The 72,089-nt window shown below is 48.2% G+C and overlaps 1 long non-coding RNA gene across 1 annotated transcript; it reads left to right on the top strand.

The window, feature by feature from the left end:
- The first annotated feature begins 15,949 nt into the window (after nt 1-15,949).
- LOC114805635 lies at nt 15,950-51,724 on the top strand. Its single transcript, XR_003753619.2, has 3 exons — nt 15,950-16,137; nt 19,737-19,859; nt 51,209-51,724. It is a non-coding gene; the product is annotated as an uncharacterized LOC114805635 (long non-coding RNA).
- The last annotated feature ends 20,365 nt before the right edge of the window (nt 51,725-72,089 follow it).

Here is a 72,089-nt window from a genome sequence, read left to right as displayed (position 1 = left end):
GAAGTGAGATGACCCGCCCAAGGTCACACAGCAGACGAGCGGCAGAGCCGGCGTTAGAACCCACGTCCTCTGACTCCCAGGCCGGTGCTCTTTCCATTAGGCCAACCTGCTTAGTTTTCAGAGCCGTCGCCCCTCTTGGCAATTCCCATTTTATTAAGGCTTTACCGAGATCGGCGGAATGAAAGATGGGTTTTTATAAAAGGCCCGCGTGGCCCCCTCTGGCTCGCGCAACCTCCCGCTCCTTCGTCGGCAAGCGGCCGTCGTCTCTGAAGTAAAGCTAGAAATAGCGTTTTGAAGGTCAACTGGGCTTCAGGGACCAGTCCGGGGACATAGCCGACCGACCCGTCGGTCGGATTTATTGAGCACTCACCGTGTGCAGAGAAGGAGCGTGGCTCCGTGGAAAGAGCACGGGCTTGGGAGCCAGAGGTCGTGGATTCTAACGGCTCAGTGGAAAGAGCCCGGGCTGGGGAGTCAGGGGTCATGGGTTCGAATCCCGGCTCCGCCGCTTGTCAGCTGCGTGACTGTGGGCGAGTCACTTCGCTTCTCTGGGCCTCAGTTCCCTCAGCCGTAAAATGGGGATTAAGACCGTGAACCCCGCGAGGGACTACCTAATTACCTCGTACCTGCCCCAGCGCTTAGAACAGTGCTTGGCACGTAGTAAGCGCTTAACAAATACCATCATCATTATTATTATTATTAAGCTCTTGGGAGAGTACACTATACCAACGTTAGAAAGACACATTCCCTGCCCACAACGAGCTTACAATCGAGAGGGGATCAGATCGAGCCATTTCCCTGACCTTCCTGAGACTCACATTCTAATTAGGAAGTAGGTACCGAACCCCCATTTGACAGATGAGGAGACCGAGGCCCAGAGAAGGGAAGTGACCTGTGCAAGGTCATACAGTCTTTCCACTCGGCTACGCTGTGGCTCTTGGAGGCAAGTCGCCGCCAAGGGGTTAAAAGTCGAGCATCCTAGGGATTTTGCGTAGATGTCGGTTTGTAGCAAGACTGTGAGAGAAGGGAGGAGCCCAACCAGAAGATCTTGGTGGTTTGGGGGGTTTTTTTCTTTTAAATTTGTCCCTCAGCCTTGAGTCCCGGGATTCCTGTGTTCCGTTGGTGCTCCTCTGTGTCCACGTCAGAGAGTCTGCGTTCGTGATCCCCCTGGTCTTTTCTGAACACATCAGCAATCCCGCCTCCCTCACCTTAATCTCCTCCGGTGCGTAAAACGACGAGCCGAGGCACGTCCCGGAGAATCTCCCCGCGTCATCCAGTCGTGTTTGCTGAGCATTTTCTGTAGTCCTAGAGGCGTGGAACGGGCCTTTGGCTTCCAACTTACTCTCCCAAGCGCTTAGTACGGTGCTTTGCACAAAACAGACTCCCAGGAAATACCACTGATGATGATTGATAATGCTTTGCATTGGCTTGGACCAGGGTATTTGTTAAGCGCTCACTATGTGCCTGGGACTGTACTCTGGTCACTCTGGGCGTGCCACCCACCGCCTCAAAAATTTTCAATGGTCGCCTGTCAACCTTCGTATCAAGCAGAAACTCCTCGCTCTTAATGTTGGCATTTGTTAAGCGCTTACTATGTGCAGAGCACTGTTCTAAATGCTGGGATACATACAGGGTGATCAGGCTGTCCCACGTGGGGCTCCCAGTTTTCATCCCCATTTGACAGATGAGGTAACTGAGGCCCAGAGAGGTTAAGTGACTTGCCCACGGTCGCACCAGCTGACAAGCGGCGGAGCCGGGATTCGAAGCCATGACCTCTGACTCCCAAGCCCGGGCTCTTTCCACTGAGCCGCGCTGCTTCGCTTGGCTTCAAAGCTGTCCATCCCCTTGCCCCGTCCTACCTCCCGTCTCTCCTTCTCCATCCCAGCCCTCACACTCCGCTCCTCTGCCGCTCACCTCCTCCCTGTGCCTCGTTGTCGCCTGTCCCGCCGTCGACCCCTGGCCCACGTCCTACCTCTGGCCCGGAACACGCGTCCTTCTCACATCCCATCAGAGAAGCAGCGGGGCTCAGTGGAGAGAGCCCGGGCTTGGGAGTCAGAGGTCATGGGTTCGTATCCCGACTTTCCCCCTCGTCGGCTGTGTGACTGTGGGCGAGTCACTTCACTTCTCCGGGCCTCGGTTCCCGCACCTGTAAAATGGGGGGGGGAAGACCGTGAGCCTCACGTGGGACGACCTCGTTCCCCCGTATCTCCCCCGGCGCTCAGAACGGTGCTCCGCACGTAGTAAGCGCTTAACAAATACCAACATTATTATTATCTGCCAAATTAGGACACCTGTCCCCTTCCAAGCCCTGCTGCGAGCTCACCTCCTCCAGGAGACTTTCCCAGATCGAGTCCCCGTTTTCCTCCACTCTCCCTCCCTCCCCGCACCACAGCACTCGCGTCTATAGGTACCTATTTATTATTCTCTCTATTTTATTCATGATGTGCGTATATCTAAAATTCTATCTATACTGATGCTGTTGTTGCCCGTCTACTTGTTTTGTTGTCCGTCTCCCCCATTCGAGACTGTGAGCCCGTTGCTGGATAAGGATGTTGTCTATTTGTTGCTGAAATGTACTCTCCAAGCTCTTAGTACAGTGCTCTGCACCCAGTCAGTGCTCAATAAATACAGTTGAATGAACGAATGCCTCCTGAGCACCGAGGTGGATACAAGCAAATTGGGTTGGACACAGTCCCTGTCCCACGGGGGGCTCGCAGTCTTAATTTCCATTTTACTGTTGAGCTAACTGAGGCACAGAGAAGCGAAGTGACTTGCCCACGGCCACACAGCAGACAAGAGGTGGAGCCGGGATTAGAACCCAGGACCTTCTAGCTCCTAGGTCTGGGCTCTATCCACCACGCTCTGTTGCTTCCCCGGTAAGATTCGTACTCCCTCTCTGACCCCCTGACCGAAAATCCAGGACCGGGCCTGCGTCTGATCCAGTTAGCTGTTATCCACCCCATGGATAACACATAGGAAATACGCAATAAATACCGCGATGATAATCTATTTTTAGATCGGTTCGGATCAGAAGCTCCGGGTCTAGAACCTCTTGACGGAACTGAGCCTGTTGAAGAAAGAGTTTTGTATTAACCAGTGAAGTTAACCCAGAGAAGCGGCGTGGCTCAGTGGAAAGAGCACGGGCTTGGGCGTCGGGGGTCACGGGTTCGAATCCCGGCTCGGCCACTTGTCAGCTGTGTGACTTTGGGCAAGTGACTTCACTTCTCGGGGCCTCAGTGACCTCCTCTGTAAAATGGGGATGCAGACCGGGAGCCCCGCGTGGGACAACCTGATTCCCCTGTGTCTACCCCGGCGCTTAGAACGGTGCTCGGCGCATAGTAAGCGCTTAACAAATACCAGCATTATTATTATTAGTTTCCGAGTTTCCTTTCACCCAGCCTATCTCTCATTCGGGTTCTGAAAGGAGGCAAGCCTCTGTCTTCGATTAGGAATGATCTCCTCATTCACTGGGGTGGTAAATCTACACTCTGTCCCCTTCATCACCTGCCAACCTCCTCCCCCGTCCACCTACCGTGTTCAATATCTTTGAAAAAGGCATTGCTATTACCCAGAATGGCAAGAGGAATGAATTCTATAACGGTCGGAGTGGACGTAAAATAGAAATTCATGTAACAGTCGGCGACGGGCTAAAACCTTTCACCTTCACGAAACTTCCGAACTTTAGACCGTTCAAAATAAGGAGGCGAGTTGGATCGACAGAAGAGGCAGAGGGCGTCAATCTGGAAAACGGGATGCTCAATAAATATTGATACTTCTAAGGTCCGGGCGGGCAGGAGATGTGGCTTTTACTTAGTAGTTGTAATGACGTTTTAGGTGATGGGATTTACTGAGCGCCTACTAAATGCAAAGAACCGAACTAAGCGCCTGGGAAAATAGGAGAGAAGCAAATGACCTGTTCCTTGCCCAAAAGGAACGGAAAGTCTTCGATTATCTGTCCCCGAACTGCTCCCTTGATTGACCGATGATTGAGGTAGAATGAATGTTGGAGGCATGAACTGATCGTGTTTCTCTTTCTATTATCATTTAAAGACTGTGAGCTCTATGCGGGACAGGGACTGTGTCTAATTTGGTTTATTATTATTCTTATTTAAAGACTGTGAGCCCTGTGCCGGACTGGGACCGTGTCTAATTTGATTTGCTTGCTCATTCATTCAATTCAATAGTATGTATTGAGCGCTGACTATGTGCAGAGCACTGTACTAAGCGCTTGGAGTGAACAAGTATCCACCTGACGCTAAGTACATAGTAAGTGCTTCACAAATACCGTCATTATTATTATCATGATGATTATTAACTACCTCCTCCTCAGAGCGGGAGCCTCATGCAAGACCGGGACTGTGTCCGACCTGATCGTCTTGTATCTCACCCGGTGCTTAGTACAGTGCATAGCCCCTAGGAAGTGCTGAACAAACACCGCGATTTTTATCATCATCTCTGTCTTTCAGTATCTCAGCCTGAAATGGGACTAACTGTGACTAGAAGTTCCTAGAGAGAAGGAATCGTACACATCTGGTTTCGCTGTGCTCGATGAGGGTTTTTTATGAGACGGATCGGAACATGCCAGTTGGCTATTTTCCCCGGGCTTTCTTTTCTTCTTTTCAGGAAAAGCAGGAGGAAGGAGTAGGGAGAAAAGAAGCGTTAGGAGAGGCTTAGTCTGAGGACGGGAAAGAGGAAACCATAGGGACACAGAATACAGATGTGGATTGGTCTTTCCAAAGTCCCCAAACTCAATGGCTGCGTTTTTCCGCTTTCGGCCCAATTAATCCGGAGATTTTATTGAGAGCCAGCTAGAAGTTACCCCATCGGTGGGGGGGTCTTTGAAGGTGACGGGTGACAGGACACATGTGTGATAATAATTCGTAATTGTGGGGTATTTGAGTGCTTACAACGGGCCAAGCCCTGTACTAAGCGCCAGAGCAGATACAAGGCAATGAGGTTGGACACAGTCCCTGTCCCACTCGAGGCTCACAATCTTAATCGCCATTTTGCGGATGAGGAGGTCCGGAGAAATCAAGCGACTTGCCTCAAATTAGAACCCGGACCCTTCTGACTCCCTGGCCCGTGCTATGGGTGGCTAGGAGTATGTAAGAACTGAAATATTCAGATTCAATTTCAGTTGCGTGGATCATTAGCGTGGCCTGGTGGAAAGGGCACAGAGCTGGGAGTGCGAGGATGTGGGTTCGGATCCCGGCTCTGCCACATGTCTGCTGTGTGGCCTTGGGCAACCCACTTCACTTCTCTTATGGCTCTGTTAACTCATCTGTAAAATGGGGATTAAGACTGTGAGCCTCACAAGAGATAACCTGATTACCCTGTATCGACCCCAGCTCTTAGAACAGTGCTCTGCACATAGTAAGCGCTTAACACATACCAACAAATACCAACATTACTATTATTATTACTGAAATGGGCCTCAAGACTGTGAGCTCCATTGGGACGGGGACTCTGTGTCCAATCTGATGAGTTCCTATCTACCCCGGTGCTTAGACCAGTGCTTGGCACATAGTGCGCTTAGCAAATTCCACAGTTATTATTATTATCGAAGGCGTCTTTTACCAATCCAGATTTGCCCAGGTCACAGCAGTTCAGAATAATAATAACATGAGCTGCGGTGGCCCGGACAAGTCAGGACCGGTAGAAGACGGCTTCAATTTCACGCCGAAAACCTGGTTGTTTGCGGTGTTTAAGTGCTTACTACGTACTAAGCATTGGGGTGGGTAGAACGTCATCGAGTTGGACCCGGCCCCTGCCCCACGTAGGGGCCCTAGTGCAAAGAATAGCGTTCTGCATATAGTAAGCACTCAGTGAAATACCATCAATTGATAGGGCTCACAGTCTTAATCCCCCTTTGACAGATGAGGTAATCGAGGCACAGAGAGGTGAAGTGACTTGCCCGAGGTCACACCCAGCAGACAAGTGGCGGAGCTGGATTCACACCCAGGTTCTCTGACTCCCAGGTCCGTGCTCTACCCACTAAGCCACGCTGCTTCTCAATTCCATCTGGGATTGGCCCCTATGGATGGAATTCCATCCCGCTATTAGCTGTTTTTCCTCCATCCACCCAAAGAGTTTCTTCGGACCAACTGGTATTAGCGGTGGAATATGCATCGATAAGGAATAAATCCCCTGGCTTCACGGAAAATTAATTCACCCCCACAAAGCCCGTCAACTCTGCGCGTTCTGACAGAGGATCCGTTGAAATTGATAGTCTTAGGGAATGTTCAAATCTTCAGTCCTGCTCAGCGGTGGCTGAACTTGGGAAACCACAAGCTCGGGGCAAGGTGAGGGCAAAAGAAAGGATGGCAAAGGGCAGGTAGAGCGTGAAATAATCGTCTTCCCCTAATTGCTAAGGGGTGGTCATAGTGCCCTGCACACAGTGAGCACTCAGTAAACACCCCCTGATTGATCGGCATAACGAACAGCTCCATTAAAAGCAGTCACGTTCAGACAATTTTATCATAAATCAATTTCAGGTTATATTTCCAGGTGATCTCAGCGGCAGTTTTTTGTCGTCGTTTTTTTTTAAATTTTTAGGATGGGACAGACTTCGGGATGCCTGTAAATGTATCCCTTTATTTTTTCGTAGGGAGAAAGCCCAGATTTCATTCATTCATTCGTATTCATTGAGGGCTCATTCGATCAGTTTGGGATTGTATGGAGAAGGGACTGAGTGTATTAGATATTAACAGATAATAATAATGATGGTATTTGTTAAGCGCTTACTATGTGTAGAGCACTGTTCTAAGCGCCGGGGTAGATACCTGGTCATCAGTTGTCCCACGTGGGGCTCAACCTCCATTTTTCCAGATGAGGGAACTGAGGCCCAGAGAAGTGACGTGACTCGCCCAAGGTCACACAGCAGCCAAGTGGCGGAGTGGGGATTCGAACCCACGACCTCTGAGTCCCAAGCCCGGGCTCTTTCCACTGAGTCACGCTGCTTCTCAAATATGTCTTCAGGTAGAATGGACCCCACACTGAACACCGAAACACCATTTTCAAAGGAGCTTTCCGAGCTATATTGGGCAGTGATAACAACCGTAGTGGAGAAGCAGTGTGGTCTAATGGATAGAGCCCAAGCTGGGGGTCAGAAAGACCTGGCTTCTAATCCCGGTTCCGCCACTCGTCTGCTGCGTGACCTTGGACGAGTCACTTCACTTCTCTGGGCCTCAGTTCCCTCATCTGGAAAATGGGAATTAAGACTGTGAGTCCCATGTGGGTCAGGGGCGGCATCCAACCCGATAATCTTGTATCTTCCCCAGCGGTGCCTTTGGGCAAGTCCCTTTACTTCTCTGTGCCTCGTTTACCTCATCTGTAAAATGGAGGTTGAGACTGTGAGCCCCACGTCGGACGGGGACTGTCTCCCACCCAGTTTGCTTGCCCACCCCAGCGCTTAGTACAGTGCCTGGCACATAGTAAGCGCTTAAATACCACAATTCTTATTATTATTACAGTGCCTGACACCTAGTAGGCCCTTTAACAAATATTGTTACTATTTATCGAGCACTGTCGTGAGCGCTTTTGAAGTACAAAACAAAGGACTGACAGGTCATTCATTCAATAGTATTTATTGAGCGCTTACTATGGGCAGAGCACTGTACTAAGCGCTTGGAATGTACAGATCGGCAACAGATACAGTCCCCGCCCTCTGACGGGCTCACGGTCTAATCGGGGGAGACGGGCAGAGGAGAACGATGGCAATAAATAGAGTCGAGGGGAAGAACATCTCATAAAAACCGATGGCAAATAAATAGAATCGGGGTGATGTACATCTCATTAACAAAATAAATAGGGTGATGAAATTATGTACAGTGGAGCGGACGAGTGCAGTGCTGAGGGGGTGGGACGGGAGAGGGGGAGGAGGAGAGGGAAAGGGGGGAGAAGAGGGTTAGCTACCCACAAGAAGCTTCCACTCTAATGGAGGAGAAAGATATAAAGCAGAAATTAGATATTCATTGGATCGGTTCCTGGCATTTATTGAGCACTTACTGAGGGCAGAGCACTATTAAGCACTTGGGAGAGTACGCTAGAGTTAAAAGCAGAAAAGCAGCGTGGCTCAGTGGAAAGAGCCCAGGCTTGGGAGTCGGAGGTCATGGGTTCGAATCCAGACTCTTCCACCTGTCAGCCGTGTGACTGTGGGCAAGTCACTTCGGTTCTCTGGGCCTCAGTGACCTCATCTGTAAAAGGGGGATTAACTGTGAGCCTAACTGTGGGACTTACCCTGTATCTACCCCAGCGCTTAGAACAGTGCTCTGCACATAGTAAGTGCTTAACAGATACCAACATTATTATTATTAGATGACAGCCCTACCTTCACAGATTTATAATCCAACTGGGGAGATGAACCCTAAAATAAAGTACGGAGAAGCAGTAAGAAGCAGCATGGCCTAGTGGAAAGAACATGGCCCTGGGGACCTGGGTTCTAATCTTGACACTGCCATTTTGCTAGCTGAGGGAACTTAGGTTCGTCACTTATTTTCTCTGCGCCTCAGAGGCCTCATCCGTAAAATGGGGAAATATACCCTTTCTCCCTCCTATTTTACACTGTGATCTTCGTGTGAGATGCGGGGAAAGTGGACAGGGAAAGTGTCTACCAAATCCATTATGCTGCACTCTCCCAAGCGCTTCTCACAGTGCTCTGCACACAGGAAAGGCTCAATAAATACGATTGATTGATCGTATCTGAGCCGATTATCTTGTATCTCCCCCAGCAATTGGTACTCAGAGCTTGGCCCATAGAAAGTACTGAACAGAAACCACAGTCATTACTATTATTAAGAAGAAGGAGGTAAACTCCAGAAAGAAAACGCTTCGTTCTAAGTATCCCCAGTGAGCTGGGCCAGCTGAAAATCTGCTGGAATCCGAATCAGGCTTGTTGGTGCAAAATTTCCATTTCCGGTTTAAGGGAGAATTTGCCTGAGTTAGACATTGCCGGCTCTTGCTTTCCGGGCTGGATTGAGGAATCTAAACCGGATACGCGTTTTGCCGTGGGTTTTAACACGAAAGCGGCTCTGACTTCTGTCGGGGAGCTTTCACCGTTCTTGGGATTTGGGCTTAGTCATGATACCCCCAAAAGCCTCCATCCTCGTGATGGAAGCCATTGATCTTCTCCTTTTATTCACTGTTCTGAGGGCTGGGGAGAGCATAATAGAGTTGGAAGATATAATCTCTCCCCTCTAGCTGGGGAGGCTGACGCTGAAATCGTTTGCGGACCAGAGGGAGCAGGGAAGGTTAGCATTTAGGAAGCCAGCATGGGAGATACATTCAAAAATACCACAGGAGGTGGTGAGGACTTAAATGCTGACAAAAGCTTCCGGATCATCCATGGATAACCAAGAGTTTTCACTGCCCTCCAAACTGACTAGGCTTTTGTCGTATTTGCTCCTCCTCCTTTGAGAGTCCGTGGAAGATTGTCAGGCAAAAAGATGTCTCGGTCATGGAGCGATTTTAGGGTTTGAAACTCTGGAGACTTGTTTGACTCATCTCTCTTTTCCTCTGCTCAGATCCAGGAGATTCTTTCTCCGCAGGACTTTTTATATCCTTTCTCCCTCCCCTCTTTGACTCTGTTTCCATAGCAACAGTTTCGGCCTTAGTCCCCTCATCCTAGACTCCTATAACCCCTATTTTATGGTCTCCCCTCTAACCGTTCCTGCCGGATGCTCGGCGTGTCTAGCGGAAAGAGCACGGGCCTGGGAGTCGGGACCTGAGTTCCAAACCTGGTTTTTCCATTTGCTGCTGCGTGACCTTGGGCAAGACACTGAACTCCTCTGTGCCTCAATTTCCTCATCTGCAAGATGGGAGTTCCATACCTTTTTTAAATGGTATTTGTTAAGTGTTATGTTAAGCACAGGGGTAGATACAGGTCCAGTTAGACACAGTCCCTGTCCCACATGGGCTCACAGTCTTAATCCCCTTTTCACAGAGGAGGTACCTTTTTTCCTTCCTACTCGGTCTGTGTCTACTTCTGCTAATAATAACGATAGTAATGATGGCGTTTGTTAAGCGTTTACTACGTGCAAGGCGCGGTACTAAGCTCCGTGGAGGCTACGAACAAATCAAGTTGGACACATTCCCTGTCCCACGTGGGGCTCACCGTCTCAATCTCCATTTTACAGATGAGGTGACTGAGGCCCAGAGAAGTGATTCGCCCAAGGTCACACAGCAGGCAAATGGCAGAGTTGGAATTAGAACCCAGGCCCTTCTGACTCCCAGGTCTGGGTTCTATCCGCTCGGCCACACTGTTTCTCTTAGATAAGGTGGGATCAGATGGTGGAGGGCCTTGAAGCCAGAAACACCGTGCCAAGCGCTAGGGTGTGATCGGTAAATCAGACACCATCCCCGTCCCGCGTGGGGTTACCGGTGGAAAAGGGAGGGAGAGTAGGTATCACAGGTGAGGAAACCGAGGCCCAGAAAGGCTTAGTGCCATGTCTGAAGTCACTCAGCCGGTCAGTGACAGAGCTGGGACTAGAGCCTGGGTCCCAGACTCAGTCTGTCTCTATTGTGCCACATGAGATTTGCATTCAGGAAGGTGAATGTGAAGAGACAAGTATGATGATGAAATACAGATGTGCTTGTGTTAAGGGAGGGCTTTTGGGTGTGTACACATTCAATTAGAGTATTTAAGACTGTTTGAAAGCTGCCCTTTCTCATAAGCAACCAGCCCTGCCCAGCCTGACGACAGTTTGACAGGAATCAAACAAGCTTTGAGCGGTGCCAAGAAGATTTTTGTCAACAGGTCAAAAATGGGGCTTATCCCTGCCAGAAAGTAACTTTTGCAAGAACACGATTGCATAAGGGTTGGTGGGAGGGAGGGAAAGGGGAAGATTTTCATCGGGTTTTGGAGGTGTGGGGTGTTTTTTCATCTGTGATATTACCCCCCGTGCCACACCGCACCTTCCTGAAGTCTGCTTTTAGGTCCTGAACCTTTGAGAATGAGTAAAGCCTCAAAGAGGCTCCTCAAAGCCCAGAGATGGAGCGTGGCCAAGCGGAGAGAGTCCGGGCCTGAAAGTCAGACGGACCTGGATTGTCATCCCGGCTCTGCCGTTTGTCTACTGTGTGATCTTGGACATTAGGGGATGAGGATCCATTGAGCTATTTTAGCTGCAGAACAGCATCTTTGGCCCTTTGGTTACGGACTGTCCTCGGCTACGAACCGTGGCGGACTTTCCATTGATCTCGAGGTTGTTGCTGAAGCAGCTTGGTGAAAAGCTGAACCACCCTGTCCCTTGACTCCACCTGACCTCTCCTCTCTAGACGTCCCGCTTGGAACTCCCACTTAAATCGTCCAGCATCTCTGATGCTCTTTGGGAACCGCACCTCCTCCAGGAAGCCTTCCTCACTTAATTTCCGCTCCCTTCCAATTAACACCTCAGCACCTTTGCACCTAATAAGAATAATTAGGGTATTTGTTAAGCGCTCACTATGTGGCAGGCTCTGTGCTGAGCGCTGGGGTGAATAGAAGCTAATCAGGTTGGACACGGTCCCTGTCCCACGTGGGGCTCAGTCTCAATCCCCATTTTACAGATGAGGTGACTGAGGTACAGAGAAGTGAAGGGACTTACCCGAGGTCACACGGCAGACAAGTGGCGGAGGCGGGATTAGAACCCATGACCTTCCGACTCCCAGGCCCTTGCTCTTTCCACTCCGCCTCGCTGCATGCACAAGCACAGGTAGCACTTGTCCACATTGTACTCGTATTGTACTCTCCCAAGTACTGAATGTAATGCTCTGCACGTAGTAAGCTCCCTATAAATACGACTGATCGACTAATGGATCCTCTTCCATCCCTATCCCATACACAGTCACTCAACTACATCCCCGATTTTCCTCCTCCCTCCTGCTCACAAATTATTTCAGGGCCTCGGGATCTGTTTTCCCCCTCTAGATCATGAGATGTGTTAGGGCAGAAATCAAATGTATCAATTACTAGAGCAACAGCGTGGCCTGATGGAAAGAGCATGGGGCCCGGTAGTCGGAAGGCCCTGGTTTCTAATCCCAGCTCTGCCTCATACTGATGTTGGTATTTGTTAAGCGCTTACTATGTGCAGAGCACTGTTCTAAGCGCTGGGGTAGATACAGGATAATCAGGTCGTCCCTCATGAGGCTCACCGTCTTCATCCCCATTTTACAGATGAGCTAACCGAGGCCCAGAGAAGTGAAGCGACTTGCCCACGGTCACACGGCTGACAAGTGGCAGAGCCGGGATTACAACCCATGACCTCTGACTCCCAAGCCCGAGCCCTTTCCACTGAGCCACGCTGCTTCCCTGCCTCATGTCTTCTGTGTGACCTTGAGCAAGTCACTTCACTTCTCTGTGGCTCGGTTACTTTGCCCGTATGTTGAATTTTCCAGGGTAAGTGGATTTAAGTTGACACTGTGTCGTGAATTAAGCCTGAATTGAAAGGGAAGCTGAAAAGGGAGCATGAACTAGAGAAGCAGTGTGGTCTAGGGGAAAGAGCACGGGCCTGGGAGGCAGAAAACCTGGGTTCTAATCCTGGCTCTGCCACCTGGCTGATTTTTGACCTGAGGCAAGTCACTTCACTTCTCGTGCCTCAGTGCATCCGCTAAATAGGGAGTAAGCACTTACAATTAAGTGAATGAATGTTATTATAAGCACTCGATAAATATGACGGAATGAGTGAATTTATTGTGTGCTTACCGTACTAAACCCGTGGGAGAGTCCAATACAGCAATAAGCAGACACTATTCCCTGCCCACAACGAGCTCACAGTCTATACGGGAAGACAAACATGAATATAAAAAATAAATTACAGATATAAGTGCTATCGAGCTGGGAGCGGGGATGAATAAAGGGAGCAAGTGGGGGGCGGGGGGGACGTAGAAGGGAGCAGAAGAAGAGGAAAGGAGGCCTTAGTCAGGGAAGGCCTCTTGGAGGAGTTGTGCCTTCAGTACTTACCAAATGTTCCTAAGCAATACCATAAAAAAAGTAGCTCGCACTTTCCCACATGCTCAATGCGGTGCTCGACCCCCGAGAAATCCCTTAATATACCCTTCTGATGGACCGATTGAGTTGTTCTCAGCAGGTTCACCTGAAATCGCTCAGCTTCCAGGAGTTAGAGTCCGTGGTTCCCCTGCAGAATTCATTGCTTGAGAATGCAACCTCTACCGACGTGGATTTAGTCACTCACAGCTTTATCCTCGTTCAGGGCATAAATCAGACAGGCGCCCTCATGATGCAGACAGTAAATCTGATAATAAAATCCCCGGCTGACAACCGAGTGACAGGGGCTGGGAAGGGGGTTAAGAGGCACTCACCCAAGAACCTAATCCTAGATGCGTTCAGCGGTACGCAAATCACTTAATAATATGCAAATCAACGAACACTAAATCAGTCCCAGCACCCAGAGTCCGAAGCCACGGCCGCAGGAGAGCTGTGGCTTATTACAGGTGAGGCATCCGACTTTTCCAGTTAATCTTATAATATTTTGCAAACTTAGAATTCACTAAGGACTAGGATTATATGCGCTTTTCTTTAAGAGAATGGATGCCCTTATTTTTATTCATTGTACAGATTCATTGGCTTGCTTTACTATTTTCAGCCAAGTACTGTACTCATTTTTCATAATTTGACAAGCACGCATTTTTTTCGTTTCCACTCTTCACTGTCAGAACACAACTATTTTTACTTGCATTATAATACATAATGAGGAAATCAGCGTTGGAATTTCTGCTGTACAATTATTTCTGCCCGAAGCAATAAAACGTTACCCTTCCGAGATATTGGCCAGAGTCATTTTCCCAGACCTCGGGACACCTTGAGGCTTCAGTGGATTAAGACTCAGCATTAGAACGGACAAGGTCAGAAAGATAAAACCCAGGATTTTCAAGCAACATTACTTTGCTAAGATCAGGTAATGGAGGACATCTTGCGGCCTTCCACCTGCCCGAAACTCTCTTGCTCAGTGTTACAGGGACCAGCTGCTTAATAATAATAATAATAATAATGTTGGTATTTATTAAGCGCTTACTATGTGCCGAGCACTGTTCTAAGAGCTGGGGTAGACACAGGGGAATCGGGTTGTCCCACGTGGGGCTCACAGTCTTAATCCCCATTTTACAGATGAGGGAACTGAGGCACAGAGAAGTTAAGTGACTTGCCCACAGTCACACAGCCAACAAGTGGCAGAGCTGGGATTCGAACTCATGAGCCCTGACTCCAAAGCCCGTGCTCTTTCCACTGAGCCACGCAGCTGCTTCATACTGGGAGGTATTTGACTAGACCTGGAGAGGGAAACGCGGCGTGGCCTAGTGGATAGAGCATGGGCCTGGGAGTCAGCAGGACCTGGGTTCTAATTCCCGCTCCGCCACTTGTCTGCTGAGTGACCTTGGGCAAGTCATTTCAGTGTGCCTCAGTTTCCTCATCTGTAAAATGGTGAACAAGACTGTGAGTCCCAGGTGGGATACGGACTGCTTGATTAGCTTGTGTCTACCCCAGCGCTTAGTAGGGTGCCGCTTAACAGATGCCATAAAAAGGGGAGTCTGGCTATCAAATAGACTATCTCTCTGCAAATCCTGCTTGGATTAGAGACTGACTCTTCCTTTCTAATGCCTTCTTCTCCTTCACATTTCATCACTGCCTTTCCCTCCCGATATTCCACCCCCATTCCTCTTCTCCTCTACTATAGCTCTTCCCTTATTCTCTCCATCTTGTTTTCCCTTCTCCTCCATCTCCCATTCTCCTCTGGCGGGACATTGCCCCCTCGAAAGCCCCCATTTTTTCCTCAGTGGACACAAGGCTGACATAGGTTAGTGCGCCAGGCATTCCAACGGGAATCTGCTAGGGACTTGGAGGGTACTCAGTCTTCTCGCCCCCTCCTGCCTCACCTTGCCGATTTCCTACTTCAGCCCAGCTTGCACCTTTTGCTCCTCTATTACCAACCTTCGTCTCTTCTATCTTGCTGCCAACCTCTCACCCACATCCTGCCTCTGGCCTGGGACGCCCTCCCCACTCAAATTCGACAGAAAATGACACTCCCCGCCTTCAAAGTCTGTTTAAAGGCTCATCTCCTCCATGAGGCCTTCCCTGACTAAGTCCCCATTTTTGCTTTTCCCACTCCCTTCTGTGTCGCCCTGACTTCCTCCCTTTATTCATCCCCTCTTTCAGTCCCACAGCAGTTAGGTGCTCACAGACCGTAAGCTAGTTGTGAGCAGGGAATACTTGTGTTATAGTGTTCGTTCATTCAGTCGTATTTATTGAGTGATTACTGTATGCAGAGCACTGTACTAGGCACTTGGGAGAGTCCAATACAGCAATAAACAAGACACACTTCCTGCCCACAATGATACGGTACTCAGGTGCTTGGTAGTACAGTGCTCTCCACACAGTGCGAACTCAATAAACATGATTGAGAGAGGCAATAAATATCTTTGCACCAGGGCCAAGTGGAAAAGAGCACTGGCTTTGGAGTCAGAAAACCCGAGTTCTAATCCTGAATCTGCCACTTTTCTGCTGCGTGACCTCGGCCCAGTCACCCGATTTCTTTGTGTCTTTCTCATTTGTAAAAGGGGGATTCGATCTTAGACTGCGAACCCCGTGTGGGGCTGGGGCTGTGTCCGACCCGATTATCTTGTATCAACCCTAACGCTTAGAACAGCGGTGCTTGGTGCAGGGAAATCACTGCACAAACATCAAAATTCTTATTTGGATTGACTGGGTGGCTTCTAGAGAAACATGGGGCTGTTGGTGAGATTGGAAGATAGATTTGTACTGGATAGGGAGAGAGCTTGCCCAGTTTCCCCAATACCCTGGCGGTTTAGGGCTGTGGGGAACAAGACAGGTGGGTGTGGTTAATTCTTGTAACAAGCAAATTGCCCCCACCTGGCACCAGGGACAACCCAAGGAATTCACTCTTGTTGCTGAGGAACTTCAAACACCCACAGGGCCTCATTCCATCCTCAAGGACTTCTCCATCGTAGCCATTTCAGGTCTTGCCTTTCCCAGTTAAACTCGATATCAGCAACCTCTGTTTTCTGGCATCAGCTGAAAGCAGGAGCCAATCAACAAGGTGGGAGGGTTTTAAATCGAGGAGCAGGTGGCTCTTTTTCTCTCCTCTGCTGAGACACACGCTTCGCTGGGCCGAATTCAGTCTCTTGTATTGACTGGTGAGTACTTCTGCTTTGAAGTGTGTGCTTAAAAAATGGTCTGCATTATATTCACAGCAGTTGGTGATTACATCAGACCTTGTATCTCTAGGAATGAAGTGACTCAGTTTTTTTCCATTTTTAATCTCTGGCTTCTAGACTATAAGCCTGTTGCAGTCAGGAATTTTCTCTCTTTATTGCCGAATTGTTTCCAAGTGTTTAGTACGGTGCTCTGCACCCAGTAAGCGCTCCATAAATACAGTTGAATGAAGGAATGTAAACTCCTATTTCCAGGTCTGACTCGAAGGACAATGTCTGTAGGTCCCCTGAGCTATCAGTCCATCTTTGGCACTTACTGAGTGTTATTGTGTGCAGAGCTCTGCAACTAAATGCTTGGAAGAGTCCAATACAATTGATAGTTATGATCTAATACTATAATGATTTGAGTATACTATAATACTATAATGATAGTATATGATTATACTATATGATCTAATACTATGTTTCAGGCACTGTTCTAAGCGCTGGGGACAATACAAGGTAATCGGGTTGGCGCAGTCCCTTTCCCACAAATTGCTCACCGTCGTATTCCCCATTTTACAGGCGAGGGAACCGAGGCACAGAGAAGTGAAGCGACTTGCCCCTGGTCCCACAGCAGGCAAGCGGTAGAGCTGGGTTTAGAACCCAGGTCCTCCGACTCCCGGGCCCGTGCTCTCTCTACTAGGCCACGCTGCTTCTCTGTAAAATGCCCTTCGGTTTGCGTCTAGGAATCACGATCGGGCCCATCTTAAAGAACTCTCAGAGATAAATCCATGTACTGTTTGAACTGTTTGGAAGCTTTTTTCTTCTGCTCCCGTCGATTTAGCCAGTCCAAGGACATAAAGCTACCGATTACCTGAATGATGCCTCGGTAATTGTTTCTGCGGTTAGCTCGATTGTCCTGAATTAAGAGTCTAAGGCCTTCTCCTGGGAACCCCATTCTCAAGTCCCTTCACTGTGTTGTACCCCACAGAAAATTCCACAGGTGAGGCAGGAAGGTCCCCTAGAAGATGGAGGGAGTCACTTTAGACGTGGACTCTCCGTTCACTGCTTTCCTGTTCACACTTAAATTCTTCTCCTACTTCTTCCCTCCTCATGACTTCCTTTACACCTCATTCAACACCCCTTCCTCCCTCCCCCCCACCCAATTCCTCTTTTATGGCCTGGAGTCAGGAGCTTCCTTTTTAAAAATAAAAGATATATATATATAATTGAAGTGCTTACTACGAGCCAGGCACTGTACTAAGCACTGGGTTAGGTACTAGTTTATCAGATTGGACATGGTCTGTGTTCCACACGGGCTTACAGTTTTCCTCCTCGTTTTACAGATGAGGTAAATAAGGCCCCGAGAAGTTAGGTGACTTGCCCAGGGTCCCGAAGCAGAGAAGTGGTGGAGCGAGAATTAGAACTCAGGTCCTTATGACTCTCAAACCTTTACTCTATCCCCTAGGCCCCACTGCTTCTCCTGAAAGAGGCTCAGGTTTATGTTGAGGAAGTATGGGATTGGAAGTGGTGGTATGGATCGTTGTGAATAACAACTGTAGAGTTTAAGCACTTGCACTGTCCTAAGTGCCGGGTGAAGTACAATTTGAGCAAAATGAGCACAATCCCTGCCTTGTACGGGGCTCAGAGTGTAAGGGGGAGGGAGAATGGGTATTCTATACTGGACTCTTCCAAGGGCTTACTGCAGTGCTCTGCCCACTGTAAGAGCTCAATAAATACCATTGATTGTGTCTTATCCCCATTTTATAGATAAGGAAACTAAGGCACAGAGCAGAGAAGTGACTTGCCCAAGGTCAAACAGTAGGGAAGTGATAAAGGGGTGCCTAGAACATGGGTGTCCTGGTTCCCAAGCCTGTGCTCTTACCCCTAAACTTTGCAGCTTCTTGCTGCTCCTTTCTAGAAACAGATTAAATCTGTGGTTACAAACCAACCGCCCGCCTCTTTATTTCTCCACCTAAAATGGAGGCACAGACGATCTCATTACCCTTCTGTTAGCTGGACTTCCTCCCTTGCTCCCTGAAAAAACCCGAGCATTTGCAGCCAGGTTTGAAAAGACTCAGAATGGTGGCTCTCTGGCCTGATCATTCTCTGAGGTCTGTCCCTCTTAACAGTAATAAAAATGTTGGTATTTGTTAAGCGCTTACTCTGTGCAGAGCACTGTTTTAAGTGCTGGGGTAGATACAGGGTAATCAGTTTGTCCCACGTGAGGCTCACAGTCTTAATCCCCATTTTACAGATGAGGTAACTGAGGCCCAGTGAAGTGACTTGCCCACAGTCACACAGCTGACAAGTGGCAGATTCGGGATTCGAACCCATGACCTCTAACTCCCGAGCCCGGGCTCTTTCCACTGAACCACGCTGCTCTGCTTCTCTTAGATGGCACCCTCCCGGAATGCCCTATGACCTTTCTCCCTCGGGCTCACGGGAACACGTTGGGGTCTCCGAAGCCCAACTGGTTTGCGGGTGATAGTAATAATAGTAAGAATAATTGTGGTATTTGTTAAGCCCTTACGCTGTGTCAGTGTACTAAGTAAGCTCTGGAGAAGATACAATGTAATCAAGACCCACGTGGGGCTCACAGTCAGCGAATGAAAGCACGTATCGAATCCCCATTTTGCAGAAGAGGGAACTGAGCCACAGAGAAGTCAGGTGAGTTGGCCGAGGTCACACAGCAGACAAATGGCATAACTGGAATTAAAACCCAGGTCCTTTGACTCCCGGGCCCGTGCCGTTTCCGCTCGGTCACAGTGATCGCGTCTATCGGGAACCAGTGGACGCCATCTTAACTGGGCTTCTACTTTTCCGGCACTCGGTGACCACCTCTGTTGGCGTGATGACAAAAGGAACCAGTTCTTACTTATTCAACCGTATTTACTGAGCGCTCACCGGTCTGTAGACGGAACACTGTGCTGTACCTGAAGTTTCAAGCCCCAGGGCTGAGAGATCGGGTGATGAGCCGACGTCTTCTCCATCTACTCTGAGGCTTTATTGGGTCAGATCATCAGTCCCCACTCCACAGTGACAGACTCTTCCCGGCTTCTGAATGAAAAACGATTGATTTTTCCCTCCGCTCAATATGCCGTTTATCTAGCGGCAAGAGCCCGGGCTTGGGAGTCAGCGGGTGTGGGTTCTAATTCCGCTTCTGCCACTGGTCTGCTGTGTGACCTTGGGCAAATCACTTCACTCTCTGAGCCTCAGTCCCCTCATCTGAAAAAATGGAGATTAAGACTGGGAGCCCCACGTGGGGCAACTTGATGACCTTGTATCTACCCCACTGCTTAGAGCAGTGCTCTGCACATAGTAAGAGCTTGATAAATACCATAATCACTAATATCATTATTAAGGACCGAATTAAGCGCTTGAGAGGGTGCGGTTGACTTAAATAACATGATTTCTGCGCTCAAGATGCTTCCAGCCTACTTCTACTCATCACAGTCTATAATGTTGGAGGCGTGGAAATGATCTATTCAACCTAATCATGTGTCCACCTCGAATATCTCCTGTGCTTTGATAACTTAATTTTGGGAAACGCTACTCGGAATGAGCCAGCGATCGACATCTCGACTTCTTGGTTTTAGGTGATCTGTCACTTGGGCCTACCCAAAACTCCAAATGGACTCATCCGATGCTGCATTCACCCTGGCCCGTCCCGCCGAAGAAGTCAGACTGGGATGGAGAGAAATCAGGCCGTGGGCACGCAAGTACGATCTCTCTCTCTCTTATTGTTTTAACCGCTGGAAAGCGTGTCTGGCTTATTCCAGGTTATCGGTGTCTGTCGGGAGCAACTGCTATGGGGTGGTCTGACGAATTGGTTTGTTGGCTAGCAAATCAGTTTGTGTACAATTCGAGACCCTCTTATTACGCGATAGAAATATTGCAAACCGCTCATTCCTTTGCCTCTGTGGTCTCATTTGTTTCCCTGAATTCCCAAGAGGGGATTGGAAAGTTCAGGTCCACGGTCCGTGTGTCTGCGTCTGGACATCGGGTAGCGGTGGTGTTTTAGGGGAGTTGAGCGTTTTGCCCAGCAACTGTGCCATGGGTAGGGAAGATACGAGAGAGCAGACACATGTCAGCAACTCTCCCGTGGAAGTTTTCGTGGGCGAGGGAAGGGGAATTGGCCTGCCTGAGTGGAAGGACATTGAGAGGTCAAGTCGTACTCTCCCAAGTCCTTAGGACGTTGCTCTGCACACGGTAAGCGCTCAGAAAACTCCTCCGACGGATTGAAGCGGAAAGGAGGGTGGCCCTGGATCGTGGCGAAAGGACGTATACGACATATATGAGAAGCAGCATGGCTCAGTGGAACGAGCCCGGGCTTTGGAGTCAGAGGTCATGGGTTCGAATCCCGGCTCGGCCGCTTGTCAGCTGTGTGACTGTGGGCAAGTCATAAATGTACACTGCCTTGATTCTATTTAGTTGCCATTGTTTTTACGAGATGGTCTTCCCCTCGACTCTATTTATCGCCATCGTTCTCATCGGTCCGTCTCCCCCGATCAGACCGTAAGGCCGTCAAACGGCAGGGACCGTCTCTATCTGTTGCCGACTTGTTCATTCCAAGCGCTTAGTACGGTGCTCTGCACATAGTAAGCGCTCAATAAATACTATTGGATGAATGAATGAACTTCTCTGCACCTCAGTTACCTCATCCGTAAAATGGGGATTAAGACTGTGAGCCCCACGTGGGACAACCTGATTCCCCTGTGTCTACCCCAGCGCTTAGAACGGTGCTCTGCACATAGTAAGCGCTCAACAAATCCCACCATTATTATATATGAGTTTGCGATGGATGATCCTGGCCTTTCCCTGGACAGAGAATGCCTGTGGTGATGTTTGTGTCCCTAGGGAACAGGCTTTGCTTTTCCCTTTGGATTTATTGATTCTGAGCGTTGAGAATAAATACGATCGATTTGTCTCGACAACAGTTGCAGCAATTACATGAGAAGTCTTAGACACGACCATCCTAAAGTAAGGAGGTTGGAAATCTGGCTGCAAAAGGACAATGTTTTGGTAGCCACCGTGGCGATCCCCCATAAGGGCTGTGATTTTTTTAAAATTATTTTGGACAACGTGCTTCGACGCCTTAATGTACCCGCCATTTGTATCGCTATGGTAACCTGCACACTTAGTTGGCTCGGGTCCATCGTCTCTCTTCGTAATCATTTTAAGGCGGTGCTTAGAAAACAAAATCTGTCTCGCCTGTTGACTACCGCCAACTGACGTGGCCGACGTCCCCTTTAATCCGAACGCCTCGTGTATCGGTAACTACCTCTGCCTCGCCGGTGAAATGTTAATATGAATGACGTGACAGTGACCGAGCTGTCGAGGCATCGGTTCTGCTCCCGGGTCCCAGGGTAAAGTGGGACTTCGTTAGGGTAATTTATCATCTCCGCAGCCTCTCTTTCTCCGTGGGATGAAAGTCGATTTCTAAGTGCACGTCTCTGCTCAGTAGGGAATTCCTGACCGAGAGGAGAGGGATGAGGACATGGGAGGCAGGAAAGGAGAAGGGAAGCCTATGAAGGATGTCCCTTGGAAGAATCCAAAATGAACGTGGGTTGTGGAGGGGGGGGGGGGGTCCCTGAAGCGTGTGCAAACATACGGAGAAAATGGAAAATTCAGCAAAGTTGTGGGGAAAGTTGCAGAAGCCATTCCAGCCAGAGATTAAAGCCCTCTGCTTCGTTATTAGTGGTACAACGATGATAATTGTGGTTTAGGCGCGTACTATGTGCCGAGCGCGGTCCTGAGCACTGGGGTGTACAAGATAGCATATTTATTGAGCACTTACTGTATGCAGAGCCCCGTACTAAGCGCTTGGGAGAGTACAGAGAACAATAAACAGACACATTCCCTGCCCTCGGTGAGCTGGAGAGCGAGACGGAGTTTCCAGTCTGAGTAACGTGGAGAAGAGGTATTTAAATCCCCATTTTGCAGATGAGGAAACTGAGGCACGGAGAAGTGAAGTGAGTCGCCCAAGATCCCACAGCAGGAACTTGGCCAACCCAGCTCCTCTGACTCCCAGGCCCGTGCTCTTTCCACTAGGTCGTGTGGCTTCTCCCATCAATCGGCGGTCTTTATCGATCACCTACCGCGTACAGAAGCACCACGGTTGAGCACTTGGGAGCGTTCAGTAGAGTTAATGGACGTGTGCCATGGCCTCGGGGGGTTTGTGATCTAGAGCAAGAGACAGGCACTGAGAAATGAACCCACAGAAGGACAGGGGAGATGGGCATGTGGGTGGGAATTTAGGGCTTTCATGATCTTATCTGAGCACATGGTAAGCGCTTGAATGGTATTATTATTATTGCCTCGGGCTCTTGGGACTATTGTTTAATGAGTCGTAGGGCTCAGAATGGTTTTCTAAGCTCATTTCATAAAGCTGTCTGATGTCATCATCGTACCTAGAGGTACCCAAAGGTGATCATCTACGAGGGGCTGGGGAAAAGCCAGCCCCGTTTTATGAAGAAAAAAGACGTTGCAAGGGCCACGGCCTAGCGGAAATACCTTAGGACTGAGTGTCGGAAGACTTGGGTTCTAATCCAAGTCAGCTCTGTGACTTGGGCAAGTCGCTTAACTTCTCTGTGCCTCGGTTTTCTCGTCTCTAAAATGGGGATAAGGTGTGCCCGCCCTGGCAAAACTACCCTGAGTGGGACAAGTACTACGTCTAATAGGCTAAGAATCTACCTAACCCGGCGTCCAGCACGGAGTGTGGGTCACGGTATAGCTCTCTCTCCTATGGCTAGTTAACTTTGAAGTAAGGACCTCTTGCTTCTTAGCTGGGAACACCAGCTTCCTGACGTATGCGTTTATTCCCATTAAGGCCATACGTAGCCCCAGATTAAATTAAATAAATCTCCATTCCCTTTGGTCAGCACTGTTCTAAGCGTTTGGGAGAGTACGCTGTGATAGACACATTCCCTGCCCACAACGAGCTTCTGGAGGAGCAGGGCAGCCTTGTCTTAGGGGAAAGAGCATAGGACCGAGATTCGAGAGAAGCGGATCTTACTGCGACCTGGGACGAGTCGCTCAACCTCTCTGAGCCTCCGTTTTCTCCTCTGTAAAGTGGGAATAAAATCTCTGCTCTCCCTACCCCTTAGACTGTGAGCTCTAAATTGGGCAGGGCCTCAGTCGGGTTAGTTTTCTTGTATCTATCTTCACTCGCAGCACTGCTTTTTAGAATACAGCACACGCTTATGAAATGTGAATATTTTTATTTCTTGGCTAAACAATGCCGCCGCCTCAGTTTCGTACTTTAAATAGGAACCCATCTAGTGTCTAGAGGTAATATTCGCTTTATAGTAGCGCTTAGTGACTTCCCCGCTTTGCGGGAGAGGTCAGAAATTAATGACGTGGATCTAGGGGGCTGAGACTTCAAGGATCTTGGGATTCTTTTGCGTATGTGTGTGTGTGTGTGTTTATTGGTGTTTGTTAAGCACTTAACCGTGTGCCAAGCACTAGACTTGGAGCTGGGATGGGGGCGAGATAATCATTTTGGATGCGGCCCTTGCCCCACACGGGGCTCACAGTCCAATCAGTGGTATTTATGAAGTGCTTACTGTGTGCAGAGCACTGTACTAAGCACTTGGGAGAGTACAGTACAGCAGAGGTGGTAAGCACCATCCCTGCTTACCATCTGCAGCCCGTAAAGTAGAGCCTGAATAACATCCTCACTTGTTAATTTTAAACTAAAGCTAAGGAGCATATTTATCCCAGGGAAGACTGTAGTCATTCTAATAATTATGGCATTTGTAAGCACTCACTCTGTGCCTTGCACTGTTCTAAGCACTGCGGGAGGTACAAGGTAATCAGGCTGGACACAGTCACGGTCCCACATGGGGCTCACTGTCTTAATCCCCATTTCACGGACGAGGTAACTGAGGCACAGAGAAGTGAAGCGACTTGCCCAAGGTCACGCAGGAGACGAGTGGCAGAGCCGGGATCAGAACCCACGTCCCCTGACTCCCAAGCCTTTGTTCTTGCCACCAGGCCATGCTGCTTCGCGGTACTCTGAGTTCTTCTCTGTACTTTAAGTCCAGAGCGGGGTACGGCAGGGAAACAGAAATCAGAAATTCAGCAGCGACCTGGCAGGTGGACGTTACATAGAAGCAGCCGCGTCTGCTTAGTCGAAGTTCTGCAGCGAAAACCACGGCCAATTTATGACTGAGGTGAAGGAATCTCGCCGTCTGCGTTGGGAGAAGAATCAGTTGGGAGTTTAGAACAAAGTGCCGCTAAAACAGATCTCAAGTAACCAAGGAAAACCTGATTGATGATGATTCATGCCGGCTGGAGATGATAAAATGCCTCTCCGAATAAGTGACTCTTTGGACCCCAGGGGGCTCTAACAATGCCAATATTGCAGTAAAACCATCTGCCTTCTGTGGGGGTTTGCAAAGTGATGAAGGGCACCTGAATGCAGACCCAAGGATGTGCGGGAAACGGGGTCTATTTGCCGAGCTCCCCCTGGATGCAGCCCCTGTACTAAGCGCTTTGTAAGATCACCTTCTAGACTGAAGATTTGGGGGGGGCAGAGAACGTGTCTACCAACTCTCTTGTACGGTCTGTGGATTGAACTCGGGCCTTGGAGTCGGAAGGACCTGGGTTCTAATGCGGCCTCCGCCACTTGTCTCTCGGTGTGACCTTGTGATCACTTCTCTTATCTGTGCCTCGGTTCCCTCATCTAAAAAATTGGGATTGAGACTGCGAGTCCCTCGGTGGACAGAGACCGAGTCCACTCCGATTTGCTTGTATCCACCCCAGCGCTTAGTACAGTGCCTGGCGCATAGAAAGTGCTCAACAAATACCATTATTCTTATTATTAAATGCTTAACAAATGCAACTATAATCAGTATTATTTCAGTAAGCACTTAAATACCATAAAAAAATAGGGACGGTAGACACAGAGCCTGCCCACGAGAAGCTGACAGTCTACAGTGGGCGCTCAAGCTGACCGAACACGATGGAGACATGACCCTTAGCAACCCAAGTTCCCTCTGAGGATGAGGATGGACCGGAACGGTCACAGAGAAGCTGAGGGAGACCAGACCCGGCCTTCCCTTCGGCGTTCTGTTCGCCCTGTGATTGCCCGTCCACCTCTGCATCAAACAGAACCTCCTCACCATTGGTTTTAAAAGTCTTGGAGGCCCTTGCCCCCTTCCTACGTCACCTCGACACTCTCCGGCTCCAACCCACCCTGCACACTTCACTCCTCCGAAGCCAACCTCCTCGCTGTACCTCAGTCTCGTCTGTCTCGCCGCCGCCGTCTCGCCCGCATCCTGCCTCTGGCTTGGAATGCCCTCCCTCCTCAAATCTAACAGATACTGACTCTCCCCTGCTTCAAGGCCTTATTGAAGGCCCAACTCCTCCAAGAGGTCTTACCTGACTAAGCCCTCCTTTCCTCCTCTCCCACTCCCTTCTGCGTCACCCTGATTTCTTCCCTTTACTCATTCCCCCTTCCCAGCCCCACAGCACTTAACTCCGTATCTGTGATTTATTTATATCAATGTCTGTTTCTCCCTCTACACTTTAAGCTCGGTGGGGGCAGGACGTGTGTCTGGTTATTATTCTAGCGTCCTCTCCCGAGTGCTTAGTACAGTGCTCTGCACGCAGTAAATGCTCAAAAGATATGATTGATTAGCCTGGCCCTGGGGGGTCATTCCTCTTCACCCGCCCACATCTAAGTGCAGCGACCGAAAGCTCTCAACGACCAGAAATGATTGCGGATGTGCCGTCGGCCTCCGGAAGCCCACAACTCACGGGACCCTGGGTTTCAAGGTCGTTTCGTTTGATTGAGATCACTCGGGGCCAAGATTGCAGTGCGAGACTTTCCCCCGTCCAGAAAGAATGGATTTTTTGTGTGTGTCCCTCTTTAATAAGCTGCAGCAACTGAGACTGCAGCGCACTTGATCTTCTCTTTTATCACGCGCGTCTTTCCAGAAAGCGCTGGATTGAAGTCTTTGCCTACGGCTTCCTGCAGGGTGGGTGGGCTGTCTGACCCCCTGCGTTTAGGTAGAACCCATGTTTAGGAAAAATCGGGCTGTGTTGCTTATCACGTCCCCTATGGTTTCTTTCGTTCTCTTGTCTCGCTCCAGTTAAGCAGGTGAGTGGAGAGAGCCCGGGCCTACGAGTCAGAGGATCTGGGTTTTAATCGTGGCTCAGACCCTTGCCTTCTGCGTGACCTTGGGCAAGTGGCTTCGCTTCTCTGAGCCTCAGTTTCTTCATCTCTAAAGATGAAGGAGGTTCGATACCTATTCTCCTTCAATACTGAGACTGATCCCCACATGGGATAGAGACAGACTCTGGCTGAATTGTCTTGTATCTACCCCGGCACTTAGTACAGGGACTCTCACATAGGCGCTTAACAAATACCACAGATATTAATATTATTAGTAAGAACGTTTCCTAATTTCGCCTCTTCCATGTCCTGGTTGAACTGTGGATTGCAACCCCACGTCCTAACAAAGCTGTGTGTCTCTGGGTTCACTTACCGAAGGGAGAGACGGTCGGTCACCCTCTGGAAACTTGAAGTCCAAAAAATAGCTTTAATGTAGTGTTTAATGGAAGCGCCTAGGAGGCCAGAAGCAATGGTAGAATTTTCTGTTTATCATTCTACTGTACCCTCTCAAGTGCTTCGTATAGTGGTCTGCACACAGTAAGCGCTCAATAAATACAACTGACTGACGGAGTGGAATCAGAGTGCTGCCGTTCCAAGATTCCTGGACCCAACCAGTGAGGGAGAAATCAACTTGACCATTATCCCAGTGCTCAGGTTGGCAAGTGGAAGATGAGAAGCAACATGGCCTAGCGGATAGAGCATGGAAGTCAGGGGATCTAACAATTATGATAATGATTGTGGGATTTTTTTAGCATTTCCTACGTGCCAGGCACTGTATTAAGCACTGGGATGTCTACAAGCAAATCGGGTTAGAGAGAGTCCCTGTCCCACATGGGGCTCGCAGTCTCAATCCCCATTTTACAGATGACGTAACTGAGGCACAGAGAAGTGAAGTGTCCGTCCCAGAGTTAGACAGCAGACAAGTGGAGGAGCGGGGATTAAAACCCAGATCCTTCTGACTCTCAGGCCCGTGCTCTATCCACTAGGCCACGCTGCTTCTCGGGACCTCGGTTCTCAACCTGGCCCTGCCACTGGTCTAATGTGTGTGACCTCGGGCAAGTCACTTCGCTTCACCGTAGCCCAGTTACCTCAGCCGTAAAATGGGAATTAAGACTGTGAGCCCCATGCGGGATAGGGACTGTGTCCAACCTGATTAATTTATATCTGCCCCAGCACTTAGTACAGTGCCTGGTACATAGTTAACACTTAAATAACATTTTTTTAAAAAATGGGGAGGATTTCTGGATCTTCTGGCCCTCGGCTGCCAGGCAGAAGTTGGTGTTATATCTGTTCTCCCGGGTCTTGACAGGAATATCCGGGAGGCTTAGCTCAATGCTTACCCCACCCTTCCTCCCGGCTTTGAGTAGAAAAACCATCCCGAGTTGCTTCGTTAATGACGCAGCTCACTAATGAGTCTCCACCCAGAGTTTGAAATTCGGTTGAAGCGCCAAGTGGACAAACTAAACCACTTGGCTGAATAAAGAGGAAACGGTGTAGACACAGCCATAGGAGTACGCGAGCGTGACCTGGTGACTAAACCTCGGGCCTGGGAGTCGGAGGAACCTGAGTTTGAAGCAGAGTGGCTCAGTGGAAAGAGCACGGGCTTTGGAATCGGAGTTCATGGGTTCGAATCCCGGCTCGGCCACTTGTCAGCCGTGTGACTTGGGGGAAGTCACTTAACTTCTCGGCGCCTCAGTTACCTCATCTGTAAAATGGGGATGAAGACTGTGAGCCCCACGTGGGACAACCTGATTCCCCCTGTGTCTACCCCAGCGCTTAGAACAGTGCTCGGCACATAGTAAGCGCTTAACAAACACCAACATTATTATTATTATTATCACTTGCCCGCTGGGTGACCTTGGGCAGGTCATTTCTCTCCGTGCCTCAGCAAGATGGGGATTCAATACCTATTCTCCCACCTTCTTAGGCGGTGAGGTTTACTGAGGGACCTGATTAACTTTTATCTATCTCAGAGCTTAGTACTGTGCCTGACATATAGTAAGCCCATAAATACACTTATCATTTATATAGTGTCTGGCACCTAGTAAACACTTAACAGATACCATAAAAAAAAAAATAGAGGTGAGACAGCACCTTTTAAGTATTCTGGCTATTCCCACTCCTTCCCCCGGAGTATGTTCGAACATGTCTTCATGCTTTTCTGCTTCCTCTGAGCTTTCATTTATTTTAAGTTCTGTCTCTCCTGCCAGATTGTCAGCTCCCAAGGGTCTTAGTACACTGGTCTGCCCACAGGAGGTGCTCAATAAGTACCATTTTATTTTTCTTTTATGGTATTTGTTAAGCACTGAATAAGGTGCTCTTTGGACCAGAGGGAAGTCTAACAATGCCTGCGTGGCAGGAAAATCATGGGCCTTCTGGGTGCATTAGTAAAATGATTAAAGACCCCCGAGTAAATAATGTTGGTATTTGTTAAGCGCTTACTATGTGCACAGCACCGTTCTAAGCGCTGGGGTGGATACAGGGTCATCGGGTTGTCCCACGTGAGGCTCACAGTTAATCCCCATTTTACAGATGAGGTAACTGAGGCACAGAAAAGTTAAGTGAGTCGCCCACAGTCACACAGCTGACGAGTGGCCGAGCCGGGATTCGAACCCATGACCTCCGACTCCCAAGCCCGTGCTCTTTCCACTGAGCCACGCTGCTAGCCCCTAGGATGTATGGGAAAAGGAGTCTGTTGTAGAGAGGCATTGTATTTCCTGAACTCCCCCTGGGTGCAACCTCTGTACTAAGCACTTAATAGCAATAATAAAAATTGCCGCATTTGTTAAGCACGTACTCTGTGCCAAGCACTGTTCTAAGCACTGGGGTAGATTCGAGATAATCAGGTTGGACACAGTCCCTGTCCCACATGGGTTTACAAACTTAATCCCCAGTTTACAGTGGAGGCGACCTGAGGCACAGAGAAGTGAAGTGACTCGCTCAAGCTCACCCAGCGGACAAGTGGCGGGACCAGAATTAGAACCCAGGTCCTTCAACTCCCAGGCCAGGGCTCTTTCCACCAGACCACGTTGCTTCTCTCAAAGGTAAAGAACCACACAGAGAAACTACATTTTTCCTGCCCGCCGGAAGCCGACGTTCAGGTATGAAGGCGTGACAGACCAATTGATTCTAGCCAAAATCCTAGACGTTCCACTCTTTGACACAGAGTACTAAATTTAATATTCTTCTACACTATTTCCCTGAAATCATTTTTAATCTCTGCCTCCACCTGTAGACTATGCGGTCTTTGCGGACAGTGATTTTGTCTGCCAACTCTATTGCGTTATACTTTCTCAAGCGCTTCTTACAATGCTCTGCACGTATTTAGGTCCGTGAGCCCCATGTGGGACAACCTCATTACCTTGTATCTACCCCGGTGCTTAGTACAGTGCTTGGCCCGTAGTAAGTGCTTTACGGATACTACAATATTATTATTATAGTTAGTGCTCGGTAAATGTCCTTGATTGATGGATTAAAGCAACGTAGAATGTCGAGACGACTGTTCCCTTAAGCGAAAAGAGCGTAGGAATAATTAAAGAGAGGTAACTCTCCGAAAGAAACGACACCCAAGCCAGAGTCAGAAAGTCCTGGGTTCTAATTCCGGTTCTTCCACTTGTCGGCTGCCTGACCTTGGTCTCTGGTCCTTAATCCCCTCATCCCTCCCTTTTTAGATCGTGAGTCCTATGCGGGACAAGTAACGTGTTCACAAACTGATGATCTCGCCTCTACCTCAAAGCTTAGCACAGTGCTTGACATAGAGTGTTTGCTTACTGGATTCCCTGATAATATGACTATAATAAGCGTATATTTATGAGATCCACTGTGCCTTCAGAAGATTGTTGCACTCTAGTTGGGAAAACATAAATCCCCTTTATCTTAATGGGAAAGTCCAGCTGGAAAAAGCAAAACTGGCAGGTAGAAGAGGGGACAGGTTTTGGAGAGATGTAACTGACAGGCCTCGCTTTGTTTTGCACTGAAACCGCAATTTCAGGATCTCTGGCTGCTGACAAGAATGATCAGAGGCAAGGGGAAAGCAATCTAGAGAGGGAGAGAGAGGAAACAGGCCCTCTTCTTTGGAGAGGTAGGGGAGGGGAAATGAAAGGAATAGATCCTTAAAAGAAAGGTTTGAGCTGGCAGCGCGCCTTTGGAAGGAAAACCGGGAAATCGCCGAGAAACGGAGACTTTCCCTCCAGCTCCTCATGCGTCTGTGGGTGCGTGAGGGCGAAGCGGTGAGGGAGGGGGTGACAGAGACCGGCAGGGTGATGGCGAGGAACCGGAGACGATCTTTCGGGCCGGTGGAGGAAGGAACTAGCCACCTTGGCCTTTGTCAAGCCCGCCCCTTCCCGTAAGGAGTGATCACAGACTTTTGGGTCCTGTCAGACACACACACACACACCTGACCAATTCCTCCTTTAGCTTCCTGCTGAGCGATGCCTCGATGGAACACGTCCAACTTCCTGGTGGGCAGGGGGATGTGTCTACCAACTGTTATATTCTCCCAAGCGCTCAGTAAAGTACTCTGCACACAGCGAGGGCTCAGTAAATACCGCTGATGGATTCAGAATGCCGACGCGTCTCCGTCAGAGCGGAGACTTCCTGTTGGAAATCGCCGGGTTGTTCTTCTACCGTCTTCCAAATGCTCAGTGCGGTGCTCTTCCTTCTCTTTCCCTAAATTGGGTCTATTTATTGTACTCTCCCAACACTAATGCAGAACTCTGCATGGAGTGAGTGTTCAATAGACACTGCTTGATGATAATATCAGTAGTAGAGTCAATAACTACTGTTGATTGATTGGAAAAGAACACAGACAATGACTCTCCCCCGCTTCAAAGCCTTATCGAGGGCCCATCTCCTCCAGGAGGCCTTCCCTGACTAAGCCCTCCTTTCCTCTTTTCCCACTCCCTTCTGCGTCGCCCTGTCTTTCTCCCTTTATTCATCCCCCCCCTCCCAGCCCCGCAACACTTATGTCCCTGTCTGTTTTTCTTTATATGAATATCTACCTCCCCCTCTAGACTGTAAGCCCATTTTGGGCAGGGATGCATCTGTTTATTGTTCAGTCGTGTTCTCCCGGGTGCTTCGTTCAGTGCTCTGCGCAAAAAAAGCTCTCGGTAAATAAGATGGACTGGCTAACTCGATTATCTTCTCCCAAAGGTTTCGCACGGTGCTCTGCACAGAGTAGGTATTCAATCAGTGCCGTGGGTTGACTGGAGCCTAGACGACGTTCTCGTCGGGACCCAGGACACTGTAGTATTGGCCATGGCAACGAAAGCCGAAGCGTTTTGAGCAGTCGCTCTCCCTCTCGCTTGCTGGAACGGCCGTGTGAAAGAACTGAAATCCCGAGCAGATTGTGTGGGCAGCTTTCTTCAACCGCGACGCGAGGAAATGGAGGCGGCTCACGGAAGCATATGGGGAGAGAGGCTATTTATATTTGATCAGTCAGGTGTAAAGCAAACAGAATGTCTGATGGTTTGTTTGCTGCTATCCCCGCTTAAAATCCTTGCAGAAGGAGTAGCGGCGTTGAGTGAGCGCTCGCTGGGTGCGGGACACTGTACTGGGTGGTTGGAAAGCACAGGATAAACAAGGGCTCATGGTCAACGAGGGAGGGAGAGCGGGGATTTTACTCCCACTTGACGGATGAGGAAACTGAGGCCCGGTGAAGTGACTTGCCCAAGGTCACGCAGGAGGCAAACGGTGGAGCCGGAAGTAGAGCCAAGGCCTCCTGAATCCCAATCCTCTGCTTTTTTCACGGAGCCATGACCTTGGGCAAGTCACCCCACTTCTCAGAGCCTCAAGACGGCGTCCAGCCTGGTCAGCCCGGGCTCAGAACAGTGCCTGGCACGTAGTAAGCACTTATCAAACCCAATAAGTTGTTATTTCTAAAAGCGTACTTTATCAGTAAAGATGCTCCTCTGTTAGTTGAGAGCTGGACACAGCCGTGAAGAATTAGGTTGTCCCGAGGAGGAGGGGGACAGACTTGGCTGAATACAAGAAGGGATGCTAAATTCCCCTCCCCTAATCCCGAACAAAGCCAGGACCACCAAATTCCCAGACTGGCCTTCAGCAGGACTAAGTGCTTAGTACAGTGCTCTGCGCACAGTAAGCGCTCAGTAAATACGATCGAGTGAATGAATGAATTTCTATCAACCTTGGGAAGTGGCACTGTCTAGAGGAAATAATAACGCTGGTATTTAAGCGCTTACTATGTGCAGAGCACTGTTCTAAGCGCTGAGGTAGATAGAGGGTAATCAAGTTGTCCCACGGGAGACTCACAGTTAATCCCCATTTTACAGATGAGGGAATTTAGGCCCAGAGAAGTGAAGTGACTTGCCCACAGGCCGGGCCTGGGAGTCAGACGACCTGGATTCTAATCTCAGCTCTACCACTTTTTTTTTTTCTTTTTTATGGTATTTAACTGCTTATGATGTAATAACAATAATAATGTTGGTATTTGCTAAGTGCTTACTATGTGCCGAGCACTGTTTTAAGCGCTGGGGTAGACACAGGGGAATCAGGTTGGCCCACGTGGGGGCTCACGGTCTTAATCCCCATTTTACCGATGAGGTAACTGAGGCCCCGAGAAGTTAAGCGACTCGCCCAAAGTCACACGGCTGACGAGTGGCCGAGATGGGATTCGAACCCATGACCTCTGACTCCAAAGCCCGGGCTCTTTCCCCTGAGCCACGCTGACTAGACACTGGGGTGAATGCAAACACTGGGCACGGCCCCGTCCCATATGGGGCTCACAGTCGTAATCCCCATTTTACAGCCGAAGGAACCGAGGCACAGAGCCGGGCCGGGACTTGCCTAAGGTCGTACAGCAGACAAGTGGCAGAGCCGGTATCAGAACCCGCGTCCTTCGGACTCCCAGACACGTTCCCTTGGGCCTTGCTCTTCTCACTTACCCTCTACGTAACCTTGGGCATCTCACTTAACTTTGGAAGGAGTGGACATCTGCAGTTGATCTGTGAATCTTATAAGCCTTCAGCGGACCATGAGAGCAGATCTCAATCTCACGAAGACGACAGAGGCGAGATGTCTGAATATCCACTGCTGGCTAATGACGGCCATGTGAGAAAAGACAAAAAATAATGCTGTCTTGATGCCAGAGAAACTACTCCGACTGAAATCAGGTTACGCCATCAAGGGATAGCTCCCATTATTAAGCATCAGGGTGCCGGTTGTAACTGTCCAAGTAGAATCGCTAGAATCCGCTCACATAAGCAGGAACCCAAATATCTCTTAAGGGAAAGGGAAGATAACTGGTGAAGCACTTACCGTGTGCTAAGCCCTGCTCTGAGGACTGGGATAGATACAAGGTAATCAAGTGTAAGGTCCCCGTGGGCGGGGAATGTGTGTGTCATGTTATGTTGTACTCGCTCAAGCACCTAGTACGGTGTTTTGCCCACACCAAGCGCTCAATGAATACGAATAATCGATACGGTCAGAGAACAGGTGTCGAATCCCCATTTGACGGATGAGGCAACTGAGGCCTAGAGAAGTAACTTGCCCAAGGTCACACAGAAGATAAGTGGGAGAGCAGGGATTAGAACCCAGGTCCTCTGACTCTCGGGCCCACGCTCTTTCCACTAGGCCACACTGCTTTCCAGGCTCCCATCTCTGACTGTGGTAACAACCAGCGTCTGTGGCCTGTTAGCTTAAGCGTCGCTCCTCTAATGCTAATCTTCTCAGTCTACCCCCATCTTGTCTATTTTCTCGCCCACATCCTGCCTCTGGCTTGGAAAGCCCTCCTTCCTCATATCCAACAGACAGTGAATCTCCCCACTTGGGAGTCAGAGGTCATGGGTTCGAATCCCAGCTCTGCCACTTGTCAGCTGTGTGACTGTGGGCAAGTCGCTTCACTTCTCTGTGCCTCAGTTACCTCATCTGTCAAATGGGGAATAACTGTTAGCCCCACTTGGAACAACCTGATTACCCTGTATCTACCCCAGCGCTTAAAACAGTGCTCTTCACATAGTAAGTGCTTAATAAATACCAACATTATTATTATTATTATACCCACAGTAATTATAAAGACGGTATTTAAGTGCTTATTGTACCCACTATAATAATAATAATAATAATCAAGATGGTATTTTTTAAGCGCTTACTATGTGCCAAGCACTGTTCTATCAAGTACTAGCGCAGTCTCATTGAAGGCCCGTCTCCTCCGAGCCGCCTTCCGTGACTAAGCCCTCCTTTCCTCTTCTCCCACTCCCTTCTGCGTTTCCCTGACTTGCTCACTTTATTCACCCCCGCGTCCCAGCCCCGTCGCATTTATATCCATATCTGACGTTATTTATGTTAATGTCTGTCTCCCCCTCTCCAATGCGAGCTCGTTGTGGGCAGGGAATGTGTCTGTTTATTGTCGTACTCTCCCTGGACCTTAGTCCAGTGAGCCTCACGTAGTAAGCGCTCAATAAGTACGATCGACCGACTGACTGACGGATCCCCGGAAGGTGAATTTGGCGATTCGTAGAAAGTTTCCGGCGAAGACTCATCCGTCTCTGCTCTCGTGTGCTTCCCGAGTCGGCTCATTTGGCATGAGCCTCCATGAAGGAATGATTTAACTGGATTTCTCCGCTCTTGGAGGGACTCGTCAAGCACTCCTCTGGTCTCTGTTGAAAATAGTCTAAAATTCCACTTATCGATGCTTCTCCCCCACATTCAGCATGAATCACACTGTTCTGTTGCCATAGATTATGGGTAGAAATTGGTATGTTGTTTCAAGGGCCACAATTTACAGGGAGACTATGCATAAACCCTGCAATTTGTGGGAACCAGGAGCGTGCCAGAATTAATAGTTCTTATTTTAGCCAAGGCTAGTCAACATTTAATCAACGGTATTGGGCTTCTACAAGGTCCAGAGTGAGGAATTACAGCTCCCACGTAGTGGGAATGAGGTCTAATGGAAAGCGCCGGGGGTGAGGACCTCTTCCCAGCTCTGGCCCGCTGTGTGACCTTGGGCAAGTCACTTAACTTCACTGGGCCTCCATTTCCTCATCTGTAAAATGGGCCCAGGTACCCGATCTTGGGATCTCTCAGATGGTGAGTCCCATGTTGCCCCTTGTCCGATTGCCTTGTATCCTGACCCAGTGATCAGCACGTAAGTGTGCAGTGAATCACAACAAATAATTGGACGCTTGGGAGCGTTCAATAAAGTTAAATCAGAGACATAGAACAGTGATAATTATAACAATTAAGGTACTTGTTAAGCACTTATTATGTGCCAAGCCCTGTTCTACGCACCGGGGTAGATACAAGTTAATCAAGTTGGGCACAGTCCCCGTCCCAGATGAGGCTCACACTCTTAATCCCCATTTGACAGATGAGGGAACTGAGGCCCAGAGAAGTTCATTCAATAGTATTTATTGAGCGCTTACTATGTGCAGAGCACTGTACCAAGCGCTTGGAATGGACAAATCGGTAACAGAGACGGTCCCTGCCCTTTGACGGGCTTTCGGTCTAATCGCGGGAGACGGGCAAAAACAGTAGCAATAAATAGAATCAAGGGGGTGAACATCTCATTAAAACAGTAGCGAATAAACAGAATCAAGGTGCTGTACATCTCATTAATGAAATAATGGAATCAAGGGGATGTACATCTCATTAACAAAATAAATAGGGTAATGAAAATATATACGGTCGAGCGGACGAGTACAGTGCTGAGGGGAGGGGAAGGGAGAGGGGGAGGAGCAGAGGGAAAGGGGGGAGAAGAGGGCTTAGCTGAGGGGAGGAGAGAGGGGTAGAAGGGAAGGGACTTGCCCGAGGCCACACAGAAGACGTAGCGGAGCGGGGATTAGAACCCAGGTCCCGACTCCCAGGCCTGGGCTCTCTCCACCAAGCCACACTGCTTCTCTGCCAACATTACCATCGACTCTGTCATACTGTACTCTCCCAACTGCTCAGCCCAGTGCTCTGTGCACCGTAAACTCTCAATACATTTGATTGATTGATAATTGAGTAATTTGATAAGTTTGCCAAGCAGCCTGGCCGTCGGTCAATTGTACTTAAATGCTTACTGTGTGCCCTAAGCCCTTGGGAGAGAACAATTTAACAGACACATTTCCTCTAGACCGTAAACTCATCGTGGGCAGGGAATGTGTCTGTTTATTTTTCTATTAGACTCTCCAAAGCGGTTAGTACAGTGCTCCGCGCTCAATAAATACGACTGAAAAAGTTAAAAAAAAAAAAAAAAAACCCTCTGTGACCCAAGAGGAAGGAGGCGACGAAACAGCAAACCAGTCTACCCTCGCCCGACACGTCTCTCTCCCGGCTTAATTTTGCAATCCAGCCACGTTCCCTTCTTTTGGGAAATAAGCTAATGGAAATATTATTTGAAAGGGAAAGCAGCTTAGCTTGGTTGGTCCCAGCAGAATCAATGCAATTATTCATGAATAACTCAAATGTTCTAATACTTCATGATTCCACCTTGCCCTTCCAGTGTTATCTCACTGCCTTTCGAGTCCCTGGTGGGAAAATGCAGTAACAGGATGTTTTGGCGAAATGACATTCTGAGCAATAAATCAATCTGGCTTTGTTGATGGTAGAATCTGCTTGTTTCCGTGTTACGTTGCAAATCTGGTAACTGTCGGGATTGAGGATAGCCAGGAAATCTTGAATCGGGACGTGGAGGAGTTCGACTCCCTGCAGAAAACTCGGGCCCGTGGTAAGCACTTGACCAATCCCACAGTTACTATTAATATTATTCATTCAGTAGTATTTATTGAGCGCTTACTATGTGCAGAGCACTGTACTAAGCGCTGGGAACGTTCAGTTCGGCAACAGAGACAATCCCTGCCCAATGACGGACTTAGTATTAAGAGTTCTAGACTCTTTTCAAGTATCACGCTTGAGCAGCTGAAGGAACTGCTGTTCAATCAGTCGGTGGTAGTTATTGAGCGCCTACTGTATGCGGAGCACTGGACTAAGCGCTTGGGAGAGTACAAGACAACATTCCCTGCCCGTAACGAAGCAGCGTGATCTAGTGGAAAGGGCAGGGGTCTGGGAGTCAGAGCACCTGCGTTCTAATTCCGCCTCCGCCAATTGCTTGCTGTGTGATCTTGGGCGACCTCTCTGTGCTTCGGGTCCCTCAGCTGTAAAATGGGGAGTCAAAACCTCTTTTCTCTCCTACTTACAGCGTGAGCCCCATATGGGCCAGGGACTGTGTCTGACCTTAATTAACTGTTATCTACCCCAGCGCTTAGACCAGTGTTTGCCGTGGCTCAGTGGAAAGAGCCTGGGCTTTGGAGTCAGAGCTCATGAGTTCGAATCCCAGCTCTGCCACCTGTCAGCTGTGTGACTGTGGGCAAGTCATTTAACTTCTCTGTGCCTCAGTTACCTCAACTGTCAATTGGGGATGAAGACCGTGAGCCCCACGTGGGACAACCTGATTCCCCTGTGTCTACCCCAGCGCTTAGAACAGTGCTCTGCACAGAGTAAGCGCTTAACAAATACCAACATAGTAAGCATTTAACAGATACAATGCAATAAAAAGAGCTTACGGTACAGAAGACAAATTTACCGTCAGTGGTATTTATTAAACGCGTGCCGTGCGCACAGCACTGTTCTAAGCGCTTGGGAGAGCACAAGATAACAGAGGTGGGGAGACACATTCCCTAATATTTGGGGATTCCCTGGCCTGATTTCTGAAATTCCCCCCATCTAGTAGATAGAACCGAAGAAAATTGGAAGGGGCTTTAAGGAAATCCGGAGCAAATGGAGGTGCTTGGAGGTGCCTCTATTAATAATAATAATAAGGGTATTTCAGTGTTTACTATGTGGCAAGCACTGCTCTAAGTGATGGGATAGATATGAGGTAATCAGGTTGTCCCACGTGGGGCTCACGGTCTTCATTCCCATTTTACAGAAGAGGTAACTGAGGCCCACGCGGCTCAGTGGAAAGAGCCCGGGCTTCGGAGTCAGAGGTCGTGGGTTCGACTCCCAGCTCTGCCACTTGTCAGCTGTGTGACTGTGGGCAAGTCACTTCACTTCTCTGGGCCTCAGTTCCCTCATCTGTAAAATGGGGATTAACTGTGAGCCTCACGTGGGACGACCTGATTGCCTTATATCCTCCCCAGTGCTTTGCACATAGTAAGCCCTCAACAAATGCGGTCATTATTATTAGAAGGCTTCTCTACTGTAGTGAGTGCTAATTTGAATTTCTCACTTGGCTGGGTCTGGCTTATTTATTTATTTATTTTTTTTAGCTAGAGAAAATCTAACCTTGGTATTTCTGGAAATCCGTTCACTCCGGGTTAGATCCAAGAAGGCATTGAAAAGCACGGGAGCAGGTCAGCGGGGATGGTCGGGTGCGCTTCCGAAAGTCCAGCTGGGCGCATTCAATTGCTTTGCAGAAATGCAAGCGCTCACCGGTCCTTTGAGGCTTTGCTTTTGATGGTGCCCCTCCAGTAACCCATGAACTCTGTGCCCGTGACCTGGGCACATCCCGCTGACTCCTTCTTTGAAACCTGAAAGCCCTGGAGCCGTGAGTAGAAACGTCTGTCTTCTGAATAAATAGCGGCAAGACAGGTTCACCTCCTTTCACTTCGGAGCGTCTGAGGGGTGAACTGTGTATTGGGCACCCGATGCGAGCGGGACCTGGGGTGGAGAACTGTACTGAACACTTGGGAGAGAACAATAGAGTCAGCCGACCCCATCCGTCTCTATCTGTTACCGATTTGTCCATTCCAAGCGCTTAGTACAGTGCTCTTGCACGTGGTAAGCGCTCAATAAATACTGTTGAATGAATGAACGAATCTGGGGAAATGGACACCAAAATAAATGGGAGGAGCAGAAATGAATAGAGAAGCAGCGTGGCTCAGTGGAAAGAGCCCGGCCTTGGGAGTCAGGGGTCATGGGTTCGAATGCCGGCTCTGCCACTCGTCAGCTGTGTGACTGTGGGCGAGTCACTTCACTTCTCTGTGGCTCAGTTCCCTCATCTGAAAATGGGGATGAAGATTGTGAGCCTCACGTGGGACAACCTGATTCCCCTGTATCTCCCCCAGGGCTTGGAACAGTGCTCCGCACGTAGTAAGCGCTTCACAAGTGCCAACGTTAATTAAGAACAAATAGCGAGGCTGACTTTAATCTATTAATAACAGTTGTGGCCTTTAAGTGCTTACTGAGTACCAGGCCTTGATTTCTTTTTGTGGAAGAATTTACCTTTCCCCGGATCAATAACGGTACAGCGTTAAGCACTCTGTGTTGCCGGTCGTTATTCACTGACCGGCAAATGGGTAGCCACTTTGCTCTATTCGAGCAAATCAGGTTGGACACGGTCCCCGTCCCACACGGCGTTCCCTCTCTTAACCCCCATTTGACAGACGAGGTAACTGAGGCACCGAGAAGCGAAGTGGCTCGCCCGAGGCCACGCAGCGGGTGAGTGGTGGAGCTGGAATTAGAACCCGCGACCCGTGGGTCCGAGAGCCGTGCTCTTTCCGTCAGGCCTCGCTTGAACTCCCGCCCGCCCGCCCGAGGTAGGCTTGGAACGGCTCATTCATTTGCCGCTAAGCGAGTGATTTCTTTTTGTGGAAGAGTTTACCTTTCCGTGGATCGATAACAATATAGCGTTTACACTCAGTGTTGCCGGTCATTATTCATCGACTGGCAAGTGGGTAGCCGGGGAGTTAACGATGAAGTGAAGCAGCGAGGGCGTGAAGAGTCGTTGGCTCCTGAGGAAACTGGACGGAAATGATGGATTTCCACACTCTGGAAATCACTCTGAATTCTCCAGAGGGAAATGTTTTTCTGGTTGGTTTTTTTTTGGTTTTTTTATTTTATTGGTATTTAAGCACTTACGACGTGCCAGGCACGGTACGTGGCTCAGTGGAAAGAGCGCAGGCTTGGGAGTCAGAGGTCATGAGTTTGAATCCCGGCTCTGCCACTCGTCAGCTGGGTGACTGTGGGCGAGTCACTTCACTTCTCTGGGCCTGAGTTACCTCATCTGTCAAATGGGGATTAACTGTGAGCCTCACGTGGGACAACCCGATGACCCTGTATCTCCCCCAGCGCTTAGAACAGTGCTCGGCACATAGTAAGCGCTTAACAAATACCAAATACCCACATTAATCAAGTGGGACACACTCCCTGTCCCACATGGGGTTCACAGTCTTAATCTCATTTTACAGATCAGATAACTGAGGGCCAGAGAAGTTAAGTGACTTACCCCAAATCACACAGCAGACAAGTGACGGAGCCGGGATTCTTATTCTCATTCTCATTTCCAGGCTTGTGCAATATCCACTAGGCCTCACTGCTTCTCAAGAGGGTTCCTACCACCTTGGCTGTATGTTTCATTCTTCCTACTTTCTTGGAGGTTTCTTGAGGGAAAGGAATGGGTCTTTTACTGTTATTGTTTTGCCCCATTTGCTTAGGGCAGTGCAGGGGGTAATAATTATAATTGTGGAAACTGGTAACCTCCTTCTCTGCGCCAGGCACTGTGGGAAATATCCCAGATATTGTGGAAGCTCACTGTGGGCACGTAATGCATCTGTTCGTTGCTATACTGAACTCTTCCAAGCGCCGTGGCTCAGTGGAAAGAGCGTGGGCTTCGGGGTCAGAGGTCATGGGTTCGACTCCCTGCTCTGCCACTTGTCAGCTGTGTGACTGTGGGTGAGTCACTTGACTTCTCGGTGCCTCAGTGACCTCATCTGTCAAATGGGGATTAACTGTGAGCCTCACGTGGGACAACCTGATGACCCTGTAGCTACCCCAGTGCTTAGAACGGTGCTCTGCACATAGTCAGCGCTTAACAAATACCGACGTTATTACTCTGCACACAGTAAGAGTTCAGTAAATATGACTGATTTACTGACTAATCAGACATGGTCCTTTTCTCACATGGGGTTACAGTCTAGAGAAGCACTTGCCTAGGAGTCAAGGACCTGGGTTTTAATCCCGACTCTGCCCCTCGTCTGCTGTGTGACCTTGGGCAGGCCTCTTAACTTCTGTGCCTCAGTCACCTCATCCATGAAACTAGGATTAAGACTGTGAGCCCTGCGTGGGGCAGGGACCGTGTCCACCCTGATGAGCTCGTATCTACCCAAGCGTTCAGTACAGTGCCTGGCACATACCAAGTGGTTAAAGAATACCCTAAAAGAAAGCAGGAGGGAGAACAGGTCAGGGCCCAGTTTGAATCCTACGGTTGAGGGCACCTGGAGCCCAGAGAAGTGACGTGACTTGCCCAGAGTCACACAGGGAACTGGGATTAGAACCCAGGTCCCCGATTCCCAGGTCCGTGTTCATTCCACCAGACCAGGCTGCTTCTCTACTTCTGTGCACATAGTAGGCGTTCGGTGAATATAATTGCTTGATTCGTGAGCTGTTTTCTGGGCCAATTCTTTTGATTGTATTGGGGACTTTGAATCGATGATAATTATGGTATTTTTAAACTGCTGAATAGATCCCAAGCGCTGGGATAGAAACGAGGTATTCAGGTTGGTCACAGAACCGGTCCCATGAGGAACTCACGTACTTAAGAGGCAATAAGGGCAGGGCTCTTGTCCCCATTTTATAGATGAGGAAATTGAGGCCCACAAAGGTCAAACAGCAGGGCAGAATTGGGACTTGAACCCCAATCCCCTGATTCCCCGTCCTGTGCCGTTTCCACTCGCAAAACGGGATCGGCAACTGACCCGCGGCCACTGTCATTGTGAGGCCGAGAAAATCCATTCTCTATTCAGGGTGATGGTCAAAAGAATGCAGAGCCGAAGAAAATCTTTAAGCCGCACGATGATAGAAACCTTTTTTTATAATCCGATCCCTCTTAAAAAAGCAGTTTGGTCTCGTTGAGCCTCGGTGAGTTCTGTCATACTCATTCTTCCCTCCGATCCTTAGGTCCTCTTTCACGGCAGTTCGGAAAGATTTTCGGCCGTTAGTCACCTTTAATCTTCTTTCCTAAAATGTATCTTGGCATCCGACAATAGCCCCGGTGGGTGTCGGTAGCAGAAGACCAGAGTGAGGTAAAAAAAAGAGGCATCAAAATACATTCCCGGTCCAACTTTCTGCGTACTCTGTTTAATCAGTGGTATCTACTGAGCGCTTAGTGAGTGCAGAGCACCGTGCCAAGCACTCAGGTTCAAATCAATCATTCGTATTCATTGAGCGCTTACTGTGTGCAGAGCACTGTACTAAGCGCTTGGGAGAGTACACTATAACAGACGCGTACCCTGTCCGCAGTGAGCTTACAGTCTAAATCTTTGTCCTAGTTGATGTGCAAAGCAGTGTGGCCTAGGTGTAGACCACAGTCCTGGAAGTCAAAGGAACCGAGTTCGTTCGATAGTATTTATTCATTCAATAGTATTTGTTGAGCGCTTACTATGTGCAGAGCACTGTACTAAGCGCTTCGAATGAACAGGTCGGCAACAGATAGAGACGGTCCCCGCCGTTTGACGGGCTTACAGCTCCCACCCCGGCTCTGCTGTTTCTCCACTGTGTGACCTTGGGCAAGTCACTTTATTTCTCTGAGGTTCAGTTTCATCATCTGAAAATGGGGATGAAATGCCCGTTTTCCCTCCTTTAATAATAATGTTCATATAATGTTGGTATTTGTTAAGCGCTTACTATGTGCCGAGCACTGTTCTAAGCGCTGGGGTAGACACAGGGGAATCGGGTCGTCCCACGTGGGGCTCAGGGTCTTCATCCCCATTTTACAGAGGAGGGAACTGAGGCCCGGAGAAGTTAAGTGACTCGCCCACGGTCACACAGCTGACGAGTGGCAGAGCTGGGATTCGGACTCATGACCTCTGACTCCAAAGCCCGGGCTCTTTCCACCGAGCCACGCTGCGTCCTTTTTAGACGGGACCCACGTGGGACAAGGGCTGTGTCGAACCTGATTATTTTGTTTCTACCCCAGTGCTTGATACAGTACTCGGCTGTAGAAAGTGCTTATCAAATGCCACTATCATTCAACCGATACATTGTATTTATTGGGTGATTTCTATATAGAGAGCGCTTAACTAAGAACGTGGGAGTTTACGCTATAGCAAAGAAGTAGCATGGCCTAATGGATAGAGCGCTTGCCTGCTGGGGACCTTGGGCAAGTCACTTCACTTCTTTGTGCCTCAGTTACCCCCTCTATAAGACCGGACTCTCTGCCCCATAAGGAGCGTGGACTGTGTCCAACCCGCTTACCTTGTATCTACCCCAGTGCTTAGTACAGTGCCTGGCACATAGTAAGCACTTAAATTCCATTTAAAAATAAAAATAAAATGAGGTGATAGATGCTACTATCAAATAACTCCAAATCCTGGTGGCTGCGGCAACCCCAAGCGAGTAAACATTCAAATACTATTAATTGATTATAATTTTAGTTATTTACAAAGCCATTAGAATATAAGTGCCTTGTGGGCGGGGAACACGCCATTTATTTTGTACTTTCCAAGTGCCCAGCACAGTGCTATGCACAAAGTGCTCAGTAATTAGGACCCCTACAGTTTCATCGTAGCGTATTTGTCCTCCCGTGTTTTCTAAATTGCTCATCCTCCAGTTCTCGTTATTTGTAAATCACATCTGCCTGCCCATATTCTCCCGTTAGATTTTAAACTCCTTCAGGGGTGAAACCAATCTTTGGTTTGTGTTCTAGGCTCCCCAGTGTTAAGAGCAATGCTTTTCACGAGGACACCCAGACAAATAATTGAATGAAGTGGGCGGGGAATGTGTCTACGACGTCTGTTGTGCTGTACTTTCCCAAGAGCTTAGTCCAGCGCTCTGCACGTGATAAGCTTTCAATGAATATGATTTTTTATTTCATTTTTTCATGGTTTCTCGTAAGCTCTTGTGTGTCTCAAGGACTGCTCTGAGCTCTGGGATAGATACAAATTAATCAGACTGGATACGTTCCCTTTCTCACATGGGGCTCCGAGTCTGAATAGGCTGGAGAACTGGTATTGAATCCCCGTTTTTCAGCTGAGGAAACTGAGAAGTGAAGTGACTTGCCCAAGGTCACACCGCCGGCAAGTTCAGCGCTTAGAACAGTGCTCGGCACATAGTAAGCGCTTAACAAATACCAACATGATAATAGAGGAGCTGGGATTAGGTTACTAATCCCAGTGCCTCTTACTCCAAGGCCCGTGCTTGATCCACTAGACCTTGATTGATCGTTCGGAAGAATTTCTGGGGAAGAGGACTTTATTTCTGGTATTTAACCACTCCCTACGTGCAAGGCACTGTGCTGAGCACGGGGGGAGATACAAGCTAATCAGGTTGGACGCAGTCTCGATCTCCCGTGCACAGAATCAGAATTTCGGTGCTTGGTTATTTTTTTTTCCCTTTCATGAATTTGGTTTGCAAGACGAAAAGAATGTGAGTGGACAAATACAGCATAAAATTATAGGATTGCTTCTGCAGTTCTATTTTAGTGTCCCAGAACTGGCCAATTTTCATGACAAAGTCCACTAGGGCTGTTGTTTATTTACTAATTTATAAAATGCCTCTGGGAATAATTGCCACCTGGATGCTGAATAATGAAGCGGGATTTTAAAAAAAAAAAAAAAAAGAAAGAATTCACATTCACCCATTGGCTGTTCCCCTTGCGTTATGATTTGCGTGTTAAAGATATCCCCCCCCCCAAAACCCCGCATAATTCATTCAGTCGTATTTATTGAGCGCTTACTGTGTGCAGAGCACTGTACTAAGCGCTTGGAAAGTACAGTTAGGCAACAGAGACTATCCCTTACCCCACAACGGGGTCACAGTCTGGAAGAGGGGAAGACTGACAAGAAAACAAAACGGTCCCACAGAAACACTATCACACACTAGAACGTTGCCACTGGAGTGTGTTAGGGAGAGGGATGACTTTTAACTTTTTAAAATGATATATGTGCCAGGCACTGTACTAAGCGCTGGGGTCTTTCACGTTAGAGGCTGTGGTGGTCATCCCCCACGTTGAAATACCACCTGTGGGTCCTCGAGAAGCAACTCAGCCCCGTGAAAGGAGCACGGGCCTGGGAGTCAGGAGACCTGGGTTCTAATCCCGGTTCTGCCCCTTGTCTGCTGCGTGCCCCTGGGCAAGTCTATTCTCTGGGCCTCAGTTACCTCATCTGTAAAATGGGGATTAAGATCGTGAGCCCCATGTGGGACGGGGACTGTGTCCGACCTGTATCTACCCCAGCACTCTAGCACTCAGTACAGCGCCTGGCACATAGTAAGCACTTAGCATTACCATCCATTGTCACCAAATGCCGTCGAGTCATTTCCGATTCGTTGCGACTCTCTGGGTATATTTTCTCTAGGACGGCCTACCTCCCCACCATAATCCACAACCCTGCGGACGGTTCTTCGTTACCGTCGTTATGGTTTCTAGCCATCTAGCTGCCGGTCTGCCTCTTCCACGTTTTCCTTGGACGTTTCCTGGCATTAGTGTCTTCACCAGAGAACTAGTGTCCTCCTGATGAAGTGTCCAAAATATGCTAATCTAAGTGGAGTCATTTGGCCTTCCAAAGACCCCTTTGCTCCAAAACCCATTTGTTTGCCATTAACAAAAACAAACCATTAAGGTTACCATTAACAGGAAAAAAAAAAAAATCGTCTCCTTAATCATCTTGTTTCCCCAAAACAGCCGGAGCCCTCGCAGAAAACAGTGTTCCCTTGTCTTCCGCAACTTCCGGGGTGGGGGTGACCCACCCCCGCTGCAGCTGTTGGAGTTTCCGAAGAAATTCAAAAGGGGGGGGGGGCAAACACCCGGCCCAGATGACAGTAATTTGGCCTGGAACTGTTCAAACGCAGCCTCGTGGTGACAGATGCCGCGTTCTGTACTGGGTGGTGGGTGGGGTGGGACCACGGGGAGGTGGGCCCGAGAGTGAACCCTTCTGACGTCCAGAGGCATGGGCCCGGCCTAGTGGAAAAAGCAATGAATCGGCTCCGAAGACCCCGGTTCTAAACTCGGTCCCACCTCCTCGCTGCTGTGTGACCTTGGTCAAGTCTCTTAACGTCTCTGTGCCTCAGATTCCTCTCTTCTGTAAAGTGGGGATTCAATCACCGTTCTCCCTCGTACTCGGACCGTGAGCCCCGTGTGGGACAGGGAGTCCATCCATCCATCAGAGAAGCAGTATGGCTCAGTGGAAAGAGCCCGGGCTTGGGAGTCGGAGGTCATGGGTGTGAATCCCGGCTCTGCCACTCGTCAGCTGTGTGACTGTGGGCAAGTCACTTCACTTCTCTGGGCCTCAGTTCCCTCATCTGTAAAATGGGGATTAACTGGGAGCCTCCCATGGGACAACCTGATGACCCTGGATCTCCCCCAGCGCTTAGAACAGTGCTCTGCACGTAGTAAGCGCTTAACAAATACCAACATTATTATTCACTTCTCTGGGCCTCAGTTCCCTCATCTGTAAAATGGGGATGAAGAGTGTGAGTCTCATGTGGGACAATCTGATTACCTTATATCACCCCCAGCACTTAGAACAGTACTCTGCGCATAGTAAGTGCTTAACAAATACTAATAATAATAACTATAATCCAACACGGTTGTCTTGTATCTACCCCAGCCCTTAGAACAGTGCTTGAGACCCTGGTGGAAAGATCGCGGGCCTGGGATTCAGAGGACCTAGGTTCTAATCTCGGCTCTGCCGACCGTCCGCTGTGTGACCTTGACTAAGTCACTTTCTCTGTGCCTCGCTTCGCCTGTTCTCCCTAGTGTGTGAGCCCCAGCGTCTGCGTCCCACCCAATCAACTTGTATCTAACTCCAGCCTTCGGAACGGTGTTTGACACGTAGTAAGAGCTCAACAAATGCCACACCGAAAAAGAGGGAATCTGTATCTCGGAATCTGTACTCTACTCCGGTGCGTAGGACGGTAAGCCCTGAGGAAATACCGTCGTTAATATCATTAGACTGACCCGGAGTCGGGAATGACAAACTCCAAGGGGTGAAGTTTATAGAAAGTTTGTTCACTGCTCACCTGCTTCCCATGACAATTAGCCTGATTACCTAAGAATTTATGTAACTGGGTATCTCTGCCCTCTCAAGGATTCTACTGAAGTACATGCTTAATCCCACTTAACCTGCCTTTCTCTCATCTACCGTCCCCTCGCCTTGTTCACAGGCTCCTACGCAGATCGGATGTAACTCTCTCCTTGCGCTGTGCTAAGCTCTGAGGTCCCGCTCGAGGCTGTGAACTCATCGTGGGCGGAGAAAAATATCTGTTCACTGTGATGTTGTACTCTCCCAAACGCTTAGTACAGTCGCGTGCACGCTGTGCACGCCCAATAAATCCAACTGAATGAATGAACACTATCATAAATAAAAGAATAAGAAGTAACCTTATTAATGAGGGGCGACGAGGCCTGAGAAAATATGCTCAAACCCCTGAGGGCCTCTGACAGAGTTTTGGGGAAAAAGCTCCGTGAAAGGGTCCAGGGAAGGTCTCGGAGGTAGAAATTTTCCACTTAATCCCGTCTCGACAGGGGCACGGCCAGCCGTGAGTTTCATGAATCACTGTGTCAGAATTGTTTGGCCTGCCCGTGGCTAGGGGAAAGAGAACGCCTCAAAACGGTTTGAGGATCTCACAGGGCTAGGGGGTTGGTCCCCAGATATTTTGCTACTTGAAAGCGAATCGATGGCGGGGAATTGGATCGCAGGATCGCGTCACCTCCGACCCCGGTGGTCCACGGGTGTATTTCTTGGTGGCTCCGAGACGGTTTCCTACCCGGAAATGGAGGCCTGGATTTCTAGGCCGCAAAATTCCAACTCCTGCCCTATTTGGAAGAGTTGATTCCTGTTAGAAATCGATCACCCTGAACAATTATAAGGTAGTCCCCCTCTAGACTGTAAGCTCGCTATGAGCGAGGAACATGTCTGCTCATTCTAATAATAATAACTGTGGTGTTTATTAAGCGCTTACTGTATACAAGGCACTGTACTAAGCCCTGGAGTAGATACAAGTTAATCAGGTCGGACACATTCCCTGCCCCACGTGAGGCTCACAGTCTTAATCCCCATTTTCCAGTTGAGGAAACTGAGGCACAGGAAAGTGAAGTGACTTGCCCGAGGTCACACAGCAGACGAGTGATGGAACCGGGATTGGAACCCAGGTCCTTCTGACTCCCAGGCGTGGGATCTAGCCACTTAGGCCCCTCCGCTTCTAATTCTGCTACATCGTACTCTCCCAAGCGCTTAGTACACTGCTCTGGACAAAGATAAGCGCTCAATAAATACCACTGATTGAGACCATCAACCAGTAGTATTTACCAAGTGTCTACTGTGTGCAGAGCAGGCATGAGAGGACAATCAATTTAGTGGACACGATCAGTGCTTACTGTGTGCAGAGCACTCAGATAAAAAGATGATCCAATTGGACTCAGTCACAGTCTGAGGTGGGGAGAGCGGTTATTTTATCCCCATTTTACAGATGAAGAAACCGATGCACAGAGATGTTAGGCGACTTTCCCAAGCACACCCAGCAAGTCAGTGGCAGAGCCGGGATTAGAACATGCCTGAGTCTCCTGACAACCAGCCCCGTGCTCTTTCTATTTGAACGTTCTAGACTGGAAGCTCACTGTGGGCAGGGAATGTGTTTCTTGTTGTATTGTGCTCTCCCCAGCACTTAGCAGAGCGCTCTCCACACAGTAAGGGCTCAGTAAATACGATTGATTTTCCAGTGGAAAAGTGGATAGCGCTTAGGCCTGGGAATCAGAAAGACCTGGGTTCTAATCCCAGCTCTGCCGCTCGTCTGCTGGGTGACCTTGGGTGAGGCACTTCACTTCTCTGGACCTCAGTTTCCTCATCTGTACAATGGAGGATAAATAGCTGTCCTCTGCGAAACAGTCGATAGACGTGATCCCTGCCCACAAAGAGTTTGCAACCTAGCTTCAGTTTCCTCATCTGTAAAATAATTTAGATTATGAGCCCCATATACAGCAGGGTCTGATTTATCCCAGCACTTAAGACACTGTACATTCCAAGCGCTTAGTACAGGGCTCTGCACACAGTAAGCCCTCAAATACTATTGAATGAATGTCAAGCAGTTCATCGAAGTCTTCATTATTATTAAAATCATCCTCATTACGACTGGTGTCCATTTACCGTGACTCTTTCTTCATCATAACACGTGACTGGCCTAGTGGACGGAGCACGGACCTGGGAGTCGGGAGGACCTGGATTCGAGTCCTGGCTCGTCCACTTGTCCACTTTGTGACCCTGAACAAGTCACTTCACTTCTCTGGGGTTCAGTTTCCTCATCTGTAAAATGGGGATTGACTCAGTCTCACGTGGGACCTGATCTCTGTCCAACCTGATTAGCTCGTGTCTACCCCAGTGTTTAGAACGGTGCCTGGAACTTAGAAAGCGCTTAACAAATACCCGTTGAAAAAAAGTAAGTCTTCTGGGTTGCATAGAACCCTAAAAAAGGTTGAGCAGTTACCGAAGGACATGAAAATACCTTTTCATTAGGTTTCTGGCATTTTTAAAGCTTAAAAAAAAAAGTTTAATCCCTTTTGTTAGAAGTACCTGCTCTTCACAGGTTGGCTTTCTTAATGCTTTGCTCTTCTGTCCCTGGCTATTTCTCGTGGCTATAATAAAGGTGTTGTGCTATCCTGTGATTTTGAGCAATAATGGACGTTGTGTAATCTGGAATCTGACTTGCCCGCTGTAGTTTGTAGGCATATATTGCTTTATTCATTTACTTGTTCGGGTGAGAGTTTAAAATCCTTTAAAAAACTGATCACTGTCGTGGAGACGTCTGATTCATCACTTACCTTTTAAGACTCTTCCCGTAGACTGTAAACTTACTGTGGGCAGGGGACGAGTCTGCCACCTCGGCTGTATCGTGCTCTCCCACGTGCTTAGTACCGTGCTCGGTGCCCAGTAAGAGCTCAGAAAAATAGGATTGATTGAATCCTCTTCATGAAAGTCTTAATGGGATCCGAGGAAGATGGCTCGGTCGAATCCTTAGAGATGTCGTCAGGGTGCTTGAGCAACTGAGTAAGCTCTTAAGGATGGTATGTACTTTTTAGTTGAAGAGCCTCAGTATTCATCTATGAAAAATACGGTATTTAAGTGTCAGTTGTGTGTGAGGGCTTTACCGTGTGCAGAGCACTATGAGAAGTGCTTGGGAGAATGCAATATAACTATATAACAGATAAAGTCCCTGCTTACAGTCTAGGGGAGGAGACAGACATTAATATAAATAAATTACAGATATGTGCATAAATGCTGTAGGGCTGGGAGGGCGGGATGAATAAAGGGAGCGAGTCAGGGTGACGCAGAAAGGAGTGGGAGAAAAGGAAACGAGGGCTTAGGGAAGGCCTCTTGGAGGAGATGGGCCTTCAATAAGGCTTTGAAGGGGGGCAGGGTAACGGTCCGTCGGATATGAAGAGGGAGGGCGTTCCGGGCCAGAGGCGGGACGTGGGCGAGAGGTCGGAGGTGAGACTGACTAGGTGGAGGTACAGCGAGGAGGTTGGCGTTAGAGGAGCGAAATGTGCGGGCTGGGTTGGAGTCGGAGACTGGCGGGGTGAGGTTGGAGGGGGCGAGGGGATTGAATGCAAGGTGAGCACTGCTGCTCAGATACCAGTGGTGGAGAGAGAAGAGGCAGCCGCTTATGCCCTTGAGTTGTTTCTACAGCAGTGGTGAAGGTTTGCACTCAACCAGGGAGCAGCACGACCTAGTGAATAGAGCCCAGGTCTGGGAAATCAGAAGGACCTGGATTCTAATCCCGTCTTATCCCCTCGTCTGCTGCGTGACCTTGGGCAAGTTGCTTCACATCTCTGTGCCTCAGTCCCTTCATCTGTCAAATGGGGATTAAGACTGTGAGTCCTATGTGGGACAGATACGGTGCCCGACCCGATTATCTTGTATCTACCATAGCACTTGGACCAGCGTCTGGTACATAGTAAATGCCTAACCAATACCACAATTATCATTATTATTATAATCACCTCCTCCTCCTCCAACTTCCGGTCTGAATCCCCCTCTTCTTGACTTCAACCCCATCATTTCACCCGATTCACTCTCTGTACAGGGAAAAACTTCTTCTCCAGAGAGAAGCCGAGACGGTCTTGGAATCTTAGAGCTTTAACGATGTCTTTCTGAGGCGATGGGTGACGCCCAGCCGACTGCCTGATGATTGTGGCACGGATGATGAACAAAGAAAGCTTCAAAGGAAATAGTTTCCATCATCACTACACGTACTTCTTTCGGGCCACGGAGGGTCACCCGTGGCAGCCGCCTTCCGAGAAGCTCTGCAGGAGGGTGGAATTATAGTAATTGCTGAGATTTGGCTTTGTGAACCTTTCCCCGTCCTCGCTGGCACGTTGATTTTTCTGTTCTTTAAGGCCTGATCATCCCAGGCCTCCACGATCAGAAGAATTATCTTCCAAAACCCCACATTTCCCAAAGTAAAATTCGCTCTTGTTGGAGCCTAGTTCAGAACTCGGACTAATGCGAAGTAATCTCCTCGTGGGCAGGGAATGTGTCACTTCTCCGTTTTTCCCTCATGTTTAGCACAGCGCATTGGACCCAAAGGGATGCTTAATAAATACTGGCACTATTACTTTGAAATTTATCTATTTGGAATTCTCTCAGCCTAAATCCGAGGTATCGCCTTGCCGGCCCGTGAGGCCTTTGATTCACGGTTCTGGCTTGGTTATAATAATGATTATGGTACTTGTTAACATTTACTATGTGCCAAGCACTGTTATAAGCATTGAGGTAGATACAGATTGCTCAGGTTGGACTCAGTCCCTGTCCCAGCTGGGGCTCACGCCCTGAATCCCCATTTTACAGATGAGGTCACCGAGGCCCAGAGAAGCAAAGCGACTTGCCCAAGCTCACACAGCAGACAAGTGGCGGAGCTGGGATTAGAACCCAGGTCCTTCTGACTCCAAGATGCGCGCTCTATCCACTAGGCCACACTGCTTCTCCTGGCCATGCTGCTAGGAGATTTGGCACCAGAGGTCTTGAGCGGAGTTTTCATTTTGAATCCCGGTGCTTTGTCCACACCCCACATTTACAGGGCTCTGGAGCCAGGGTGGGGTAAGGAGTGATTATATAGAAGGTCTCTGAATATCTCCCAATCAATCAGTTAATCAAAGCTATTTATTGAGCACTTACTATGTGCAGAGCGCTCTACTAAGCGCTCGGGAGAATATAATGCAAGAGAATTAGCGGTCACATTCCCTGTCCTTAATGAGAAGCTACATGGCCTTGTGGATAGAGTGCAGGCCCTGGAGTCAGAAGGACTTGGGTTCTAGTACCGGCTCCGCCAGATGTCTGCTGTGTGACCTTGGGCAAGTCACCTCATTCATTCCATCAATCATATTTATTGAGCACTTACTGTGTGCAGAGCACTGTGCAAAGCGTTTGGAAAGTACAATTCAGCAACAGAGACAATCCCTACCCAACGATGGGCTCACAATCTAGAAGGGGGGAGACAGACAAGAGAACAAAACAGGTACAAGTAGACAGGCATCAATAGCATCAATATAAACAGATTTATAGATATATACACATCGTTAATAAAATAGAATAAATATGTACATATACGCACAAGTGCTGTAGGGTGGGGAGGGGGTAGGGCAGAGGGAGGGAGTCGGGGCGATGGGGAGGGGAGGAGGAGCAGAGGAAAAGGGAAGGCCTCCTCACTTCTCTAGGCCTCAAGTCCCACATCTGTAAAGTGGGGATTAAGTCAGCGAACCCCATGTGGGACAGGGACTGTGTCCAACCCGATTATTTTGTATTTACCCCAGCGGTTAGTACGGTGCCTGGCACGTCATAAGCACTTCAAAAATACCATAATAAAAAAGAGCTTACCGTCTATAGAGTCAGAGAGCCTGTGGAGTGGCTTTATGGCCCTATCCAGTTCCGGTTGTAGGCCGTAAGCTTCCAAGACTGCTGCAGGGTGAGCTGAATTTATCCAAGCCAGTAGAATCGTGGATGGCAAGCGTGGGTCCTTGTCATTCCAGATAAAGCTGGGGTCTGGCGGACCTTCACCCCAAACCCACCCTGGGGAAACACGACGGTGGTAAGCTATCCAAACACATGAGCAAAGACAGCGTTTTCAAAGCGGAAACTCGTCGAGGAATCGACATTCTAATGGGTTGGATTAGATCGACAGAACGTTGACCCTTGATCTTTCCCGAAAAAGCCCTTTCACATCACTTCTATCGTTAAGACTCAATTAGTTCTTCGTTTGGGTTCTTCTCCTAAGATGCCAGTTGTAAAATCCAGCTCATTAACTCCCCGAGTTTCTGTTCTGTCTCCGATGTCGAGATCTAACAGCACGATTGCACTAATAAATGCTAATAATTTGAAATAACTATCCTTCGAGCCTATTTATTTTCAGGTTTTTTGCACCTGTGTAGTCATTAACATAATTCTAAGCGCTATTTTTAATACGGTTTCCAGAAGTGGTTTTGTTGGAATAATTTGCAGCAAAATAACATCTTGAGTATCGCCTTCATCATTAGTTGGATCGGGATTAAGAGTTCCTGGAAATTGGATTTTACATGTTCCAGTGCTCCCGATCCTATTAAGATTCTAGATTGTAAGATCCCTTGTGGGCAGGGAATGAGTATACCAACTCTGTTGTATTGTACTCTCCCAAGTGTTTAGTACAGTGCTCTACGCAGAGGGAGCATTCGATAAATACCCCTGATGATGATGACGATAGAACACAGAGTGGTGTCACCAGAGACCTATTTTGGGGTTGTTTGACTGTTAGCTCACTGTGGGCGGGGAACTTGTCTACCAACGCGGAATCGTAAACTCCCAAGCACTTAGAACAGTGCTCTGCGCGCAGTCGATGCTCAATAAGTCCATTGATTGTGCGAGAATTCAACGCTGCATTTTTAGGAAAAGCAAAGCTGTATACTTACCTGTCTATACAAACATAGTGTCACATATCTCAGTTTAGAGAGATAGCTGTCTCCATCGTATGCCTCTTTCTATAGCTCCGTTTGTCAAAACGTAAGTTGATATGTCAGCTTAAACCCTGATGGGACCCTGCCACGTAAATATTCTCTTGTCTTGAAGGAAATCTTTGAGTAATTGCATTTTGTAGAGTTTTACAACCTAATGGTAAATTCATTTTGTAGGTATGTTCATACCTTGTCATTTAGTATTCAGAGTGTATTTCACTCTTTATTAACCTTCGTTGCTGAACGTCTAGCTGTAGCTGCCTCATTTTGATTTATAATTACCAACTTCAGAATACTGTTCTACACAAATGCTAAGTGTGAAATGGAAAAAAAAAAAACCACAAAAGGCTAAAATAGAGTATAAGGAAAGATTCTCAGCATTATCTCCTTGCTGCAGTGATATATGTTGATATGGTTGGAAAGTAGAAAGGATTATTTTTTAGATTTCACCTGGCACCCGTGATTTAAAACATCCACATTGATCCTTAATAGTGGGCAAATAATCATATCCAAGAAAACATCAGTGAGTTGAAGTGGAAAGAGCACAGGTTCTAATTCCAGATCCCTCTGGACTGTAAACTCGTTGTAGGCAGGGAATGTCTGTTATATTGTACTATCCCAAGTGCTCAGTACAGTGCTCTGCACGTAGTATACACTCAACAAATACGATTGATTGACTGACCCACCCCTGGCCTGCTGTGTAATTTGGGGCACGTAACTTAACCTCTCTGGTCCTCAGTTCCCCCCTCTGAAAAATGTAAATCAGAATTCCTAACTCTCTCTACTTCACAGAGCTATTGATTCCAGTGCTGAGTACAGTGACTGGCATATAGTACGCGCTTAACGAATACCAAAATTATTATGAAGAATTATTACGAGGACAAAAAATGACCTGAGTAACGTGAAAGTCACCGGGGTATAAAACACTCTCTGAAATCAAGATATTATTGTACTTTCTCCCTTTATGAATCACCCCCGTCCCAATCCCACAGCACGGTATGTCCATATCTGTAATTTTCTTTCTTTACATTAATGTCTGTCTCCCCCTCTAGACTGTAAGCTCACTGTGGACAGGGAATGTGTCTGCTTATCGTTACGTCGTACTCTCCTCAGTGCTCAGTACAGTGCTCTGCACAGAGTAAGCATTCAATAAATAGAATTGACTATTTGTCTACTGTTAGACCCTCATTATATGTCACTTTGTGGATAGTAAGTTCCTTGAGGGCAGGCAGTCATTCATTCAATAGTATCTATTGAGCGCTTACGATGTGCAGAGCACTGTACTAAGCGCTTGGAATGGACAAATCGGTGACAGATGTCATGTCATGTTATTTTACCTCTATAGCATGCTTTCAAGGGTCTAATACAGCAAGCTCTCAATAGATAGCAACGAGTTAAATAGTATTCACTGAGTATATGCCGTATGCAGAGCACTGTATCAAGTGTTTGGGAGTATACGAACGTAGCACGCTCAGTTCTTCCACTACACGTGGTTTTGCTCTGCATTTTGGTTAGGGGCCGTGGGGGAATCAGGAAACAATCGCTTAATGGGATGGAGTTGTGATGTTGGAAGAGATGACGGCGTGCTGTGGATCCAGGCGGCCTTAACTTGGCGGGCCGAGGGCTTTTAGGGCACGTAAACTTCCAGAACAACGGAGTGTCCGAGTTGCCAGCCCTGCCCTCGAGGAGCCGACTGCTCGCTGTCTTTGCTCGTGTTTCCGAGGGGCTTGTTCAGATCGGATCCCTGACACCTTTGGCCCTGTCTAATCATGAGTACGAGAGTTAGCGTCTGGCAGGAAATTTATTCAAACCCCTAGGCGAGGTTTCAGACTGGTTGGGTCTCATCTTTTCCGAGGGCCATCTAGACCTAAAGTTAAGGTCGCAGATCTGATCTGGCCAGGGGGAAGTAGCTTTGATACAAAGCGCGGAGAGAGAGGCAAACGCTCCGACAGCTTGTCGGGGCTGGGGAGAATTGATGCGGGCTTTTAGTGTGCTCGAGGGTCAGGACTAAGTAAGCGTTATCTGTCGTTTAGGATCCGTCTACTCCAGCCTCAGAAGTCGAGGTAGAGATAGGCAGGAGAATTAGGGCCACGTTCCCGGCCTGCCTCCCTCCCGGCTTCCCCAGTCGCTTGTTAGGCCCCAGGAGAGGGTCGAGCGAGAGATGGCGGACTGTCCAGCTCCCCGTCTAGAGGCGGGGGGTTGGCCGGAATGACCCCTCGGGATTCCTTCCGGATGAGTGATTCACTCCGATGAGCGTTTTGCGCAGGAGACTACGAATCTAAATAGATCGTCATGTTTTCTCGGTTATAGATTTAAATCACATTACAAATCATGATGTCTGTGGGAAGCAGCATGGCACGGTGGATAGAGCGTGGGAGAAGATCATGGGTTCTAATCCCGGTCCACCACTCGTCTACTTGGGCAGGTCAATTCAGTTTTCTGTGCCTCAGTTACCTCATCTGTAACATGGGGATAGAGAGAGCCCCACATGAGTCAGGGACTGCATCCACCTTGATTTACCTCATCTGTAAAATGGGGTTTAACTGTGAGCCGGACGTGGGACAACCTGACGACCCTGTATCTCCCCCAGCGCTTAGAACAGTGCTCTGCACATAGTAAGCGCTTAACAAATACCAACATTATTATTATTGATTTGCTTATCCACCCCAGCGCTTAGTACAGTGCTTGGCACCTAGTAAGTGCTTAACTAATACAATCATTATGATTATATTCCCCTCTAGACCGTAAGCTTGTTGCGGGCGGGGAATGCGTCTGCCAACTGTTTACTGCATTTCCCCAACTACTTAGGACAGTGCCCTGCACACAGTAAACGCCCAATAAGTCCCGTTGATTTTTGTTCTTGGATTGATTGGTTCATCTTGAAAATACCTCTGAGTGACGGGCCTGTGGGTTAAACTGGGAAAGCAGGAAGTATATTTTGTAATCCAAAATATTTTCGCTCAAAGGAGCAGATACTGAGAGCGTTGTGCCTTGCTCGTCACAAAGCTAGGGAGAAAGTTGTCATGCGATGAAGGAGGAATGTAGACGAACTGTATCCAACCCCCTTCCCACCTTCATAATGCACCACCCAGGGACGTTTCCCAGATTTTTCCCAAAGGATTCTGGGAAAATGAACCCACACTCCTCAACCTAGCGTCTTAATTTAGGGAAAGAATATGTTTATGGATGACTATTTGTGGAACAGCGGCTTACCAAAAAATTAGATTTGGAGCCGGATCAAGACAGTTACCAAACGAGAGAGATGAGCTTTATCATGCCTACCGGTTTTATTGTGCAGAAGTGACGTCCAGCAGAACGAGCAGGGTACTGGCAACCGGGAGGGCTGGGATCTGGAGGCTGTTCTGCCACGGGCCTGCTGTGTAAACTTAGACAAGTCACTTAACCTCTCTGGGCCTCGGTTTCCCTGTCGGTCAAGTGGAGGCACTAAAACGTGCCTCTTCTTTCCTCACAGGGATGTTGAGAGAACAACAGAGAAAGCAGCAGGGCCTAGTGGATAGAGCACGGACCTGGGAGTCGGAAAGCCCTGGGTTTTAATCCCGGTTCCTCCTCTTGTCTGCTGTGTGCCCTTGGACAAGTCACTTTACTTTTCTGTGCCTCAGTTACCTCATCTGCCAAATGGGGATTAAGACTGTGAGCCCAGTGCGGGACATGGACCGAGCCCAACCTGACTATCTTGTGTCGACCCCGGCGCTTGATATGGTGCCTGGCACATAGTAAGCATACAACACATATCGTAACAACAACAAAAGAAAATACTGAGATTCATTCATTCAGTTGTATTTATTGAGCACTTATTGTGTGCAGAGTATGTACTAAGCGCTTGGGAGAATATACTACAGCAGTAAACAGACACATTCCCTGCCTACAAGGTGTGAAAGCTGTCGGGGAAAATAAAAGGGATAGGTGAATGCTTGTTTGGGGGAAAACACTATAACGAGGACTCAAGTGAGAATTTAGCTCCGTCAGGAATCTCCACCACCTCCTTACCCCAAGGAAAAACAATTTTCCTTTTCTGTCTCTCTAACCTATTCCTGTTCAGATCCCAACTGGCGACTGGGATGTTTATGATTCATTTTCTTCCATTAGCTTTACGTCCCAATTAATTCCCCGGGGGAATCTCTGCCAAGGCTGATTATTCAGTGGAGCCTTAAATAATTGACCTGCCATTAATGAGTGTTATCAAGCAGTCAAAGCCCAATTCCATAGTCCTCATATCAAGATTCTCCAGGGGCTGACTCTAACGATAATAATAATAATTGTGGGATTCGTTAAGCGCTTACTATGTGTCAGGCTCCTTAATGAGCGTTGGGCTAGATACGCGCAAATCGGGTTGGACGCGGTCACGAGGCTCACAGTCTTAATCCCCATTTTATAGAGGAGGTAACTGAGTTGCAGAGAAGTTAGGTGGCTTGCCTAAGGTCACACAGCAGACAACCCCACCCAGACTGTCAGGACATGCATCGTCTTGACAGAGAGAGCAGACCGCCACCGTCCAAAGGCAAATTCGGGTTGGTTCGGGAAGGGCGGAGTCTGTTTCTTGGCAGACGAAAGACCATCAAAGCCAGATGGCAGGTCTTTTGTGATGATCTCTTGATGTGGAGCCCTGACTTTTTCCTTGGGTTTCTGTTAGTCTGAATACCAGTCGGTCAATTCTATTTATTGAGCGCTTACTGGGTGCAGAGCACTTTACTAAGCAGTTGGCGGAGTATAATATACCAATACACAGACACATTCCCTGCCCACATGGAGCTTACAGTCTAGAGTACCATTACCATCAAGCCTATGAGCACTAGGAGGAGGAGTGTAACCTAGCGGAAAGAGCAAGGGCCCGGGAGTCAAAGGACCCGGGTGCTAATCCCGGCTCTGCCAATCCTTGCTGTGTGACCTCGGCCAGGGCACTTAGCTTCTCTGTGTTTCAGTTCCCCTATCTGCAAAATGGGGATTCAATACCAGATCGTCTTCCTACCTAGACTGTAAACCCCATGCAGGACGGGACTGGGTCTGAGTCGATTCTTCCAGCGCTCAGAATAGTGCTTAACACATTGTAACAGCTTACCAAACACCACATTTATTAGTCATTATTAATATTACTAACGATAATGACAAGAAGAGCTTCTTTCGAGACATTTACAACCTACTGGATGTTTGCCTTCCTCTCTACTATGTTAAAATTTTAATTAAACTCTTTCACCATCTGCTTTCATTTTATCTAGTTAGCTTTTTCTTTGGAAAATAGGTCTTGAAGGTGGAAATTCTAGGTTTTTTTGTTTTTGTTTTAGGAATCATTTTCAGTAGCTTGCAGCTCAATAATTCTGGATTATTCACAGTATTAAGTCATTCATTCATTCAATATTCATTCAATAGTATTTATTGAGCGCTTACTATGTGCAGAGCACTGTACTAAGCGCTTGGGATGAACAAGTCGGCAACAGATAGAGACAGTCCCTGCCGTTTGACGGGCTTACGGTCTAATCGGGGGGGACGGACAGACGAGAACAATGGCACTAAACAGCGTCGAGGGGAAGAACATCTCGTAAAAACCGATGGCGACTAAATAGAATCGAGGCGATGTACAATTCATTAACAAAATAAATAGGGTAACGAAAATATATACAGTCGAGCGGACGAGTACGGTGTTGTGGGGATGGGAAGGGAGAGGTGGAGGAGCAGAGGGAAAAGGGGAAAATGAGGCTTTAGCTGCGGAGAGGTAAAGGGGGGATGGCAGAGGGAATAGAGGGGGAAGAGGAGCTCAGTCTGGGAAGGCCTCTTGGAGGAGGTGATTTTTAAGTAAGGTTTTGAAGAGGGAAAGAGAATCAGTTTGGCGGAGGTGAGGAGGGAGGAGTCATGAAACGGAGGCATGAGCGGAGAGAAATTAGAAATGACGTTCTAGGCAAGAGCTAGGGATATTTGTCTCGAGGATCAGAGGAATTCAGGCTTGGGTTTTTGATTTGGGAGAAAATTTCTAAAAAAGACCAAAATTAGTCTGATGGGAATTTTCTTCTGGGTAGATAGATGTGAGACTAAGGTTGTTGTTGTGTGTTTTTTATTTAAAAAAACACATTCTGATCAATTTTCGGGGAAATCCATTGTGTGCACTCTCTCTTTCTCTCCCAACTCTCCATCTCCCTCCTTTTCCCCTTTTCTTCTCAAACCTGTTTTCTTCCTTATCTCCCCATCTCCTTTCTCCCTCCCCCTCTTCTCTCTTTCCTCTCTCTCCGTTTCCTCTCTTCTCTACTCCCTCCCTCACTCCCTTTTGAGAACTGGAGCTCGCTGAGAACGGAGGTCAAGCCTGTTGATTCTAAACTCTCCCCAGCTTGCCTCAATTCATGCTCTGTAAACAATAAATGCTAAGAAATAGTAATGGATTGAACTGAATGGAGGAGAGAGAGAGGCTGGTTACTTTCTCTGCTTCTAATCCACTGGTAAAGTAAATAAAAAGCCACAGAAATATTACACTTTCAGTTTCATTATAGTATCCCGCTCTTCCGTATCGACTGAGTGTTTATAGCGAATTAAGCATTACACGAGGCACTTGGTAGCCTACAGTAAAAGTAAAAGACAACCTCTCTGCCTGCAAAGAGCTAACAATCTAGGGAATATAGTAGGATCTCTTCATTATTATCGTTATCATAGTAATTAATTCATTCAATAGTATTTATTGAGCGCTTACTATGTGCAGAGCACTGGACTAAGCGCTCGGAATGGACAAAGCGGTAACGGAGAGAGACGGTCCCTGCCCTTAGACGGGTTTACGGTCTGATCGGGGGAGACGGACAGACGAGAACAATAGCGATAAATAGAATCGAGGGGAAGAACATCTCATTAAAAGAATAGCAAATAAATAGAATCAAGGTGCTGTACATCTCATTAACAAAATAAATAGGGTAATGAAAATATATACAGTTGAGCAGACGATGATAATGATGGCATTTGTTAAGCACTTACTACGTGCCGAACACTGTTAAAAGCACGGGGGTAGATACAAGGTAATCAGGTTGGCCCACGTGGGGCTCACAGTCTTCATCCCTGTTTTACAGAAGAGGGAACTGAGGCCCAGAGAAGTGAAGTGACTTGCCCAAAGTCACACAGCTAAGTGACGGAGCTGGGATTAGGACCTATGACCTCTGACTCCCAAGCCTGGGCTCTTTCCTCTAAGCCACGCCGCTTCTTTGTAATGTAATGCAAAACATCTGTTGGCAGTGAAATCCACAGAGGGGCTATTGGATTTTTGATAGAGTGATCTGAGGTTCGAAATAATATTTTTTTCAATAGATCAGTGAAGGTAATCTTCTACCGGCTGCAAATCATGAAAGCAGGATCACAGACTCTCCTCCCTGTGGTCGTTTCCCCCCATCTTTTTTTACCAGCTGCGTTGTTTTCGGCTTTTGAGTTTCCCGTGTCCCGGCAGGGACAAGCCTCCACCGTGTTCTCTCTGCTGACGCCGACCTCTGGCCGATGATCTACCAGCGGAGGACTGACGAATGGTGCATTATCAAGTGCTCTGCTACACAGTAAGCACTCAATAAATACGATCGAGTGACTTGAATCAGCTTCCCAGCGGCAGTCGAGAAGCAGAGTGACCAAGTTGAAAGAGCCCAGGCCTGGGAGTCAGAGGACCCGATTTCTAATCCCGGATCTGCCACTTGCCTACTGTGTGACTTTGGGCGAGTCATTCGACTTCGGTTTCCTCACCTGTAATAATCAGAGGTATTTATTGAGCGTTTCCCGTGTGCAAAGCACTGTACTAAGGACTTGGAAGAGTAGAGTATTACAGAGTTGGTAGACATGTTCTCTGTCCACAAGAAGTAAGGGCTGAGTGCCTGTTCTCCCTCCATTCCCTCTCCTAAAATCCGCTATTTCTTGTCAGAAGCTTTCTGAAAATCAAAATGGATTATATCCCCAGCTCCCCTCTTCCCACTGGCTCACCCTTTTCACAGAAAATTATCCCCACCAGAAGGAGCTATCCAGTTGTTTACTGTTCCTTCCCCTGAATTCAGACTCTTCCAACTTCCAGGTCCACTTGGGTGACTCCCCGCTCCATAATTCCCAGCACCTTGGACGCTCCACATAGAGATGGGACTTAGTGTCCACTCTCCTTTACTTTGGATCAGTGGCCCTTTGTAATTATGGGCTCACCTTTTTGCCGAGCAATGGGTGACATTTATCCAGCACCTACTGTACGAGGAGCACTGTGGTTAGTGCTTGGGAGAGTACAATAGAGTTAGTAGATATGATTCCTGCCCTCAAGGAGTTTCAGATCTAGTGGAGGGCACTGTCCTAAATGCTTGGAGGAATATGATAGAAAAGAGATGGTGAAAATGCTATTTTTTTAACGATAAGTTACTATACATCAGGCACCCTACTAAGCCCCGGGGTAGACACGGTCCATGTCCCGCCTGGGGCTCGCTGTCTTAATCCCCATTCAATCGATGAGGAAATTGAGACCCAGTGAAACAAACTGACTCGCTTAAGGTCAAACAGCAGGCAAGTGGTGGCGACAGGATTAGAATCCAGGTCCTTCAGATTCCCAGGCTTGGGTTCTATCCACTTGGCCACGCTGCTTCCCTAAAGAATGTTTTACCTTATTGTCAGCATTCCTCTATCCAAGTACCTGTTTGCCTCTGATTTCCCCTCTTAATGAATTTATAAGTTGTCTTCTACTCCAGTGGTATAAGATTGTTGTGGGCAGGGAATGTGCCTGCTATACTATATTCCCCCAAGCGCTCTGCACACGGTAAGAGCTCAATAAACACAACTGATTGGCCTCTGATGTTCTCTTTATATATACAAGTTACCCAGGCGGGCTTTCCATCTCCTGATTAATGGTCTCCGAGCCCCCCTAAATTCCTTACGTGGCCTCTAGATTTCTTGTATGTTGTTTGGTTTAGCGACTTTGATCCACATTTTATCACTTTTCCTTTCTCCAAAGCCTAATATCCTCTGGGAGGTTGTCAGTTGTTTTGCTCATTATTTTTTTCCTTTTGGCCTCAGCCCCCAGCAAGAATATTAAATTTAATTGTGCTGTGATCAGTACTGCAGAGAAATTCTCCCACGTATTCTTCCTGCACCTGGCACTGCCCACTACTAAAAAAAAAAAAAAAAAAAAATGACACTCAGGATAATCTCTTGCCTGTGGATTTTGGGAGTAATCGGTCCAGAAAACAGCGTGGCCTAGTGGGTACAGCAAGGGCCTGGGAGTCAGAAGGAGCTGGGTTCTAATTCCGGATCCGCCACTTGTCTCCTGTGTGACCTTGGGTGCGTCACTTCTCCGGGCCTCAGTTACCTCATCCGTAAAATGGGGATTAAGACCGTGAGCCCCCTGTGGGACACGGATTGCGTCCAACCTGACTAGCCTGTAACAATAATAATAATAATCATGTTGGTATTTGTTAAGCGCTTACTATGTGCAGAGCACTGTTCTAAGCGCTGGGGTAGACACAGGGGAATCAGGTTGTCCCACGTGGGGCTCACGGTCTTCATCCCCATTTTACAGATGAGGTAACTGAGGCCCAGAGAAGTGAAGTGACTTGCCCACGGTCACACAGCTGGCAAGTGGCAGAGCCAGGATTCGAACCCATGACCTCTGACTCCAAAGCCCGTGCTCTTTCCACTGAGCCACGCTGCTTCTCCCAAGTGCTCTACTCAGAGTGAGCTCTCAAATAGCATGGATTGACTGGCTACTCCAACTTCACTGCAACTTCTGCTGGGAAACCTGTCTGCCACGCGAGTTCCTCCTCCAAAGCAACAGCGGAGAACAGACCCCGTGGCATCCCTCCGGAGACGCCAGGGAAAAATATTCTGGCCCAGGGAGGCGAGATTTCCATCTGGAGAAGTCGTCTGAGCTTTACATCCTTTTCTCCCAGGAAATCCTTCCACTCTGAGCCTTCTGGTTGAGCCTCACAGCTTTTCTAATTGCTTTGAATTTAATTCACGGGGAGAGAAGCTCACATCCTTCCCACCTCTGGAGTGGCTTTGAAGTAAAACTAGTCATTTCCTGGAGGAATTTTTATTCCTAGTCTCCCGTCCATAAATGTCACCGGTGAGAGCAGTGAGTCTTTTCGGTAGTTCCTCGAATGATTTCTAAAATCATGAGCACCAGAAAGGTAGAGGCCCTTGTTTGTGAGCAGCTGTTAACTCGAATCAATCTGGGACACAGAAGGTTGCTTTAAGTCCTGTAAATTCTAGTAAAGCCTGTCAGTTCTACTTTCAAAGCATCACTAAATTCCACACTTTCCATGCGAACTGCTACTAGGCCGGCTGAAGGACTTATCCCTACACCGCCTCGACGAGTGCAGCTTCCTCCTCGTTGACCTCCCAGCCTCCTGTCTCTCCCCACTCCAGTCCATCCTTTACTACCCAGATCATTTTTCTAAGGAAACATTCAGTCCGTGTCTCCCCACTCCCCAAGAACCTCCAGGGGTTGCGCATCCACCTCGGAGCCAAACGGAAACTCCTCACCATTTTCTTTAAAACACTAAATCGGCTCGCCCCTTCCTACCTCATCTCACCAATCTACTCCAGTCCAGCTCGCACACTCCGCTCCTCTGGCCCCGTCTCACTCACTGTGCCCCGATCTCGTCCGTCTCGCCGCCGACCCCTTCCCCACATCCTTCCCCTAGCCTGGAACTCCTTCCCCCACCATCCACCCCAGACCGCCACTCTCTCCACCTTCAAAACCTTTTTAAGGTCACAGCTCCTCCAGGGAGGCCTTCTCCGATTAAACCCTCTTTTTTCCAGCTCTCCCCCCGTTCCGTGTCATTTACGCACTTGGATATATGATCTTGTGGCTTTCGAGATTTAACCCCACAGCACCGTACTCATCTACAAAGTATGTTTTGCAAATGATTGGTTTCTATTCATGATTTTCTATCCCGCTCAACGGTAAGTCGTGGTGGGCAGGAAATTTGTCTACCAACTCTGTTATACTGTTCTCTCCCTTGCTCTTAGTAAAATGCTCTGCCCACAGTAAGTCCCAATCTGCCACTTGTCAGCTGTGTGACTGTGGGCAAGTCACTTCACTTCTCTGTGCCTCAGTTACCTCATCTGTAAAATGGGGATGAAGACTGTGAGCCCCACGTGGGACAACCTGATTACCCTGTGTCTGCTCCAGCGCTTAGAACAGTACTCTGCACATAGTAAGCGCTTAACAAATACCACCATTATAAGTGCTCAATAAATACCCTCGATTAAATGATTGCATGATAGCTGCGGCAATTCTTTTTTTTCTGGGACAGGTGCAGTGGATGATTTGAACATCTCAGCAGTGGTTTATTTTCTTTATTCAGTGAAACAGTGTATTGAGAAGCACTGTGGCCTAGTGGAAAGAGCAAAGGCTTGGGACTCAGGGGACCTGGGTTCCAACTCCTGTTCCACCTCTCTGCTGGGTGTTCTTGGGCAAGTCACTTTACTTCTCTGTGTCTCAGGTGCCTCATCTGTAAAATGGAGATCAAGATGGTGAACACCATCCGGGGTAGGAACTGTGGCTTACTCGATTAGGTTGAATTCACTCAATTCGTTCAATTGTATTTATTGAGCGCTTACTGTGTGCAGCTGTTTGGCAACAGCGGGCTCACAGTCTAGAAATGAATATATCCCAGTGCTTAATACAGTGTTTGGCTCTTAACAAACACCATAGAACCAGGATTAGAACCTAGGTCCTCTGCCTCCCAAGCCTGTGAGATTCACTATGTCACGCTGCTCAGCTACAGTGCTTTGCACACAGTAAGTGCTCAATAAACACAATTAAATGAATGCTCAGGCACTCATAATAATCAGTGAGTGGTATTTATTGAGCGCTTACTAGGTGCAGAGCACTGTACTAAGCACTGGGGAGAGTGTAATTCAACAGATTTGGCAGACACATTCCCTGTCCACCGCAAGCCTATTATGGTGTAGCATAATTATTATTGTTTTCAGGGACAACTGGTCACTTGAGCAAATGCCGGACCCCGATATTCTTCCAAAGAGGCGTCTTTCCGTCTTCTGCTGTCTTTTCCTTTTCCTTCTTTTTCGCTTCATTCCCGAGGCAGCTCCCGGCAGGTCATTTTTCAGTTACCAAAGCATCCCCGTCTTTATGAGGCAATTACGGATTCATAAAAGCGGCGGGGCGGGCTATTTATTTACGTAATTTGCGAACGCGAGGCCCCGGCTCAGGTCAGGAGAGTTCAGGTTGGACGGCCCAGAAGAAGTTCACCTGACCGAGTCGGTAGAAAATTTAAGATACCAAGCCAGTGGCGGAATGAGCTGGGCAAATTTCTCCAAGTTTGACCTTGGATCATTACAGGAGTGCTGGAATCCACGTTGCCAAAGAGCCAGAAGGGAATTCTCCCCCGATTAGACCGTAAGCCCGTCAGACGGCAGGGACTGTCCCTATCTGTTGGCGACTTGTTCATTCCAAGCGCTTAGTACAGTGCTCTGCACATAGTAAGCGCTCAATAAATACTATTGAATGAATGAATGAATTCTTCAGAATGGGTTTCGGAGAGGCAGAGCGATTGGACGTGGATGCTGGGGCCTGATTTATCTGAATAATTATAATGATCTTTAAGTGCAAAAGCAGCGTGGGCTAGTGGGGAGACTCCAGGCCTGAGAGCCAAAAGGACCTGGGTTCTAATCCTGGCTCCGCCACTCGTCTGCTGTGTGATCTTAACGGCAAGTCACTTCACTTCTCTGTGTCTCAGTTACCTCGTCTGTAAATTGGGGATTAAGACTGGGATGAATGTGGGACCTGGACTGTGTCCAACCTAATTAGCTTGTATCTACCCCAGCGCTTAGAACAGTGCTTGACACATAGTAAGCACTTCACAAATACCTCCACTATCATCACCATCATCACTCGCCCGCTGTGTGAACTTGGGCAACTCACTTCATTTCTCCGCGCCTGTTTCTTCGACTCTAAAATGGGGATTCAAAACTGCGGGACAGGGACCGTGTCCAACCCGATTACCTTGTACCAACCCCAACACTTAGAACGGTGCATGACACTTAGTAAGCATTTAATAAATGTCACTGAAAGGAAAAAAAAAACAAAAACGCTCTTTATCGGGCAACAATCCCGGAATGGACTTTTTAAATTTTATGCCCAGCAGGAGAACAGAACTCAGATCTGGGAACGCTGTTCCATTCGTTCCGTCGTATTTATTGAGCATTTACTGTGTGCAACAGACACATTCATCGCCCACAACAAGCTCACTCCCCCAAGCGCTCAGTACAGTGCTCTGCACACAGTAAGCACTCACTACATACCACTGACCACGGATCGCCCCGTCTTCTAAGCCCCCCTAAATTCCCCACTCTAGTTCTCCAAATTATATCAAGAGCCCCCCTCCGACTCACATCCACATCTGCATTCGGCAAATTGTTCAGCTCTTTCATTCGGCTGCTCCCTCGATTTGTAAATCATTTTTGTCTCCTCACTGGATGGTCAGCTTCTTGAGAGCAGGAAATAATAATAATGACGGTATTTGTAAAGCGCCTACTCTGTGCCAAGCGTTGTTCTAAGTGCCGAAATGTCTGTTTGGCCGCTGGCGTCCTCTCTCAAACACTTGGTACAGGGCACCTTTTTCAGGCACTCAATAAATTCCATTGATTGGTTGAACTATGTGGATGGAATCGCACCGGAATGTAAAGACTTGGAATGAGTGGACACATGGAGGAATCCATCAGGGATATTTATTGAGCGCTTACTACATGCAGTACACTGTACTAGGAGCTTGGAGGGAGTACAATAGCACAGGGTTAGCAGATCCAGGCCCTGTCTACCAAGAACTTACAGTCAAGTCAGGGAAAACAACATTAAAATGAATGACAGCTAGAGGAGATGGAATCTGTGAGCTATGGGGGGAGTGACTATCCATCAGTCACTCAGTGGTATTTATTGAACGCTTACTGGTTTCGGGGGAGTTTCCTAAGTACCTGGGAAATTACAGTGCAACAGAGTTGTACATAATAATACTGATGGTGTTTGTTAAGTGCTTACCGTGTGCCAAACACCGTTCTGAACGCTGGGGTAGATGCAAGGTAATCACGTTGTCCCACGTGGGGCTCACACTCTCGATCCTCATTTTACAGATGAGATAGCTGAGGCACAGAGAAGTTAAGTGACTTGCCCAAGGTCACACAGCAGAAGCCTGGCGGAGCGGGGATTGGAACCCGCGTCCTCTGACTCCCGAGCCTGTGCTCCTTCCGCTAAGCCATACTGCCTCTCTACGATCCCTGCCTACGACGAGCTTACATTCTAGAGGGAGACGGGCATTCACAGAAACAAGCAATTTATAGATTTACAGTACTCACTGGGTGTAGATCAATAATTGAAAGAGAAATGGGAAGCAACGTGGCCTAGTGGAAATAACACAGTTAAAAGGACCTGGCTTCTAATCTTGGCTCCACTTTTCATCTGCTGGGCGAGCTTGGGCCAGCCACTTCACTTCTCTGTGCCTCAGTTCCCCTCTTCTCCCTCCTCTTTAGACTGTGAGTCCCATGTGGGATAGGGACTGGGTCTAACCTCATTAATTCGCATCTACCCCAGCACGTTTAGAACCGTGTTTGACACAAAGTAGGTGCTTAACAAATACCATTAGAACGAATTGATCCTCGACAGGGTGAAGCATTTTGTTTTTCCCTGGAGGGGTTTGACAGCCGTAAGAATTCACTCTGATGTGTCCCACTCTGGCCAAGAAGAACTCCAGTAGGGTTTGAAATTCTTCATGCATGGCAAAGAATGTCTCGAAGCAATTCAAGCATAAAAGAAAAAAACAATTCCTTTCTTGAAGATACGATAACAAATGGTGGTGGCGGGGTCGGGTATTCTTTTCCCGATACAACTGATGTTTGATTATTTTGTTTGTTCAGTGTTTAATGACGTTTAACCGCTTGCTATGTGCCGGGCACTGTTCTAAGGGCTGGGGTAGAGACGAGATAATAGGTTCAGACGCAGTACCTGTCCCACGTGGGGCTCACAGTCCACGGTGAGGGAGAACAGGGGTTTAATTCCCATTTTACAGATGAGTTAACTGAGACACAGATAGGTGAAGGGACTTATCCAAGTTCACCTAACAGGCAAGTGGCAGAGCTGGGATCGGAACCCAGATCATCCGTCTCCCAGGCCCAGGTTTTTTCCACTTGGCCATGCTGCCTTCCTAGTCTTTGAACTAACCTGGATTGATATTTGATTACTTCCTGCCTTGGGAGCAAGGCCAGCAGAAACGATTACAGCTGATTATACTAATTATGGTATTTATTAAGGGCTTAATATGTGCCACGCACTGTACTAAGCACTGGGGTGGCTAAAAGCAGATCGGTTTGGACACAGTCCCTGTCCCCCGTGGGACTCACGGTCCCAATCCCCTTTTTCCAGATGAGCTAACTGAGGCACAGAGAAGTGAAGTGACTCGCCCAAGGTCCCTCAGCAGAAAAGTAGTGGAGTCAGAATTAGAACCCATGACTTTCTGACCCCCCCAGGCCCGTGCTCTATCCACTACACCTTGCTGCTTCGCCGATCCCAGTTCCGGTGTGGAGGTTGGGTAAAATCATACGGTCACTTTCATTTCACTTATGTATTTAGGCTGCGTGAACCAAGCGAATTATAAAAATCCATCACAACTTAGGCCAACATTTTCAACACACGGGAACGAAGGAACTTTCTCTTTGGTATAATTACACTTTGTGTATTCCGAGATTAACAGAGCAAACCCATTCTTTATATTCCTCAAAGCCCTAAAGATGCAGCTGTCGTCAAATTAAATCTCCGAAGCGGTGAAAGACCGGGGAACGTAACGTTTTCATCCTGTGGGAAAGAGGCGGTTGGATTCTGTGAATTATTATTATTTCATTTGAAAGTTTGGGGAAATCATAAATAATACATTAAAAGGCCGTAGAAGACACTAATAACATTTTTACTGAAAACTCCATCTTTACCATAACCCACGCACTGTCATTCCCTGAGGACAGACTAAAGTATGTTACGAGGAGTTGGAGGGATTGTATCTCAGATGGAAGAATTAAAAAGATTTTGTACCGAAAAGAAATATCGTGGAAAGTTTTCCCTTTCTTCTTGCAGTGAGGGAGACGGTGAGCGTTGCTGTTAATTTTTGAGAAGGGGAAACGCAGGAAGCGTTTTGGTATCACTGACTCTACGAATTGCTTTTCATGGGCGTTTTCTTCAACTCTGAATGCATTTGCCTGAATAGATATTGGCATTCATTTTGAAAGGAAAAGCAGCATTGCCTAGCTGAGAGAGCTCGGGCCTGGGAGTCAGAGGACCTGGGTTCTAATCCCGGCTCTGCCACACGTCTGCTGGGTGACCCTGGGCAAGTAGCTTCACTTCTCTGGGCCTCAGTTACCTCATAAAAATGGGAATCGAGACTGTGAGCCCCATGTGGGACGAGGTCTGTGTCCAAACTGATTAACTTGGGCCTACCGCAGTGCCTGGCACATAATAAATATTTAACAAACACCATAATTATTATTATTAAGTCCCTCACGCAGACAGTCGCCTTATGAGGTCACGCTCAAAGCTGGTCACAAGTCTTCCGTGGTACCTGTCCAACAAAAAAATATCATGGCCAAGTTCTTCGCTTTGCCTTTCATGAGGCACATCTCGAGATGAATTTTTTTTTTTGGTTGGATTTTTTTTTTTTCCTCCTGCAGAATGAGAGGCAGACCAGAGGGAATTTTTCCTGACAGGTCTGAGCAATTAATGCGGCCCAATGGGGTTCTAGTTTCACGCTCTATGAAATCTTGAGGCAGCTTCCTTAGCTAGAGATCAACATCCCGGCGAAGGTTAGATGAAGGGCGATGGCGAAGCGATGTGGCCTAGAAGGAAGAGCCCTGGGCCAGAGAGTCGGAAGGCCTGGGTTCTAATTATATGTAATCATTTATTCATAGTCAGTCATTCGTATTTATTGAGCGCTCACTGTGTGCAGAGCACTGAACTAAGCTCTTGGGAGAGTCCAATATGGCCATAAAATGGACACATTTCTTGCCCAAAAGGTGCTTAAAAGTCTAGAGGGTTTGTCTCGCCCGCTAGACTCTGAACTCGTTAGCGGCAGGGAACGTGCATGCTAAGTCTGTTGTCCTCTTCTAAGTGCTTAGTACAGTGTTCTGCACATAGTAAGTGCCCAGTGAATACCACTGATGGATCAGCCTGCCTGTTGTGTTACCCGGGGCGGGTCACTTAACTCTTCTGGGCCTTCATCTCCTCATCCGTAGAGTGGGGATTCGGGAGCGGTTCTCACGACGGCTTTGACTGTGAGCCCCACGTTAGACAGGGACTCTATCCACACGGCGTCCATCTTGTGTCTACCACAGTAATTAATGAAGTGCTTTTCACATAGTAAGCGCTAAACAATACCACAGTTATTTCTGGGTGATTTGCGGGCAGGGAATGTCTGTTGTTGTATCGTCCTCTCCCTAGCGCTTAGTACTGTGCTCTTTACGCAGTAAGTGCTCAGTAAATACGATTGAACGACTGAATGAGAGGGGAAGTGGAGAAGCGGGGGAGGGAAACAGAGAATCAAATATCAAAAAATAGAAGGTATGAGAGCATAAGTTCCAAAAGTAGCTCATGGAAGATAGTTGGAAAGGCCAGCTTGTATTCGTCCATATTTTACTTTCCCAAGTGCCCGTTTTCCTTCTTAGGAGGCTCTCAGTTGCACCTTTGCCAAGGCCCCCAAAGTGAGAGAAATGGATCTGGGGGGAGATTACTGGAAAGAGAGATTGGTTTGGGGAACAGAGTTAGGCATCAGATTCTGTTGTTGGAGGGCTTAAGCGACGGTTCCTCTTCTGTGGCCTAAAGAACAAATTTTAAGAGGCTTCCCAAGGCAGATTTTAATTGTCTGGAGCTGATCTGAAGTCATCAAACTGGCAATTTAATTAACTCTCCTCCCCCGAAGTGTTTAGAGTTTTATTACCCAAAGAGCAATGACATCCGTCAAAATCGACGCCTTCTTAAAGAGTGTTGGAAGC

The sequence above is a fragment of the Ornithorhynchus anatinus genome, chromosome 19 (genome assembly GCF_004115215.2).
Source record: "Ornithorhynchus anatinus isolate Pmale09 chromosome 19, mOrnAna1.pri.v4, whole genome shotgun sequence".
NCBI lineage: Eukaryota > Metazoa > Chordata > Mammalia > Monotremata > Ornithorhynchidae > Ornithorhynchus > Ornithorhynchus anatinus.
This window is presented reverse-complemented; position numbering and strand designations above follow the sequence as displayed.